Source organism: Tasmannia lanceolata, unplaced genomic scaffold (genome assembly GCF_043159265.1).
Source record: "Tasmannia lanceolata isolate RefF3 unplaced genomic scaffold, GAP_Taslan_0.1 ptg000036l, whole genome shotgun sequence".
NCBI classification, from domain to species: domain Eukaryota; kingdom Viridiplantae; phylum Streptophyta; class Magnoliopsida; order Canellales; family Winteraceae; genus Tasmannia; species Tasmannia lanceolata.
Genome location: NW_027518713.1, coordinates 6,532,863 through 6,604,102, shown reverse-complemented (window position 1 = coordinate 6,604,102; position 71,240 = coordinate 6,532,863).

Below are 71,240 nucleotides of genomic sequence, written 5' to 3'. Positions count from 1 at the left end.
GTGCGAGACGTCATCCAAAATTAAAACCTGTGTAACTCTCTGACTTTAAGTTCAAAAGTGGAGAAATTTCTACCAATCTTCAAATTCTCTTTCCGGGAAAAGAAATCTTGTTTTAAAAATCATTGGGGTGAGAGAGTTGTTGTCCGTTTTTCAAAGAGTATGCGAAACGTCACCCAAAATTAAAACCTCTATAACTCTCTCACTTTAAGTCCAAAAGTGGTGAAATTTCTACCAATCGGAGGTCTTCTAATTCTCTTTCATGGGAAAGAAATCTCGTTTCAAAATTCGTTGGGGTGACAGAGTTGTAGTCCGTTTCATAAAGAGTGTGTTAAACGTTACCCAAAGTAAAACCTCCATAACTCTCTCATTTTAAGTCAAAAAGTGAGGAAATTTCTACCAATCGGAGGTCCTAAGATTCTTTTTCTTGTGAAAGAAATCTCATTTCAAAATTTGTTGGAATGAGAGAGTTGTAGTCCGTTTTATAAAGAGTATGCAAAACGTCATCCAAAATTAAAACCTCTGCAACTCTCTGACTTTAAGTTCAAAAGGGGTGAAATTTCTACCAGTCTTCAAATTTCCTTTCCGGGGAAAGAAATCTTGTTTTAAAAATCGTTGGGGTGAGAGAGTTGTTGTCCGTCTTATAAAGAGTGTGCGAAACGTCACCCAAAATTAAAACTTTCATAACTCACTTATTTTAAGTCGAAAACTGGAGAAATTTCTATCAATTAGATGTCTTCAAATTCTCTTTCAGGAAAAAAAATCTCATTTAAAAATTCGGTGGGATGAGAGAGTTTTGGTCCATTTTATAAAGAGTGTGTGAAACGTCACCCAAAATTAAAACTTCCATAACTCTCTCATTTGAAGTCAAAAAGTTGTGAAATTTCTACCAATCAGATGTCCTAAGATTCTTTTTCTTCGGAAAGAAATCTCATTTCAAATATTGTTGGGATGAGAGAGTTGTAGTCCGTTTTAAAAAGAGTGTGCGAGACGTCATCCAAAATTAAAACATGTGTAACTCTCTGACTTTAAGTTCAAAAGTGGAGAAATTTCTACCAATCTTCAAATTCTCTTTCCGGGAAAAGAAATCTTGTTTTAAAAATCATTGGGGTGAGAGAGTTGTTGTCCGTTTTTCAAAGAGTATGCGAAACGTCACCCAAAATTAAAACCTCTATAACTCTCTCACTTTAAGTCCAAAAGTGGTGAAATTTCTACCAATCGGAGGTCTTCTAATTCTCTTTCATGGGAAAGAAATCTCGTTTCAAAATTCGTTGGGGTGACAGAGTTGTAGTCCGTTTCATAAAGAGTGTGTTAAACGTTACCCAAAGTAAAACCTCCATAACTCTCTCATTTTAAGTCAAAAAGTGAGGAAATTTCTACCAATCGGAGGTCCTAAGATTCTTTTTCTTGGGAAAGAAATCTCATTTCAAAATTTGTTGGGATGAGAGAGTTGTAGTCCGTTTTATAAAGAGTGTGCGAAACGTCATCCAAAATTAAAACCTCTGTAACTCTCTGACTTTAAGTTCAAAAGGGGTGAAATTTCTACCAATCTTCAAATTCTCTTTCCGGAAAAAGAAATCTTCTTTTAAAAATCGTTGGGGTGAGAGAGTTGTTGTCCGTTTTAGAAACAGTGTGCGAAACGTCACCCAAAATTAAAACCTCTATAACTCTCACACTTTAAGCCCAAAAGTGGGGAAATTTCTACCAATCGGAGGTCCTAAGATTCTTTTTCTTGGGAAAGAAATCTCATTTCAAAATTTGTTGGAATGAGAGAGTTGTAGTCCGTTTTATAAAGAGTGTGCAAAACGTCATCCAAAATTAAAACCTCTGCAACTCTCTGACTTTAAGTTCAAAAGGGGTGAAATTTCTACCAGTCTTCAAATTCTCTTTCCGGGGAAAGAAATCTTGTTTTAAAAATCGTTGGGGTGAGAGAGTTGTTGTCCGTCTTATAAAGAGTGTGCGAAACGTCACCCAAAATTAAAACTTTCATAACTCACTTATTTTAAGTCGAAAACTGGAGAAATTTCTATCAATTAGATGTCTTCAAATTCTCTTTCAGGAAAAAAAATCTCATTTAAAAATTCGGTGGGATGAGAGAGTTTTGGTCCATTTTATTAAGAGTGTGTGAAACGTCACCCAAAATTAAAACTTCCATAACTCTCTCATTTGAAGTCAAAAAGTTGTGAAATTTCTACCAATCAGATGTCCTAAGATTCTTTTTCTTCGGAAAGAAATCTCATTTCAAATATTGTTGGGATGAGAGAGTTGTAGTCCGTTTTAAAAAGAGTGTGCGAGACGTCATCCAAAATTAAAACCTGTGTAACTCTCTGACTTTAAGTTCAAAAGTGGAGAAATTTCTACCAATCTTCAAATTCTCTTTCCGGGAAAAGAAATCTTGTTTTAAAAATCATTGGGGTGAGAGAGTTGTTGTCCGTTTTTCAAAGAGTATGCGAAACGTCACCCAAAATTAAAACCTCTATAACTCTCTCACTTTAAGTCCAAAAGTGGTGAAATTTCTACCAATCGGAGGTCTTCTAATTCTCTTTCATGGGAAAGAAATCTCGTTTCAAAATTCGTTGGGGTGACAGAGTTATAGTCCGTTTCATAAAGAGTGTGTTAAACTTTACCCAAAGTAAAACCTCCATAACTCTCTCATTTTAAGTCAAAAAGTGAGGAAATTTCTACCAATCGGAGGTCCTAAGATTCTTTTTCTTGGGAAAGAAATCTCATTTCAAAATTTGTTGGGATGAGAGAGTTGTAGTCCGTTTTATAAAGAGTGTGCGAAACGTCATCCAAAATTAAAACCTCTGTAACTCTCTGACTTTAAGTTCAAAAGGGGTGAAATTTCTACCAATCTTCAAATTCTCTTTCCGGAAAAAGAAATCTTCTTTTAAAAATCGTTGGGGTGAGAGAGTTGTTGTCCGTTTTAGAAACAGTGTGCGAAACGTCACCCAAAATTAAAACCTCTATAACTCTCACACTTTAAGCCTAAAAGTGGCGAAATTTCTACCAATCGGAGGTCCTAAGATTCTTTTTCTTGGGAAAGAAATCTCATTTCAAAATTTGTTGGAATGAGAGAGTTGTAGTCCGTTTTATAAAGAGTGTGCAAAACGTCATCCAAAATTAAAACCTCTGCAACTCTCTGACTTTAAGTTCAAAAGGGGTGAAATTTCTACCAGTCTTCAAATTCTCTTTCCGGGGAAAGAAATCTTGTTTTAAAAATCGTTGGGGTGAGAGAGTTGTTGTCCGTCTTATAAAGAGTGTGCGAAACGTCACCCAAAATTAAAACTTTCATAACTCACTTATTTTAAGTCGAAAACTGGAGAAATTTCTATCAATTAGATGTCTTCAAATTCTCTTTCAGGAAAAAAAATCTCATTTAAAAATTCGGTGGGATGAGAGAGTTTTGGTCCATTTTATAAAGAGTGTGTGAAACGTCACCCAAAATTAAAACTTCCATAACTCTCTCATTTGAAGTCAAAAAGTTGTGAAATTTCTACCAATCAGATGTCCTAAGATTCTTTTTCTTCGGAAAGAAATCTCATTTCAAATATTGTTGGGATGAGAGAGTTGTAGTCCGTTTTAAAAAGAGTGTGCGAGACGTCATCCAAAATTAAAACATGTGTAACTCTCTGACTTTAAGTTCAAAAGTGGAGAAATTTCTACCAATCTTCAAATTCTCTTTCCGGGAAAAGAAATCTTGTTTTAAAAATCATTGGGGTGAGAGAGTTGTTGTCCGTTTTTCAAAGAGTATGCGAAACGTCACCCAAAATTAAAACCTCTATAACTCTCTCACTTTAAGTCCAAAAGTGGTGAAATTTCTACCAATCGGAGGTCTTCTAATTCTCTTTCATGGGAAAGAAATCTCGTTTCAAAATTTGTTGGGGTGACAGAGTTATAGTCCGTTTCATAAAGAGTGTGTTAAACTTTACCCAAAGTAAAACCTCCATAACTCTCTCATTTTAAGTCAAAAAGTGAGGAAATTTCTACCAATCGGAGGTCCTAAGATTCTTTTTCTTGGGAAAGAAATCTCATTTCAAAATTTGTTGGGATGAGAGAGTTGTAGTCCGTTTTATAAAGAGTGTGCGAAACGTCATCCAAAATTAAAACCTCTGTAACTCTCTGACTTTAAGTTCAAAAGGGGTGAAATTTCTACCAATCTTCAAATTCTCTTTCCGGAAAAAGAAATCTTCTTTTAAAAATCATTGGGGTGAGAGAGTTGTTGTCCGTTTTAGAAACAGTGTGCGAAACGTCACCCAAAATTAAAACCTCTATAACTCTCACACTTTAAGCCTAAAAGTGGCGAAATTTCTACCAATCGGAGGTCCTAAGATTCTTTTTCTTGGGAAAGAAATCTCATTTCAAAATTTGTTGGAATGAGAGAGTTGTAGTCCGTTTTATAAAGAGTGTGCAAAACGTCATCCAAAATTAAAACCTCTGCAACTCTCTGACTTTAAGTTCAAAAGGGGTGAAATTTCTACCAGTCTTCAAATTCTCTTTCCGGGGAAAGAAATCTTGTTTTAAAAATCGTTGGGGTGAGAGAGTTGTTGTCCGTCTTATAAAGAGTGTGCGAAACGTCACCCAAAATTAAAACTTTCATAACTCACTTATTTTAAGTCGAAAACTGGAGAAATTTCTATCAATTAGATGTCTTCAAATTCTCTTTCAGGAAAAAAAATCTCATTTAAAAATTCGGTGGGATGAGAGAGTTTTGGTCCATTTTATAAAGAGTGTGTGAAACGTCACCCAAAATTAAAACTTCCATAACTCTCTCATTTGAAGTCAAAAAGTTGTGAAATTTCTACCAATCAGATGTCCTAAGATTCTTTTTCTTCGGAAAGAAATCTCATTTCAAATATTGTTGGGATGAGAGAGTTGTAGTCCGTTTTAAAAAGAGTGTGCGAGACGTCATCCAAAATTAAAACCTGTGTAACTCTCTGACTTTAAGTTCAAAAGTGGAGAAATTTCTACCAATCTTCAAATTCTCTTTCCGGGAAAAGAAATCTTGTTTTAAAAATCATTGGGGTGAGAGAGTTGTTGTCCGTTTTTCAAAGAGTATGCGAAACGTCACCCAAAATTAAAACCTCTATAACTCTCTCACTTTAAGTCCAAAAGTGGTGAAATTTCTACCAATCGGAGGTCTTCTAATTCTCTTTCATGGGAAAGAAATCTCGTTTCAAAATTTGTTGGGGTGACAGAGTTATAGTCCGTTTCATAAAGAGTGTGTTAAACTTTACCCAAAGTAAAACCTCCATAACTCTCTCATTTTAAGTCAAAAAGTGAGGAAATTTCTACCAATCGGAGGTCCTAAGATTCTTTTTCTTGGGAAAGAAATCTCATTTCAAAATTTGTTGGGATGAGAGAGTTGTAGTCCGTTTTATAAAGAGTGTGCGAAACGTCATCCAAAATTAAAACCTCTGTAACTCTCTGACTTTAAGTTCAAAAGGGGTGAAATTTCTACCAATCTTCAAATTCTCTTTCCGGAAAAAGAAATCTTCTTTTAAAAATCGTTGGGGTGAGAGAGTTGTTGTCCGTTTTAGAAACAGTGTGCGAAACGTCACCCAAAATTAAAACCTCTATAACTCTCACACTTTAAGCCTAAAAGTGGCGAAATTTCTACCAATCGGAGGTCCTAAGATTCTTTTTCTTGGGAAAGAAATCTCATTTCAAAATTTGTTGGAATGAGAGAGTTGTAGTCCGTTTTATAAAGAGTGTGCAAAACGTCATCCAAAATTAAAACCTCTGCAACTCTCTGACTTTAAGTTCAAAAGGGGTGAAATTTCTACCAGTCTTCAAATTCTCTTTCCGGGGAAAGAAATCTTGTTTTAAAAATCGTTGGGGTGAGAGAGTTGTTGTCCGTCTTATAAAGAGTTTGCGAAACGTCACCCAAAATTAAAACTTTCATAACTCAGTTATTTTAAGTCGAAAACTGGAGAAATTTCTATCAATTAGATGTCTTCAAATTCTCTTTCAGGAAAAAAAATCTCATTTAAAAATTCGGTGGGATGAGAGAGTTTTGGTCCATTTTATAAAGAGTGTGTGAAACGTCACCCAAAATTAAAACTTCCATAACTCTCTCATTTGAAGTCAAAAAGTTGTGAAATTTCTACCAATCAGATGTCCTAAGATTCTTTTTCTTCGGAAAGAAATCTCATTTCAAATATTGTTGGGATGAGAGAGTTGTAGTCCGTTTTAAAAAGAGTGTGCGAGACGTCATCCAAAATTAAAACCTGTGTAACTCTCTGACTTTAAGTTCAAAAGTGGAGAAATTTCTACCAATCTTCAAATTCTCTTTCCGGGAAAAGAAATCTTGTTTTAAAAATCATTGGGGTGAGAGAGTTGTTGTCCGTTTTTCAAAGAGTATGCGAAACGTCACCCAAAATTAAAACCTCTATAACTCTCTCACTTTAAGTCCAAAAGTGGTGAAATTTCTACCAATCGGAGGTCTTCTAATTCTCTTTCATGGGAAAGAAATCTCGTTTCAAAATTCGTTGGGGTGACAGAGTTATAGTCCGTTTCATAAAGAGTGTGTTAAACGTCACCCAAAGTAAAACCTCCATAACTCTCTCATTTTAAGTCAAAAAGTGAGGAAATTTCTACCAATCGGAGGTCCTAAGATTCTTTTTCTTGGGAAAGAAATCTCATTTCAAAATTTGTTGGGATGAGAGAGTTGTAGTCCGTTTTATAAAGAGTGTGCGAAACGTCATCCAAAATTAAAACCTCTGTAACTCTCTGACTTTAAGTTCAAAAGGGGTGAAATTTCTACCAATCTTCAAATTCTCTTTCCGGAAAAAGAAATCTTCTTTTAAAAATCGTTGGGGTGAGAGAGTTGTTGTCCGTTTTAGAAACAGTGTGCGAAACGTCACCCAAAATTAAAACCTCTATAACTCTCACACTTTAAGCCCAAAAGTGGGGAAATTTCTACCAATCGGAGGTCCTAAGATTCTTTTTCTTGGGAAAGAAATCTCATTTCAAAATTTGTTGGAATGAGAGAGTTGTAGTCCGTTTTATAAAGAGTGTGCAAAACGTCATCCAAAATTAAAACCTCTGCAACTCTCTGACTTTAAGTTCAAAAGGGGTGAAATTTCTACCAGTCTTCAAATTCTCTTTCCGGGGAAAGAAATCTTGTTTTAAAAATCGTTGGGGTGAGAGAGTTGTTGTCCGTCTTATAAAGAGTGTGCGAAACGTCACCCAAAATTAAAACTTTCATAACTCAGTTATTTTAAGTCGAAAACTGGAGAAATTTCTATCAATTAGATGTCTTCAAATTCTCTTTCAGGAAAAAAAATCTCATTTAAAAATTCGGTGGGATGAGAGAGTTTTGGTCCATTTTATAAAGAGTGTGTGAAACGTCACCCAAAATTAAAACTTCCATAACTCTCTCATTTGAAGTCAAAAAGTTGTGAAATTTCTACCAATCAGATGTCCTAAGATTCTTTTTCTTCGGAAAGAAATCTCATTTCAAATATTGTTGGGATGAGAGAGTTGTAGTCCGTTTTAAAAAGAGTGTGCGAGACGTCATCCAAAATTAAAACCTGTGTAACTCTCTGACTTTAAGTTCAAAAGTGGAGAAATTTCTACCAATCTTCAAATTCTCTTTCCGGGAAAAGAAATCTTGTTTTAAAAATCATTGGGGTGAGAGAGTTGTTGTCCGTTTTTCAAAGAGTATGCGAAACGTCACCCAAAATTAAAACCTCTATAACTCTCTCACTTTAAGTCCAAAAGTGGTGAAATTTCTACCAATCGGAGGTCTTCTAATTCTCTTTCATGGGAAAGAAATCTCGTTTCAAAATTCGTTGGGGTGACAGAGTTATAGTCCGTTTCATAAAGAGTGTGTTAAACGTCACCCAAAGTAAAACCTCCATAACTCTCTCATTTTAAGTCAAAAAGTGAGGAAATTTCTACCAATCGGAGGTCATAAGATTCTTTTTCTTGGGAAAGAAATCTCATTTCAAAATTTGTTGGGATGAGAGAGTTGTAGTCCGTTTTATAAAGAGTGTGCGAAACGTCATCCAAAATTAAAACCTCTGTAACTCTCTGACTTTAAGTTCAAAAGGGGTGAAATTTCTACCAATCTTCAAATTCTCTTTCCGGAAAAAGAAATCTTCTTTTAAAATCGTTGGGGTGAGAGAGTTGTTGTCCGTTTTAGAAACAGTGTGCGAAACGTCACCCAAAATTAAAACCTCTATAACTCTCACACTTTAAGCCCAAAAGTGGGGAAATTTCTACCAATCGGAGGTCCTAAGATTCTTTTTCTTGGGAAAGAAATCTCATTTCAAAATTTGTTGGAATGAGAGAGTTGTAGTCCGTTTTATAAAGAGTGTGCAAAACGTCATCCAAAATTAAAACCTCTGCAACTCTCTGACTTTAAGTTCAAAAGGGGTGAAATTTCTACCAGTCTTCAAATTCTCTTTCCGGGGAAAGAAATCTTGTTTTAAAAATCGTTGGGGTGAGAGAGTTGTTGTCCGTCTTATAAAGAGTGTGCGAAACGTCACCCAAAATTAAAACTTTCATAACTCAGTTATTTTAAGTCGAAAACTGGAGAAATTTCTATCAATTAGATGTCTTCAAATTCTCTTTCAGGAAAAAAAATCTCATTTAAAAATTCGGTGGGATGAGAGAGTTTTGGTCCATTTTATAAAGAGTGTGTGAAACGTCACCCAAAATTAAAACTTCCATAACTCTCTCATTTGAAGTCAAAAAGTTGTGAAATTTCTACCAATCAGATGTCCTAAGATTCTTTTTCTTCGGAAAGAAATCTCATTTCAAATATTGTTGGGATGAGAGAGTTGTAGTCCGTTTTAAAAAGAGTGTGCGAGACGTCATCCAAAATTAAAACCTGTGTAACTCTCTGACTTTAAGTTCAAAAGTGGAGAAATTTCTACCAATCTTCAAATTCTCTTTCCGGGAAAAGAAATCTTGTTTTAAAAATCATTGGGGTGAGAGAGTTGTTGTCCGTTTTTCAAAGAGTATGCGAAACGTCACCCAAAATTAAAACCTCTATAACTCTCACACTTTAAGCCCAAAAGTGGGGAAATTTCTACCAATCGGAGGTCCTAAGATTCTTTTTCTTGGGAAAGAAATCTCATTTCAAAATTTGTTGGAATGAGAGAGTTGTAGTCCGTTTTATAAAGAGTGTGCAAAACGTCATCCAAAATTAAAACCTCTGCAACTCTCTGACTTTAAGTTCAAAAGGGGTGAAATTTCTACCAGTCTTCAAATTCTCTTTCCGGGGAAAGAAATCTTGTTTTAAAAATCGTTGGGGTGAGAGAGTTGTTGTCCGTCTTATAAAGAGTGTGCGAAACGTCACCCAAAATTAAAACTTTCATAACTCAGTTATTTTAAGTCGAAAACTGGAGAAATTTCTATCAATTAGATGTCTTCAAATTCTCTTTCAGGAAAAAAAATCTCATTTAAAAATTCGGTGGGATGAGAGAGTTTTGGTCCATTTTATAAAGAGTGTGTGAAACGTCACCCAAAATTAAAACTTCCATAACTCTCTCATTTGAAGTCAAAAAGTTGTGAAATTTCTACCAATCAGATGTCCTAAGATTCTTTTTCTTCGGAAAGAAATCTCATTTCAAATATTGTTGGGATGAGAGAGTTGTAGTCCGTTTTAAAAAGAGTGTGCGAGACGTCATCCAAAATTAAAACCTGTGTAACTCTCTGACTTTAAGTTCAAAAGTGGAGAAATTTCTACCAATCTTCAAATTCTCTTTCCGGGAAAAGAAATCTTGTTTTAAAAATCATTGGGGTGAGAGAGTTGTTGTCCGTTTTTCAAAGAGTATGCGAAACGTCACCCAAAATTAAAACCTCTATAACTCTCTCACTTTAAGTCCAAAAGTGGTGAAATTTCTACCAATCGGAGGTCTTCTAATTCTCTTTCATGGGAAAGAAATCTCGTTTCAAAATTCGTTGGGGTGACAGAGTTATAGTCCGTTTCATAAAGAGTGTGTTAAACGTCACCCAAAGTAAAACCTCCATAACTCTCTCATTTTAAGTCAAAAAGTGAGGAAATTTCTACCAATCGGAGGTCCTAAGATTCTTTTTCTTGGGAAAGAAATCTCATTTCAAAATTTGTTGGGATGAGAGAGTTGTAGTCCGTTTTATAAAGAGTGTGCGAAACGTCATCCAAAATTAAAACCTCTGTAACTCTCTGACTTTAAGTTCAAAAGGGGTGAAATTTCTACCAATCTTCAAATTCTCTTTCCGGAAAAAGAAATCTTCTTTTAAAAATCGTTGGGGTGAGAGAGTTGTTGTCCGTTTTAGAAACAGTGTGCGAAACGTCACCCAAAATTAAAACCTCTATAACTCTCACACTTTAAGCCCAAAAGTGGGGAAATTTCTACCAATCGGAGGTCCTAAGATTCTTTTTCTTGGGAAAGAAATCTCATTTCAAAATTTGTTGGAATGAGAGAGTTGTAGTCCGTTTTATAAAGAGTGTGCAAAACGTCATCCAAAATTAAAACCTCTGCAACTCTCTGACTTTAAGTTCAAAAGGGGTGAAATTTCTACCAGTCTTCAAATTCTCTTTCCGGGGAAAGAAATCTTGTTTTAAAAATCGTTGGGGTGAGAGAGTTGTTGTCCGTCTTATAAAGAGTGTGCGAAACGTCACCCAAAATTAAAACTTTCATAACTCAGTTATTTTAAGTCGAAAACTGGAGAAATTTCTATCAATTAGATGTCTTCAAATTCTCTTTCAGGAAAAAAAATCTCATTTAAAAATTCGGTGGGATGAGAGAGTTTTGGTCCATTTTATAAAGAGTGTGTGAAACGTCACCCAAAATTAAAACTTCCATAACTCTCTCATTTGAAGTCAAAAAGTTGTGAAATTTCTACCAATCAGATGTCCTAAGATTCTTTTTCTTCGGAAAGAAATCTCATTTCAAATATTGTTGGGATGAGAGAGTTGTAGTCCGTTTTAAAAAGAGTGTGCGAGACGTCATCCAAAATTAAAACCTGTGTAACTCTCTGACTTTAAGTTCAAAAGTGGAGAAATTTCTACCAATCTTCAAATTCTCTTTCCGGGAAAAGAAATCTTGTTTTAAAAATCATTGGGGTGAGAGAGTTGTTGTCCGTTTTTCAAAGAGTATGCGAAACGTCACCCAAAATTAAAACCTCTATAACTCTCTCACTTTAAGTCCAAAAGTGGTGAAATTTCTACCAATCGGAGGTCTTCTAATTCTCTTTCATGGGAAAGAAATCTCGTTTCAAAATTCGTTGGGGTGACAGAGTTATAGTCCGTTTCATAAAGAGTGTGTTAAACGTCACCCAAAGTAAAACCTCCATAACTCTCTCATTTTAAGTCAAAAAGTGAGGAAATTTCTACCAATCGGAGGTCCTAAGATTCTTTTTCTTGGGAAAGAAATCTCATTTCAAAATTTGTTGGGATGAGAGAGTTGTAGTCCGTTTTATAAAGAGTGTGCGAAACGTCATCCAAAATTAAAACCTCTGTAACTCTCTGACTTTAAGTTCAAAAGGGGTGAAATTTCTACCAATCTTCAAATTCTCTTTCCGGAAAAAGAAATCTTCTTTTAAAAATCGTTGGGGTGAGAGAGTTGTTGTCCGTTTTAGAAACAGTGTGCGAAACGTCACCCAAAATTAAAACCTCTATAACTCTCACACTTTAAGCCCAAAAGTGGGGAAATTTCTACCAATCGGAGGTCCTAAGATTCTTTTTCTTGGGAAAGAAATCTCATTTCAAAATTTGTTGGAATGAGAGAGTTGTAGTCCGTTTTATAAAGAGTGTGCAAAACGTCATCCAAAATTAAAACCTCTGCAACTCTCTGACTTTAAGTTCAAAAGGGGTGAAATTTCTACCAGTCTTCAAATTCTCTTTCCGGGGAAAGAAATCTTGTTTTAAAAATCGTTGGGGTGAGAGAGTTGTTGTCCGTCTTATAAAGAGTGTGCGAAACGTCACCCAAAATTAAAACTTTCATAACTCAGTTATTTTAAGTCGAAAACTGGAGAAATTTCTATCAATTAGATGTCTTCAAATTCTCTTTCAGGAAAAAAAATCTCATTTAAAAATTCGGTGGGATGAGAGAGTTTTGGTCCATTTTATAAAGAGTGTGTGAAACGTCACCCAAAATTAAAACTTCCATAACTCTCTCATTTGAAGTCAAAAAGTTGTGAAATTTCTACCAATCAGATGTCCTAAGATTCTTTTTCTTCGGAAAGAAATCTCATTTCAAATATTGTTGGGATGAGAGAGTTGTAGTCCGTTTTAAAAAGAGTGTGCGAGACGTCATCCAAAATTAAAACCTGTGTAACTCTCTGACTTTAAGTTCAAAAGTGGAGAAATTTCTACCAATCTTCAAATTCTCTTTCCGGGAAAAGAAATCTTGTTTTAAAAATCATTGGGGTGAGAGAGTTGTTGTCCGTTTTTCAAAGAGTATGCGAAACGTCACCCAAAATTAAAACCTCTATAACTCTCTCACTTTAAGTCCAAAAGTGGTGAAATTTCTACCAATCGGAGGTCTTCTAATTCTCTTTCATGGGAAAGAAATCTCGTTTCAAAATTCGTTGGGGTGACAGAGTTATAGTCCGTTTCATAAAGAGTGTGTTAAACGTCACCCAAAGTAAAACCTCCATAACTCTCTCATTTTAAGTCAAAAAGTGAGGAAATTTCTACCAATCGGAGGTCCTAAGATTCTTTTTCTTGGGAAAGAAATCTCATTTCAAAATTTGTTGGGATGAGAGAGTTGTAGTCCGTTTTATAAAGAGTGTGCGAAACGTCATCCAAAATTAAAACCTCTGTAACTCTCTGACTTTAAGTTCAAAAGGGGTGAAATTTCTACCAATCTTCAAATTCTCTTTCCGGAAAAAGAAATCTTCTTTTAAAAATCGTTGGGGTGAGAGAGTTGTTGTCCGTTTTAGAAACAGTGTGCGAAACGTCACCCAAAATTAAAACCTCTATAACTCTCACACTTTAAGCCCAAAAGTGGGGAAATTTCTACCAATCGGAGGTCCTAAGATTCTTTTTCTTGGGAAAGAAATCTCATTTCAAAATTTGTTGGAATGAGAGAGTTGTAGTCCGTTTTATAAAGAGTGTGCAAAACGTCATCCAAAATTAAAACCTCTGCAACTCTCTGACTTTAAGTTCAAAAGGGGTGAAATTTCTACCAGTCTTCAAATTCTCTTTCCGGGGAAAGAAATCTTGTTTTAAAAATCGTTGGGGTGAGAGAGTTGTTGTCCGTCTTATAAAGAGTGTGCGAAACGTCACCCAAAATTAAAACTTTCATAACTCAGTTATTTTAAGTCGAAAACTGGAGAAATTTCTATCAATTAGATGTCTTCAAATTCTCTTTCAGGAAAAAAAATCTCATTTAAAAATTCGGTGGGATGAGAGAGTTTTGGTCCATTTTATAAAGAGTGTGTGAAACGTCACCCAAAATTAAAACTTCCATAACTCTCTCATTTGAAGTCAAAAAGTTGTGAAATTTCTACCAATCAGATGTCCTAAGATTCTTTTTCTTCGGAAAGAAATCTCATTTCAAATATTGTTGGGATGAGAGAGTTGTAGTCCGTTTTAAAAAGAGTGTGCGAGACGTCATCCAAAATTAAAACCTGTGTAACTCTCTGACTTTAAGTTCAAAAGTGGAGAAATTTCTACCAATCTTCAAATTCTCTTTCCGGGAAAAGAAATCTTGTTTTAAAAATCATTGGGGTGAGAGAGTTGTTGTCCGTTTTTCAAAGAGTATGCGAAACGTCACCCAAAATTAAAACCTCTATAACTCTCTCACTTTAAGTCCAAAAGTGGTGAAATTTCTACCAATCGGAGGTCTTCTAATTCTCTTTCATGGGAAAGAAATCTCGTTTCAAAATTCGTTGGGGTGACAGAGTTATAGTCCGTTTCATAAAGAGTGTGTTAAACGTCACCCAAAGTAAAACCTCCATAACTCTCTCATTTTAAGTCAAAAAGTGAGGAAATTTCTACCAATCGGAGGTCCTAAGATTCTTTTTCTTGGGAAAGAAATCTCATTTCAAAATTTGTTGGGATGAGAGAGTTGTAGTCCGTTTTATAAAGAGTGTGCGAAACGTCATCCAAAATTAAAACCTCTGTAACTCTCTGACTTTAAGTTCAAAAGGGGTGAAATTTCTACCAATCTTCAAATTCTCTTTCCGGAAAAAGAAATCTTCTTTTAAAAATCGTTGGGGTGAGAGAGTTGTTGTCCGTTTTAGAAACAGTGTGCGAAACGTCACCCAAAATTAAAACCTCTATAACTCTCACACTTTAAGCCCAAAAGTGGGGAAATTTCTACCAATCGGAGGTCCTAAGATTCTTTTTCTTGGGAAAGAAATCTCATTTCAAAATTTGTTGGAATGAGAGAGTTGTAGTCCGTTTTATAAAGAGTGTGCAAAACGTCATCCAAAATTAAAACCTCTGCAACTCTCTGACTTTAAGTTCAAAAGGGGTGAAATTTCTACCAGTCTTCAAATTCTCTTTCCGGGGAAAGAAATCTTGTTTTAAAAATCGTTGGGGTGAGAGAGTTGTTGTCCGTCTTATAAAGAGTGTGCGAAACGTCACCCAAAATTAAAACTTTCATAACTCAGTTATTTTAAGTCGAAAACTGGAGAAATTTCTATCAATTAGATGTCTTCAAATTCTCTTTCAGGAAAAAAAATCTCATTTAAAAATTCGGTGGGATGAGAGAGTTTTGGTCCATTTTATAAAGAGTGTGTGAAACGTCACCCAAAATTAAAACTTCCATAACTCTCTCATTTGAAGTCAAAAAGTTGTGAAATTTCTACCAATCAGATGTCCTAAGATTCTTTTTCTTCGGAAAGAAATCTCATTTCAAATATTGTTGGGATGAGAGAGTTGTAGTCCGTTTTAAAAAGAGTGTGCGAGACGTCATCCAAAATTAAAACCTGTGTAACTCTCTGACTTTAAGTTCAAAAGTGGAGAAATTTCTACCAATCTTCAAATTCTCTTTCCGGGAAAAGAAATCTTGTTTTAAAAATCATTGGGGTGAGAGAGTTGTTGTCCGTTTTTCAAAGAGTATGCGAAACGTCACCCAAAATTAAAACCTCTATAACTCTCTCACTTTAAGTCCAAAAGTGGTGAAATTTCTACCAATCGGAGGTCTTCTAATTCTCTTTCATGGGAAAGAAATCTCGTTTCAAAATTCGTTGGGGTGACAGAGTTATAGTCCGTTTCATAAAGAGTGTGTTAAACGTCACCCAAAGTAAAACCTCCATAACTCTCTCATTTTAAGTCAAAAAGTGAGGAAATTTCTACCAATCGGAGGTCCTAAGATTCTTTTTCTTGGGAAAGAAATCTCATTTCAAAATTTGTTGGGATGAGAGAGTTGTAGTCCGTTTTATAAAGAGTGTGCGAAACGTCATCCAAAATTAAAACCTCTGTAACTCTCTGACTTTAAGTTCAAAAGGGGTGAAATTTCTACCAATCTTCAAATTCTCTTTCCGGAAAAAGAAATCTTCTTTTAAAAATCGTTGGGGTGAGAGAGTTGTTGTCCGTTTTAGAAACAGTGTGCGAAACGTCACCCAAAATTAAAACCTCTATAACTCTCACACTTTAAGCCCAAAAGTGGGGAAATTTCTACCAATCGGAGGTCCTAAGATTCTTTTTCTTGGGAAAGAAATCTCATTTCAAAATTTGTTGGAATGAGAGAGTTGTAGTCCGTTTTATAAAGAGTGTGCAAAACGTCATCCAAAATTAAAACCTCTGCAACTCTCTGACTTTAAGTTCAAAAGGGGTGAAATTTCTACCAGTCTTCAAATTCTCTTTCCGGGGAAAGAAATCTTGTTTTAAAAATCGTTGGGGTGAGAGAGTTGTTGTCCGTCTTATAAAGAGTGTGCGAAACGTCACCCAAAATTAAAACTTTCATAACTCAGTTATTTTAAGTCGAAAACTGGAGAAATTTCTATCAATTAGATGTCTTCAAATTCTCTTTCAGGAAAAAAAATCTCATTTAAAAATTCGGTGGGATGAGAGAGTTTTGGTCCATTTTATAAAGAGTGTGTGAAACGTCACCCAAAATTAAAACTTCCATAACTCTCTCATTTGAAGTCAAAAAGTTGTGAAATTTCTACCAATCAGATGTCCTAAGATTCTTTTTCTTCGGAAAGAAATCTCATTTCAAATATTGTTGGGATGAGAGAGTTGTAGTCCGTTTTAAAAAGAGTGTGCGAGACGTCATCCAAAATTAAAACCTGTGTAACTCTCTGACTTTAAGTTCAAAAGTGGAGAAATTTCTACCAATCTTCAAATTCTCTTTCCGGGAAAAGAAATCTTGTTTTAAAAATCATTGGGGTGAGAGAGTTGTTGTCCGTTTTTCAAAGAGTATGCGAAACGTCACCCAAAATTAAAACCTCTATAACTCTCTCACTTTAAGTCCAAAAGTGGTGAAATTTCTACCAATCGGAGGTCTTCTAATTCTCTTTCATGGGAAAGAAATCTCGTTTCAAAATTCGTTGGGGTGACAGAGTTATAGTCCGTTTCATAAAGAGTGTGTTAAACGTCACCCAAAGTAAAACCTCCATAACTCTCTCATTTTAAGTCAAAAAGTGAGGAAATTTCTACCAATCGGAGGTCCTAAGATTCTTTTTCTTGGGAAAGAAATCTCATTTCAAAATTTGTTGGGATGAGAGAGTTGTAGTCCGTTTTATAAAGAGTGTGCGAAACGTCATCCAAAATTAAAACCTCTGTAACTCTCTGACTTTAAGTTCAAAAGGGGTGAAATTTCTACCAATCTTCAAATTCTCTTTCCGGAAAAAGAAATCTTCTTTTAAAAATCGTTGGGGTGAGAGAGTTGTTGTCCGTTTTAGAAACAGTGTGCGAAACGTCACCCAAAATTAAAACCTCTATAACTCTCACACTTTAAGCCCAAAAGTGGGGAAATTTCTACCAATCGGAGGTCCTAAGATTCTTTTTCTTGGGAAAGAAATCTCATTTCAAAATTTGTTGGAATGAGAGAGTTGTAGTCCGTTTTATAAAGAGTGTGCAAAACGTCATCCAAAATTAAAACCTCTGCAACTCTCTGACTTTAAGTTCAAAAGGGGTGAAATTTCTACCAGTCTTCAAATTCTCTTTCCGGGGAAAGAAATCTTGTTTTAAAAATCGTTGGGGTGAGAGAGTTGTTGTCCGTCTTATAAAGAGTGTGCGAAACGTCACCCAAAATTAAAACTTTCATAACTCAGTTATTTTAAGTCGAAAACTGGAGAAATTTCTATCAATTAGATGTCTTCAAATTCTCTTTCAGGAAAAAAAATCTCATTTAAAAATTCGGTGGGATGAGAGAGTTTTGGTCCATTTTATAAAGAGTGTGTGAAACGTCACCCAAAATTAAAACTTCCATAACTCTCTCATTTGAAGTCAAAAAGTTGTGAAATTTCTACCAATCAGATGTCCTAAGATTCTTTTTCTTCGGAAAGAAATCTCATTTCAAATATTGTTGGGATGAGAGAGTTGTAGTCCGTTTTAAAAAGAGTGTGCGAGACGTCATCCAAAATTAAAACCTGTGTAACTCTCTGACTTTAAGTTCAAAAGTGGAGAAATTTCTACCAATCTTCAAATTCTCTTTCCGGGAAAAGAAATCTTGTTTTAAAAATCATTGGGGTGAGAGAGTTGTTGTCCGTTTTTCAAAGAGTATGCGAAACGTCACCCAAAATTAAAACCTCTATAACTCTCTCACTTTAAGTCCAAAAGTGGTGAAATTTCTACCAATCGGAGGTCTTCTAATTCTCTTTCATGGGAAAGAAATCTCGTTTCAAAATTCGTTGGGGTGACAGAGTTATAGTCCGTTTCATAAAGAGTGTGTTAAACGTCACCCAAAGTAAAACCTCCATAACTCTCTCATTTTAAGTCAAAAAGTGAGGAAATTTCTACCAATCGGAGGTCCTAAGATTCTTTTTCTTGGGAAAGAAATCTCATTTCAAAATTTGTTGGGATGAGAGAGTTGTAGTCCGTTTTATAAAGAGTGTGCGAAACGTCATCCAAAATTAAAACCTCTGTAACTCTCTGACTTTAAGTTCAAAAGGGGTGAAATTTCTACCAATCTTCAAATTCTCTTTCCGGAAAAAGAAATCTTCTTTTAAAAATCGTTGGGGTGAGAGAGTTGTTGTCCGTTTTAGAAACAGTGTGCGAAAACGTCACCCAAAATTAAAACCTCTATAACTCTCACACTTTAAGCCCAAAAGTGGGGAAATTTCTACCAATCGGAGGTCCTAAGATTCTTTTTCTTGGGAAAGAAATCTCATTTCAAAATTTGTTGGAATGAGAGAGTTGTAGTCCGTTTTATAAAGAGTGTGCAAAACGTCATCCAAAATTAAAACCTCTGCAACTCTCTGACTTTAAGTTCAAAAGGGGTGAAATTTCTACCAGTCTTCAAATTCTCTTTCCGGGGAAAGAAATCTTGTTTTAAAAATCGTTGGGGTGAGAGAGTTGTTGTCCGTCTTATAAAGAGTGTGCGAAACGTCACCCAAAATTAAAACTTTCATAACTCAGTTATTTTAAGTCGAAAACTGGAGAAATTTCTATCAATTAGATGTCTTCAAATTCTCTTTCAGGAAAAAAAATCTCATTTAAAAATTCGGTGGGATGAGAGAGTTTTGGTCCATTTTATAAAGAGTGTGTGAAACGTCACCCAAAATTAAAACTTCCATAACTCTCTCATTTGAAGTCAAAAAGTTGTGAAATTTCTACCAATCAGATGTCCTAAGATTCTTTTTCTTCGGAAAGAAATCTCATTTCAAATATTGTTGGGATGAGAGAGTTGTAGTCCGTTTTAAAAAGAGTGTGCGAGACGTCATCCAAAATTAAAACCTGTGTAACTCTCTGACTTTAAGTTCAAAAGTGGAGAAATTTCTACCAATCTTCAAATTCTCTTTCCGGGAAAAGAAATCTTGTTTTAAAAATCATTGGGGTGAGAGAGTTGTTGTCCGTTTTTCAAAGAGTATGCGAAACGTCACCCAAAATTAAAACCTCTATAACTCTCTCACTTTAAGTCCAAAAGTGGTGAAATTTCTACCAATCGGAGGTCTTCTAATTCTCTTTCATGGGAAAGAAATCTCGTTTCAAAATTCGTTGGGGTGACAGAGTTATAGTCCGTTTCATAAAGAGTGTGTTAAACGTCACCCAAAGTAAAACCTCCATAACTCTCTCATTTTAAGTCAAAAAGTGAGGAAATTTCTACCAATCGGAGGTCCTAAGATTCTTTTTCTTGGGAAAGAAATCTCATTTCAAAATTTGTTGGGATGAGAGAGTTGTAGTCCGTTTTATAAAGAGTGTGCGAAACGTCATCCAAAATTAAAACCTCTGTAACTCTCTGACTTTAAGTTCAAAAGGGGTGAAATTTCTACCAATCTTCAAATTCTCTTTCCGGAAAAAGAAATCTTCTTTTAAAAATCGTTGGGGTGAGAGAGTTGTTGTCCGTTTTAGAAACAGTGTGCGAAAACGTCACCCAAAATTAAAACCTCTATAACTCTCACACTTTAAGCCCAAAAGTGGGGAAATTTCTACCAATCGGAGGTCCTAAGATTCTTTTTCTTGGGAAAGAAATCTCATTTCAAAATTTGTTGGAATGAGAGAGTTGTAGTCCGTTTTATAAAGAGTGTGCAAAACGTCATCCAAAATTAAAACCTCTGCAACTCTCTGACTTTAAGTTCAAAAGGGGTGAAATTTCTACCAGTCTTCAAATTCTCTTTCCGGGGAAAGAAATCTTGTTTTAAAAATCGTTGGGGTGAGAGAGTTGTTGTCCGTCTTATAAAGAGTGTGCGAAACGTCACCCAAAATTAAAACTTTCATAACTCAGTTATTTTAAGTCGAAAACTGGAGAAATTTCTATCAATTAGATGTCTTCAAATTCTCTTTCAGGAAAAAAAATCTCATTTAAAAATTCGGTGGGATGAGAGAGTTTTGGTCCATTTTATAAAGAGTGTGTGAAACGTCACCCAAAATTAAAACTTCCATAACTCTCTCATTTGAAGTCAAAAAGTTGTGAAATTTCTACCAATCAGATGTCCTAAGATTCTTTTTCTTCGGAAAGAAATCTCATTTCAAATATTGTTGGGATGAGAGAGTTGTAGTCCGTTTTAAAAAGAGTGTGCGAGACGTCATCCAAAATTAAAACCTGTGTAACTCTCTGACTTTAAGTTCAAAAGTGGAGAAATTTCTACCAATCTTCAAATTCTCTTTCCGGGAAAAGAAATCTTGTTTTAAAAATCATTGGGGTGAGAGAGTTGTTGTCCGTTTTTCAAAGAGTATGCGAAACGTCACCCAAAATTAAAACCTCTATAACTCTCTCACTTTAAGTCCAAAAGTGGTGAAATTTCTACCAATCGGAGGTCTTCTAATTCTCTTTCATGGGAAAGAAATCTCGTTTCAAAATTCGTTGGGGTGACAGAGTTATAGTCCGTTTCATAAAGAGTGTGTTAAACGTCACCCAAAGTAAAACCTCCATAACTCTCTCATTTTAAGTCAAAAAGTGAGGAAATTTCTACCAATCGGAGGTCCTAAGATTCTTTTTCTTGGGAAAGAAATCTCATTTCAAAATTTGTTGGGATGAGAGAGTTGTAGTCCGTTTTATAAAGAGTGTGCGAAACGTCATCCAAAATTAAAACCTCTGTAACTCTCTGACTTTAAGTTCAAAAGGGGTGAAATTTCTACCAATCTTCAAATTCTCTTTCCGGAAAAAGAAATCTTCTTTTAAAAATCGTTGGGGTGAGAGAGTTGTTGTCCGTTTTAGAAACAGTGTGCGAAACGTCACCCAAAATTAAAACCTCTATAACTCTCACACTTTAAGCCCAAAAGTGGGGAAATTTCTACCAATCGGAGGTCCTAAGATTCTTTTTCTTGGGAAAGAAATCTCATTTCAAAATTTGTTGGAATGAGAGAGTTGTAGTCCGTTTTATAAAGAGTGTGCAAAACGTCATCCAAAATTAAAACCTCTGCAACTCTCTGACTTTAAGTTCAAAAGGGGTGAAATTTCTACCAGTCTTCAAATTCTCTTTCCGGGGAAAGAAATCTTGTTTTAAAAATCGTTGGGGTGAGAGAGTTGTTGTCCGTCTTATAAAGAGTGTGCGAAACGTCACCCAAAATTAAAACTTTCATAACTCAGTTATTTTAAGTCGAAAACTGGAGAAATTTCTATCAATTAGATGTCTTCAAATTCTCTTTCAGGAAAAAAAATCTCATTTAAAAAGTCGGTGGGATGAGAGAGTTTTGGTCCATTTTATAAAGAGTGTGTGATACGTCACCCAAAATTAAAACTTCCATAACTCTCTCATTTGAAGTCAAAAAGTTGTGAAATTTCTACCAATCAGATGTCCTAAGATTCTTTTTCTTCGGAAAGAAATCTCATTTCAAATATTGTTGGGATGAGAGAGTTGTAGTCCGTTTTATAAAGAGTGTGCGAGACGTCATCCAAAATTAAAACCTGTGTAACTCTCTGACTTTAAGTTCAAGAGTGGAGAAATTTCTACCAATCTTCAAATTCTCTTTCCGGGAAAAGAAATCTTGTTTTAAAAATCATTGGGGTGGGAGAGTTGTTGTCCGTTTTTCAATGAGTATGCGAAACGTCACCCAAAATTAAAACTTCTATAACTCTCTCACTTTAAGTCCAAAAGTGGTGAAATTTCTACCAATCGGAGGTCTTCTAATTCTCTTTCATGGGAAAGAAATCTCGTTTCAAAATTCGTTGGGGTGACAGAGTTATAGTCCGTTTCATAAAGAGTGTGTTAAACGTCACCCAAAGTAAAACCTCCATAACTCTCTCATTTTAAGTCAAAAAGTGAGGAAATTTCTACCAATCGGAGGTCCTAAGATTCTTTTTCTTGGGAAAGAAATCTCATTTCAAAATTTGTTGGGATGAGAGAGTTGTAGTCCGTTTTATAAAGAGTGTGCGAAACGTCATCCAAAATTAAAACCTCTGTAACTCTCTGACTTTAAGTTCAAAAGGGGTGAAATTTCTACCAATCTTCAAATTCTCTTTCCGGAAAAAGAAATCTTCTTTTAAAAATCGTTGGGGTGAGAGAGTTGTTGTCCGTTTTAGAAACAGTGTGCGAAACGTCACCCAAAATTAAAACCTCTATAACTCTCACACTTTAAGCCCAAAAGTGGGGAAATTTCTACCAATCGGAGGTCCTAAGATTCTTTTTCTTGGGAAAGAAATCTCATTTCAAAATTTGTTGGAATGAGAGAGTTGTAGTCCGTTTTATAAAGAGTGTGCAAAACGTCATCCAAAATTAAAACCTCTGCAACTCTCTGACTTTAAGTTCAAAAGGGGTGAAATTTCTACCAGTCTTCAAATTCTCTTTCCGGGGAAAGAAATCTTGTTTTAAAAATCGTTGGGGTGAGAGAGTTGTTGTCCGTCTTATAAAGAGTGTGCGAAACGTCACCCAAAATTAAAACTTTCATAACTCAGTTATTTTAAGTCGAAAACTGGAGAAATTTCTATCAATTAGATGTCTTCAAATTCTCTTTCAGGAAAAAAAATCTCATTTAAAAAGTCGGTGGGATGAGAGAGTTTTGGTCCATTTTATAAAGAGTGTGTGATACGTCACCCAAAATTAAAACTTCCATAACTCTCTCATTTGAAGTCAAAAAGTTGTGAAATTTCTACCAATCAGATGTCCTAAGATTCTTTTTCTTCGGAAAGAAATCTCATTTCAAATATTGTTGGGATGAGAGAGTTGTAGTCCGTTTTATAAAGAGTGTGCGAGACGTCATCCAAAATTAAAACCTGTGTAACTCTCTGACTTTAAGTTCAAGAGTGGAGAAATTTCTACCAATCTTCAAATTCTCTTTCCGGGAAAAGAAATCTTGTTTTAAAAATCATTGGGGTGGGAGAGTTGTTGTCCGTTTTTCAATGAGTATGCGAAACGTCACCCAAAATTAAAACTTCTATAACTCTCTCACTTTAAGTCCAAAAGTGGTGAAATTTCTACCAATCGGAGGTCTTCTAATTCTCTTTCATGGGAAAGAAATCTCGTTTCAAAATTCGTTGGGGTGACAGAGTTATAGTCCGTTTCATAAAGAGTGTGTTAAACGTCACCCAAAGTAAAACCTCCATAACTCTCTCATTTTAAGTCAAAAAGTGAGGAAATTTCTACCAATCGGAGGTCCTAAGATTCTTTTTCTTGGGAAAGAAATCTCATTTCAAAATTTGTTGGGATGAGAGAGTTGTAGTCCGTTTTATAAAGAGTGTGCGAAACGTCATCCAAAATTAAAACCTCTGTAACTCTCTGACTTTAAGTTCAAAAGGGGTGAAATTTCTACCAATCTTCAAATTCTCTTTCCGGAAAAAGAAATCTTCTTTTAAAAATCGTTGGGGTGAGAGAGTTGTTGTCCGTTTTAGAAACAGTGTGCGAAACGTCACCCAAAATTAAAACCTCTATAACTCTCACACTTTAAGCCCAAAAGTGGGGAAATTTCTACCAATCGGAGGTCCTAAGATTCTTTTTCTTGGGAAAGAAATCTCATTTCAAAATTTGTTGGAATGAGAGAGTTGTAGTCCGTTTTATAAAGAGTGTGCAAAACGTCATCCAAAATTAAAACCTCTGCAACTCTCTGACTTTAAGTTCAAAAGGGGTGAAATTTCTACCAGTCTTCAAATTCTCTTTCCGGGGAAAGAAATCTTGTTTTAAAAATCGTTGGGGTGAGAGAGTTGTTGTCCGTCTTATAAAGAGTGTGCGAAACGTCACCCAAAATTAAAACTTTCATAACTCAGTTATTTTAAGTCGAAAACTGGAGAAATTTCTATCAATTAGATGTCTTCAAATTCTCTTTCAGGAAAAAAAATCTCATTTAAAAAGTCGGTGGGATGAGAGAGTTTTGGTCCATTTTATAAAGAGTGTGTGATACGTCACCCAAAATTAAAACTTCCATAACTCTCTCATTTGAAGTCAAAAAGTTGTGAAATTTCTACCAATCAGATGTCCTAAGATTCTTTTTCTTCGGAAAGAAATCTCATTTCAAATATTGTTGGGATGAGAGAGTTGTAGTCCGTTTTATAAAGAGTGTGCGAGACGTCATCCAAAATTAAAACCTGTGTAACTCTCTGACTTTAAGTTCAAGAGTGGAGAAATTTCTACCAATCTTCAAATTCTCTTTCCGGGAAAAGAAATCTTGTTTTAAAAATCATTGGGGTGGGAGAGTTGTTGTCCGTTTTTCAATGAGTATGCGAAACGTCACCCAAAATTAAAACTTCTATAACTCTCTCACTTTAAGTCCAAAAGTGGTGAAATTTCTACCAATCGGAGGTCTTCTAATTCTCTTTCATGGGAAAGAAATCTCGTTTCAAAATTCGTTGGGGTGACAGAGTTATAGTCCGTTTCATAAAGAGTGTGTTAAACGTCACCCAAAGTAAAACCTCCATAACTCTCTCATTTTAAGTCAAAAAGTGAGGAAATTTCTACCAATCGGAGGTCCTAAGATTCTTTTTCTTGGGAAAGAAATCTCATTTCAAAATTTGTTGGGATGAGAGAGTTGTAGTCCGTTTTATAAAGAGTGTGCGAAACGTCATCCAAAATTAAAACCTCTGTAACTCTCTGACTTTAAGTTCAAAAGGGGTGAAATTTCTACCAATCTTCAAATTCTCTTTCCGGAAAAAGAAATCTTCTTTTAAAAATCGTTGGGGTGAGAGAGTTGTTGTCCGTTTTAGAAACAGTGTGCGAAACGTCACCCAAAATTAAAACCTCTATAACTCTCACACTTTAAGCCCAAAAGTGGGGAAATTTCTACCAATCGGAGGTCTTAAGATTCTTTTTCTTGGGAAAGAAATCTCATTTCAAAATTTGTTGGAATGAGAGAGTTGTAGTCCGTTTTATAAAGAGTGTGCAAAACGTCATCCAAAATTAAAACCTCTGCAACTCTCTGACTTTAAGTTCAAAAGGGGTGAAATTTCTACCAGTCTTCAAATTCTCTTTCCGGGGAAAGAAATCTTGTTTTAAAAATCGTTGGGGTGAGAGAGTTGTTGTCCGTCTTATAAAGAGTGTGCGAAACGTCACCCAAAATTAAAACTTTTATAACTCAGTTATTTTAAGTCGAAAACTGGAGAAATTTCTATCAATTAGATGTCTTCAAATTCTCTTTCAGGAAAAAAAATCTCATTTAAAAATTCGGTGGGATGAGAGAGTTTTGGTCCATTTTATAAAGAGTGTGTGAAACGTCACCCAAAATTAAAACTTCCATAACTCTCTCATTTGAAGTCAAAAAGTTGTGAAATTTCTACCAATCAGATGTCCTAAGATTCTTTTTCTTCGGAAAGAAATCTCATTTCAAATATTGTTGGGATGAGAGAGTTGTAGTCCGTTTTAAAAAGAGTGTGCGAGACGTCATCCAAAATTAAAACCTGTGTAACTCTCTGACTTTAAGTTCAAAAGTGGAGAAATTTCTACCAATCTTCAAATTCTCTTTCCGGGAAAAGAAATCTTGTTTTAAAAATCATTGGGGTGAGAGAGTTGTTGTCCGTTTTTCAAAGAGTATGCGAAACGTCACCCAAAATTAAAACCTCTATAACTCTCTCACTTTAAGTCCAAAAGTGGTGAAATTTCTACCAATCGGAGGTCTTCTAATTCTCTTTCATGAGAAAGAAATCTCGTTTCAAAATTCGTTGGGGTGACAGAGTTATAGTCCGTTTCATAAAGAGTGTGTTAAACGTCACCCAAAGTAAAACCTCCATAACTCTCTCATTTTAAGTCAAAAAGTGAGGAAATTTCTACCAATCGGAGGTCCTAAGATTCTTTTTCTTGGGAAAGAAATCTCATTTCAAAATTTGTTGGGATGAGAGGGTTGTAGTCCGTTTTATAAAGAGTGTGCGAAACGTCATCCAAAATTAAAACCTCTGTAACTCTCTGACTTTAAGTTCAAAAGGGGTGAAATTTCTACCAATCTTCAAATTCTCTTTCCGGAAAAAGAAATCTTCTTTTAAAAATCGTTGGGGTGAGAGAGTTGTTGTCCGTTTTAGAAACAGTGTGCGAAACGTCACCCAAAATTAAAACCTCTATAACTCTCACACTTTAAGCCTAAAAGTGGCGAAATTTCTACCAATCGGAGGTCCTAAGATTCTTTTTCTTGGGAAAGAAATCTCATTTCAAAATTTGTTGGAATGAGAGAGTTGTAGTCCGTTTTATAAAGAGTGTGCAAAACGTCATCCAAAATTAAAACCTCTGCAACTCTCTGACTTTAAGTTCAAAAGGGGTGAAATTTCTACCAGTCTTCAAATTCTCTTTCCGGGGAAAGAAATCTTGTTTTAAAAATCGTTGGGGTGAGAGAGTTGTTGTCCGTCTTATAAAGAGTGTGCGAAACGTCACCCAAAATTAAAACTTTCATAACTCACTGATTTTAAGTCGAAAACTGGAGAAATTTCTATCAATTTGATGTCTTCAAATTCTCTTTCAGAAAAAAAATCTCATTTAAAAATTCGGTGGGATGAGAGAGTTTTGGTCCATTTTATAAAGAGTGTGTGAAACGTCACCCAAAATTAAAACTTCCATAACTCTCTCATTTGAAGTCAAAAAGTTGTGAAATTTCTACCAATCAGATGTCCTAAGATTCTTTTTCTTCGGAAAGAAATCTCATTTCAAATATTGTTGGGATGAGAGAGTTGTAGTCCGTTTTAAAAAGAGTGTGCGAGACGTCATCCAAAATTAAAACCTGTGTAACTCTCTGACTTTAAGTTCAAAAGTGGAGAAATTTTTACCAATCTTCAAATTCTCTTTCCGGGAAAAGAAATCTTGTTTTAAAAATCATTGGGGTGAGAGAGTTGTTGTCCGTTTTTCAAAGAGTATGCGAAACGTCACCCAAAATTAAAACCTCTATAACTCTCTCACTTTAAGTCCAAAAGTGGTGAAATTTCTACCAATCGGAGGTCTTCTAATTCTCTTTCATGGGAAAGAAATCTCGTTTCAAAATTCGTTGGGGTGACAGAGTTATAGTCCGTTTCATAAAGAGTGTGTTAAACGTCACCCAAAGTAAAACCTCCATAACTCTCTCATTTTAAGTCAAAAAGTGAGGAAATTTCTACCAATCGGAGGTCCTAAGATTCTTTTTCTTGGGAAAGAAATCTCATTTCAAAATTTGTTGGGATGAGAGAGTTGTAGTCCGTTTTATAAAGAGTGTGCGAAACGTCATCCAAAATTAAAACCTCTGTAACTCTCTGACTTTAAGTTCAAAAGGGGTGAAATTTCTACCAATCTTCAAATTCTCTTTCCGGAAAAAGAAATCTTCTTTTAAAAATCGTTGGGGTGAGAGAGTTGTTGTCCGTTTTAGAAACAGTGTGCGAAACGTCACCCAAAATTAAAACCTCTATAACTCTCACACTTTAAGCCTAAAAGTGGCGAAATTTCTACCAATCGGAGGTCCTAAGATTCTTTTTCTTGGGAAAGAAATCTCATTTCAAAATTTGTTGGAATGAGAGAGTTGTAGTCCGTTTTATAAAGAGTGTGCAAAACGTCATCCAAAATTAAAACCTCTGCAACTCTCTGACTTTAAGTTCAAAAGGGGTGAAATTTCTACCAGTCTTCAAATTCTCTTTCCGGGGAAAGAAATCTTGTTTTAAAAATCGTTGGGGTGAGAGAGTTGTTGTCCGTCTTATAAAGAGTGTGCGAAACGTCACCCAAAATTAAAACTTTCATAACTCACTTATTTTAAGTCGAAAACTGGAGAAATTTCTATCAATTTGATGTCTTCAAATTCTCTTTCAGGAAAAAAATCTCATTTAAAAATTCGGTGGGATGAGAGAGTTTTGGTCCATTTTATAAAGAGTGTGTGAAACGTCACCCAAAATTAAAACTTCCATAACTCTCTCATTTGAAGTCAAAAAGTTGTGAAATTTCTACCAATCAGATGTCCTAAGATTCTTTTTCTTCGGAAAGAAATCTCATTTCAAATATTGTTGGGATGAGAGAGTTGTAGTCCGTTTTAAAAAGAGTGTGCGAGACGTCATCCAAAATTAAAACCTGTGTAACTCTCTGACTTTAAGTTCAAAAGTGGAGAAATTTCTACCAATCTTCAAATTCTCTTTCCGGGAAAAGAAATCTTGTTTTAAAAATCATTGGGGTGAGAGAGTTGTTGTCCGTTTTTCAAAGAGTATGCGAAACGTCACCCAAAATTAAAACCTCTATAACTCTCTCACTTTAAGTCCAAAAGTGGTGAAATTTCTACCAATCGGAGGTCTTCTAATTCTCTTTCATGGGAAAGAAATCTCGTTTCAAAATTCGTTGGGGTGACAGAGTTATAGTCCGTTTCATAAAGAGTGTGTTAAACGTCACCCAAAGTAAAACCTCCATAACTCTCTCATTTTAAGTCAAAAAGTGAGGAAATTTCTACCAATCGGAGGTCCTAAGATTCTTTTTCTTGGGAAAGAAATCTCATTTCAAAATTTGTTGGGATGAGAGAGTTGTAGTCCGTTTTATAAAGAGTGTGCGAAACGTCATCCAGAATTAAAACCTCTGTAACTCTCTGACTTTAAGTTCAAAAGGGGTGAAATTTCTACCAATCTTCAAATTCTCTTTCCGGAAAAAGAAATCTTCTTTTAAAAATCGTTGGGGTGAGAGAGTTGTTGTCCGTTTTAGAAACAGTGTGCGAAACGTCACCCAAAATTAAAACCTCTATAACTCTCACACTTTAAGCCTAAAAGTGGCGAAATTTCTACCAATCGGAGGTCCTAAGATTCTTTTTCTTGGGAAAGAAATCTCATTTCAAAATTTGTTGGAATGAGAGAGTTGTAGTCCGTTTTATAAAGAGTGTGCAAAACGTCATCCAAAATTAAAACCTCTGCAACTCTCTGACTTTAAGTTCAAAAGGGGTGAAATTTCTACCAGTCTTCAAATTCTCTTTCCGGGGAAAGAAATCTTGTTTTAAAAATCGTTGGGGTGAGAGACTTGTTGTCCGTCTTATAAAGAGTGTGCGAAACGTCACCCAAAATTAAAACTTTCATAACTCACTTATTTTAAGTCGAAAACTGGAGAAATTTCTATCAATTTGATGTCTTCAAATTCTCTTTCAGGAAAAAAATCTCATTTAAAAATTCGGTGGGATGAGAGAGTTTTGGTCCATTTTATAAAGAGTGTGTGAAACGTCACCCAAAATTAAAACTTCCATAACTCTCTCATTTGAAGTCAAAAAGTTGTGAAATTTCTACCAATCAGATGTCCTAAGATTCTTTTTCTTCGGAAAGAAATCTCATTTCAAATATTGTTGGGATGAGAGAGTTGTAGTCCGTTTTATAAAGAGTGTGCGAGACGTCATCCAAAATTAAAACCTGTGTAACTCTCTGACTTTAAGTTCAAGAGTGGAGAAATTTCTACCAATCTTCAAATTCTCTTTCCGGGAAAAGAAATCTTGTTTTAAAAATCATTGGGGTGGGAGAGTTGTTGTCCGTTTTTCAATGAGTATGCGAAACGTCACCCAAAATTAAAACCTCTATAACTCTCTCACTTTAAGTCCAAAAGTGGTGAAATTTCTACCAATCGGAGGTCTTCTAATTCTCTTTCATGGGAAAGAAATCTCGTTTCAAAATTCGTTGGGGTGACAGAGTTATAGTCCGTTTCATAAAGAGTGTGTTAAACGTCACCCAAAGTAAAACCTCCATAACTCTCTCATTTTAAGTCAAAAAGTGAGGAAATTTCTACCAATCGGAGGTCCTAAGATTCTTTTTCTTGGGAAAGAAATCTCATTTCAAAATTTGTTGGGATGAGAGAGTTGTAGTCCGTTTTATAAAGAGTGTGCGAAACGTCATCCAGAATTAAAACCTCTGTAACTCTCTGACTTTAAGTTCAAAAGGGGTGAAATTTCTACCAATCTTCAAATTCTCTTTCCGGAAAAAGAAATCTTCTTTTAAAAATCGTTGGGGTGAGAGAGTTGTTGTCCGTTTTAGAAACAGTGTGCGAAACGTCACCCAAAATTAAAACCTCGATAACTCTCTCACTTTAAGCCCAAAAGTGGGGAAATTTCTACCAATCGGAGGTCCTAAGATTCTTTTTCTTGTGAAAGAAATCTCATTTCAAAATTTGTTGGAATGAGAGAGTTGTAGTCCGTTTTATAAAGAGTATGCAAAACGTCACCCAAAATTAAAACTTCCATAACTCTCTCATTTGAAGTCAAAAAGTTGTGAAATTTCTACCAATCAGATGTCCTAAGATTCTTTTTCTTCGGAAAGAAATCTCATTTCAAATATTGTTGGGATGAGAGAGTTGTAGTCCGTTTTAAAAAGAGTGTGCGAGACGTCATCCAAAATTAAAACCTGTGTAACTCTCTGACTTTAAGTTCAAAAGTGGAGAAATTTCTACCAATCTTCAAATTCTCTTTCCGGGAAAAGAAATCTTGTTTTAAAAATCATTGGGGTGAGAGAGTTGTTGTCCGTTTTTCAAAGAGTATGCGAAACGTCACCCAAAATTAAAACCTCTATAACTCTCTCACTTTAAGTCCAAAAGTGGTGAAATTTCTACCAATCGGAGGTCTTCTAATTCTCTTTCATGGGAAAGAAATCTCGTTTCAAAATTCGTTGGGGTGACAGAGTTATAGTCCGTTTCATAAAGAGTGTGTTAAACGTCACCCAAAGTAAAACCTCCATAACTCTCTCATTTTAAGTCAAAAAGTGAGGAAATTTCTACCAATCGGAGGTCCTAAGATTCTTTTTCTTGGGAAAGAAATCTCATTTCAAAATTTGTTGGGATGAGAGAGTTGTAGTCCGTTTTATAAAGAGTGTGCGAAACGTCATCCAAAATTAAAACCTCTGTAACTCTCTGACTTTAAGTTCAAAAGGGGTGAAATTTCTACCAATCTTCAAATTCTCTTTCCGGAAAAAGAAATCTTCTTTTAAAAATCGTTGGGGTGAGAGAGTTGTTGTCCGTTTTAGAAACAGTGTGCGAAACGTCACCCAAAATTAAAACCTCTATAACTCTCACACTTTAAGCCTAAAAGTGGCGAAATTTCTACCAATCGGAGGTCCTAAGATTCTTTTTCTTGGGAAAGAAATCTCATTTCAAAATTTGTTGGAATGAGAGAGTTGTAGTCCGTTTTATAAAGAGTGTGCAAAACGTCATCCAAAATTAAAACCTCTGCAACTCTCTGACTTTAAGTTCAAAAGGGGTGAAATTTCTACCAGTCTTCAAATTCTCTTTCCGGGGAAAGAAATCTTGTTTTAAAAATCGTTGGGGTGAGAGAGTTGTTGTCCGTCTTATAAAGAGTGTGCGAAACGTCACCCAAAATTAAAACTTTCATAACTCACTTATTTTAAGTCGAAAACTGGAGAAATTTCTATCAATTTGATGTCTTCAAATTCTCTTTCAGGAAAAAAATCTCATTTAAAAATTCGGTGGGATGAGAGAGTTTTGGTCCATTTTATAAAGAGTGTGTGAAACGTCACCCAAAATTAAAACTTCCATAACTCTCTCATTTGAAGTCAAAAAGTTGTGAAATTTCTACCAATCAGATGTCCTAAGATTCTTTTTCTTCGGAAAGAAATCTCATTTCAAATATTGTTGGGATGAGAGAGTTGTAGTCCGTTTTAAAAAGAGTGTGCGAGACGTCATCCAAAATTAAAACCTGTGTAACTCTCTGACTTTAAGTTCAAAAGTGGAGAAATTTCTACCAATCTTCAAATTCTCTTTCCGGGAAAAGAAATCTTGTTTTAAAAATCATTGGGGTGAGAGAGTTGTTGTCCGTTTTTCAAAGAGTATGCGAAACGTCACCCAAAATTAAAACCTCTATAACTCTCTCACTTTAAGTCCAAAAGTGGTGAAATTTCTACCAATCGGAGGTCTTCTAATTCTCTTTCATGAGAAAGAAATCTCGTTTCAAAATTCGTTGGGGTGACAGAGTTATAGTCCGTTTCATAAAGAGTGTGTTAAACGTCACCCAAAGTAAAACCTCCATAACTCTCTCATTTTAAGTCAAAAAGTGAGGAAATTTCTACCAATCGGAGGTCCTAAGATTCTTTTTCTTGGGAAAGAAATCTCATTTCAAAATTTGTTGGGATGAGAGGGTTGTAGTCCGTTTTATAAAGAGTGTGCGAAACGTCATCCAAAATTAAAACCTCTGTAACTCTCTGACTTTAAGTTCAAAAGGGGTGAAATTTCTACCAATCTTCAAATTCTCTTTCCGGAAAAAGAAATCTTCTTTTAAAAATCGTTGGGGTGAGAGAGTTGTTGTCCGTTTTAGAAACAGTGTGCGAAACGTCACCCAAAATTAAAACCTCTATAACTCTCACACTTTAAGCCTAAAAGTGGCGAAATTTCTACCAATCGGAGGTCCTAAGATTCTTTTTCTTGGGAAAGAAATCTCATTTCAAAATTTGTTGGAATGAGAGAGTTGTAGTCCGTTTTATAAAGAGTGTGCAAAACGTCATCCAAAATTAAAACCTCTGCAACTCTCTGACTTTAAGTTCAAAAGGGGTGAAATTTCTACCAGTCTTCAAATTCTCTTTCCGGGGAAAGAAATCTTGTTTTAAAAATCGTTGGGGTGAGAGAGTTGTTGTCCGTCTTATAAAGAGTGTGCGAAACGTCACCCAAAATTAAAACTTTCATAACTCACTTATTTTAAGTCGAAAACTGGAGAAATTTCTATCAATTAGATGTCTTCAAATTCTCTTTCAGGAAAAAAAATCTCATTTAAAAATTCGGTGGGATGAGAGAGTTTTGGTCCATTTTATAAAGAGTGTGTGAAACGTCACCCAAAATTAAAACTTCCATAACTCTCTCATTTGAAGTCAAAAAGTTGTGAAATTTCTACCAATCAGATGTCCTAAGATTCTTTTTCTTCGGAAAGAAATCTCATTTCAAATATTGTTGGGATGAGAGAGTTGTAGTCCGTTTTATAAAGAGTGTGCGAGACGTCATCCAAAATTAAAACCTGTGTAACTCTCTGACTTTAAGTTCAAGAGTGGAGAAATTTCTACCAATCTTCAAATTCTCTTTCCGGGAAAAGAAATCTTGTTTTAAAAATCATTGGGGTGGGAGAGTTGTTGTCCGTTTTTCAATGAGTATGCGAAACGTCACCCAAAATTAAAACCTCTATAACTCTCTCACTTTAAGTCCAAAAGTGGTGAAATTTCTACCAATCGGAGGTCTTCTAATTCTCTTTCATGGGAAAGAAATCTCGTTTCAAAATTCGTTGGGGTGACAGAGTTATAGTCCGTTTCATAAAGAGTGTGTTAAACGTCACCCAAAGTAAAACCTCCATAACTCTCTCATTTTAAGTCAAAAAGTGAGGAAATTTCTACCAATCGGAGGTCCTAAGATTCTTTTTCTTGGGAAAGAAATCTCATTTCAAAATTTGTTGGGATGAGAGAGTTGTAGTCCGTTTTATAAAGAGTGTGCGAAACGTCATCCAGAATTAAAACCTCTGTAACTCTCTGACTTTAAGTTCAAAAGGGGTGAAATTTCTACCAATCTTCAAATTCTCTTTCCGGAAAAAGAAATCTTCTTTTAAAAATCGTTGGGGTGAGAGAGTTGTTGTCCGTTTTAGAAACAGTGTGCGAAACGTCACCCAAAATTAAAACCTCGATAACTCTCTCACTTTAAGCCCAAAAGTGGGGAAATTTCTACCAATCGGAGGTCCTAAGATTCTTTTTCTTGGGAAAGAAATCTCATTTCAAAATTTGTTGGAATGAGAGAGTTGTAGTCCGTTTTATAAAGAGTGTGCAAAACGTCATCCAAAATTAAAACCTCTGCAACTCTCTGACTTTAAGTTCAAAAGGGGTGAAATTTCTACCAGTCTTCAAATTCTCTTTCCGGGGAAAGAAATCTTGTTTTAAAAATCGTTGGGGTGAGAGAGTTGTTGTCCGTCTTATAAAGAGTGTGCGAAACGTCACCCAAAATTAAAACTTTCATAACTCACTTATTTTAAGTCGAAAACTGGAGAAATTTCTATCAATTAGATGTCTTCAAATTCTCTTTCAGGAAAAAAAATCTCATTTAAAAATTCGGTGGGATGAGAGAGTTTTGGTCCATTTTATAAAGAGTGTGTGAAACGTCACCCAAAATTAAAACTTCCATAACTCTCTCATTTGAAGTCAAAAAGTTGTGAAATTTCTACCAATCAGATGTCCTAAGATTCTTTTTCTTCGGAAAGAAATCTCATTTCAAATATTGTTGGGATGAGAGAGTTGTAGTCCGTTTTATAAAGAGTGTGCGAGACGTCATCCAAAATTAAAACCTGTGTAACTCTCTGACTTTAAGTTCAAGAGTGGAGAAATTTCTACCAATCTTCAAATTCTCTTTCCGGGAAAAGAAATCTTGTTTTAAAAATCATTGGGGTGGGAGAGTTGTTGTCCGTTTTTCAATGAGTATGCGAAACGTCACCCAAAATTAAAACCTCTATAACTCTCTCACTTTAAGTCCAAAAGTGGTGAAATTTCTACCAATCGGAGGTCTTCTAATTCTCTTTCATGGGAAAGAAATCTCGTTTCAAAATTCGTTGGGGTGACAGAGTTATAGTCCGTTTCATAAAGAGTGTGTTAAACGTCACCCAAAGTAAAACCTCCATAACTCTCTCATTTTAAGTCAAAAAGTGAGGAAATTTCTACCAATCGGAGGTCCTAAGATTCTTTTTCTTGGGAAAGAAATCTCATTTCAAAATTTGTTGGGATGAGAGAGTTGTAGTCCGTTTTATAAAGAGTGTGCGAAACGTCATCCAGAATTAAAACCTCTGTAACTCTCTGACTTTAAGTTCAAAAGGGGTGAAATTTCTACCAATCTTCAAATTCTCTTTCCGGAAAAAGAAATCTTCTTTTAAAAATCGTTGGGGTGAGAGAGTTGTTGTCCGTTTTAGAAACAGTGTGCGAAACGTCACCCAAAATTAAAACCTCGATAACTCTCTCACTTTAAGCCCAAAAGTGGGGAAATTTCTACCAATCGGAGGTCCTAAGATTCTTTTTCTTGGGAAAGAAATCTCATTTCAAAATTTGTTGGAATGAGAGAGTTGTAGTCCGTTTTATAAAGAGTGTGCAAAACGTCATCCAAAATTAAAACCTCTGCAACTCTCTGACTTTAAGTTCAAAAGGGGTGAAATTTCTACCAGTCTTCAAATTCTCTTTCCGGGGAAAGAAATCTTGTTTTAAAAATCGTTGGGGTGAGAGAGTTGTTGTCCGTCTTATAAAGAGTGTGCGAAACGTCACCCAAAATTAAAACTTTCATAACTCAGTTATTTTAAGTCGAAAACTGGAGAAATTTCTATCAATTAGATGTCTTCAAATTCTCTTTCAGGAAAAAAAATCTCATTTAAAAATTCGGTGGGATGAGAGAGTTTTGGTCCATTTTATAAAGAGTGTGTGAAACGTCACCCAAAATTAAAACTTCCATAACTCTCTCATTTGAAGTCAAAAAGTTGTGAAATTTCTACCAATCAGATGTCCTAAGATTCTTTTTCTTCGGAAAGAAATCTCATTTCAAATATTGTTGGGATGAGAGAGTTGTAGTCCGTTTTAAAAAGAGTGTGCGAGACGTCATCCAAAATTAAAACCTGTGTAACTCTCTGACTTTAAGTTCAAAAGTGGAGAAATTTCTACCAATCTTCAAATTCTCTTTCCGGGAAAAGAAATCTTGTTTTAAAAATCATTGGGGTGAGAGAGTTGTTGTCCGTTTTTCAAAGAGTATGCGAAACGTCACCCAAAATTAAAACCTCTATAACTCTCTCACTTTAAGTCCAAAAGTGGTGAAATTTCTACCAATCGGAGGTCTTCTAATTCTCTTTCATGGGAAAGAAATCTCGTTTCAAAATTCGTTGGGGTGACAGAGTTATAGTCCGTTTCATAAAGAGTGTGTTAAACGTCACCCAAAGTAAAACCTCCATAACTCTCTCATTTTAAGTCAAAAAGTGAGGAAATTTCTACCAATCGGAGGTCCTAAGATTCTTTTTCTTGGGAAAGAAATCTCATTTCAAAATTTGTTGGGATGAGAGAGTTGTAGTCCGTTTTATAAAGAGTGTGCGAAACGTCATCCAGAATTAAAACCTCTGTAACTCTCTGACTTTAAGTTCAAAAGGGGTGAAATTTCTACCAATCTTCAAATTCTCTTTCCGGAAAAAGAAATCTTCTTTTAAAAATCGTTGGGGTGAGAGAGTTGTTGTCCGTTTTAGAAACAGTGTGCGAAACGTCACCCAAAATTAAAACCTCGATAACTCTCTCACTTTAAGCCCAAAAGTGGGGAAATTTCTACCAATCGGAGGTCCTAAGATTCTTTTTCTTGGTAAAGAAATCTCATTTCAAAATTTGTTGGAATGAGAGAGTTGTAGTCCGTTTTATAAAGAGTGTGCAAAACGTCATCCAAAATTAAAACCTCTGCAACTCTCTGACTTTAAGTTCAAAAGGGGTGAAATTTCTACCAGTCTTCAAATTCTCTTTCCGGGGAAAGAAATCTTGTTTTAAAAATCGTTGGGGTGAGAGAGTTGTTGTCCGTCTTATAAAGAGTGTGCGAAACGTCACCCAAAATTAAAACTTTCATAACTCAGTTATTTTAAGTCGAAAACTGGAGAAATTTCTATCAATTAGATGTCTTCAAATTCTCTTTCAGGAAAAAAAATCTCATTTAAAAATTCGGTGGGATGAGAGAGTTTTGGTCCATTTTATAAAGAGTGTGTGAAACGTCACCCAAAATTAAAACTTCCATAACTCTCTCATTTGAAGTCAAAAAGTTGTGAAATTTCTACCAATCAGATGTCCTAAGATTCTTTTTCTTCGGAAAGAAATCTCATTTCAAATATTGTTGGGATGAGAGAGTTGTAGTCCGTTTTAAAAAGAGTGTGCGAGACGTCATCCAAAATTAAAACCTGTGTAACTCTCTGACTTTAAGTTCAAGAGTGGAGAAATTTCTACCAATCTTCAAATTCTCTTTCCGGGAAAAGAAATCTTGTTTTAAAAATCATTGGGGTGGGAGAGTTGTTGTCCGTTTTTCAAAGAGTATGCGAAACGTCACCCAAAATTAAAACCTCTATAACTCTCTCACTTTAAGTCCAAAAGTGGTGAAATTTCTACCAATCGGAGGTCTTCTAATTCTCTTTCATGGGAAAGAAATCTCGTTTCAAAATTCGTTGGGGTGACAGAGTTATAGTCCGTTTCATAAAGAGTGTGTTAAACTTTACCCAAAGTAAAACCTCCATAACTCTCTCATTTTAAGTCAAAAAGTGAGGAAATTTCTACCAATCGGAGGTCCTAAGATTCTTTTTCTTGGGAAAGAAATCTCATTTCAAAATTTGTTGGGATGAGAGAGTTGTAGTCCGTTTTATAAAGAGTGTGCGAAACGTCATCCAGAATTAAAACCTCTGTAACTCTCTGACTTTAAGTTCAAAAGGGGTGAAATTTCTACCAATCTTCAAATTCTCTTTCCGGAAAAAGAAATCTTCTTTTAAAAATCGTTGGGGTGAGAGAGTTGTTGTCCGTTTTAGAAACAGTGTGCGAAACGTCACCCAAAATTAAAACCTCGATAACTCTCTCACTTTAAGCCCAAAAGTGGGGAAATTTCTACCAATCGGAGGTCCTAAGATTCTTTTTCTTGGGAAAGAAATCTCATTTCAAAATTTGTTGGAATGAGAGAGTTGTAGTCCGTTTTATAAAGAGTGTGCAAAACGTCATCCAAAATTAAAACCTCTGCAACTCTCTGACTTTAAGTTCAAAAGGGGTGAAATTTCTACCAGTCTTCAAATTCTCTTTCCGGGGAAAGAAATCTTGTTTTAAAAATCGTTGGGGTGAGAGAGTTGTTGTCCGTCTTATAAAGAGTGTGCGAAACGTCACCCAAAATTAAAACTTTCATAACTCAGTTATTTTAAGTCGAAAACTGGAGAAATTTCTATCAATTAGATGTCTTCAAATTCTCTTTCAGGAAAAAAAATCTCATTTAAAAATTCGGTGGGATGAGAGAGTTTTGGTCCATTTTATAAAGAGTGTGTGATACGTCACCCAAAATTAAAACTTCCATAAATCTCTCATTTGAAGTCAAAAAGTTGTGAAATTTCTACCAATCAGATGTCCTAAGATTCTTTTTCTTCGGAAAGAAATCTCATTTCAAATATTGTTGGGATGAGAGAGTTGTAGTCCGTTTTATAAAGAGTGTGCGAGACGTCATCCAAAATTAAAACCTGTGTAACTCTCTGACTTTAAGTTCAAGAGTGGAGAAATTTCTACCAATCTTCAAATTCTCTTTCCGGGAAAAGAAATCTTGTTTTAAAAATCATTGGGGTGGGAGAGTTGTTGTCCGTTTTTCAATGAGTATGCGAAACGTCACCCAAAATTAAAACCTCTATAACTCTCTCACTTTAAGTCCAAAAGTGGTGAAATTTCTACCAATCGGAGGTCTTCTAATTCTCTTTCATGGGAAAGAAATCTCGTTTCAAAATTCGTTGGGGTGACAGAGTTATAGTCCGTTTCATAAAGAGTGTGTTAAACGTCACCCAAAGTAAAACCTCCATAACTCTCTCATTTTAAGTCAAAAAGTGAGGAAATTTCTACCAATCGGAGGTCCTAAGATTCTTTTTCTTGGGAAAGAAATCTCATTTCAAAATTTGTTGGGATGAGAGAGTTGTAGTCCGTTTTATAAAGAGTGTGCGAAACGTCATCCAGAATTAAAACCTCTGTAACTCTCTGACTTTAAGTTCAAAAGGGGTGAAATTTCTACCAATCTTCAAATTCTCTTTCCGGAAAAAGAAATCTTCTTTTAAAAATCGTTGGGGTGAGAGAGTTGTTGTCCGTTTTAGAAACAGTGTGCGAAACGTCACCCAAAATTAAAACCTCGATAACTCTCTCACTTTAAGCCCAAAAGTGGGGAAATTTCTACCAATCGGAGGTCCTAAGATTCTTTTTCTTGGGAAAGAAATCTCATTTCAAAATTTGTTGGAATGAGAGAGTTGTAGTCCGTTTTATAAAGAGTGTGCAAAACGTCATCCAAAATTAAAACCTCTGCAACTCTCTGACTTTAAGTTCAAAAGGGGTGAAATTTCTACCAGTCTTCAAATTCTCTTTCCGGGGAAAGAAATCTTGTTTTAAAAATCGTTGGGGTGAGAGAGTTGTTGTCCGTCTTATAAAGAGTGTGCGAAACGTCACCCAAAATTAAAACTTTCATAACTCAGTTATTTTAAGTTGAAAACTGGAGAAATTTCTATCAATTAGATGTCTTCAAATTCTCTTTCAGGAAAAAAAATCTCATTTAAAAATTCGGTGGGATGAGAGAGTTTTGGTCCATTTTATAAAGAGTGTGTGAAACGTCACCCAAAATTAAAACTTCCATAACTCTCTCATTTGAAGTCAAAAAGTTGTGAAATTTCTACCAATCAGATGTCCTAAGATTCTTTTTCTTCGGAAAGAAATCTCATTTCAAATATTGTTGGGATGACAGAGTTGTAGTCCGTTTTAAAAAGAGTGTGCGAGACGTCATCCAAAATTAAAACCTGTGTAACTCTCTGACTTTAAGTTCAAAAGTGGAGAAATTTCTACCAATCTTCAAATTCTCTTTCCGGGAAAAGAAATCTTGTTTTAAAAATCATTGGGGTGAGAGAGTTGTTGTCCGTTTTTCAAAGAGTATGCGAAACGTCACCCAAAATTAAAACCTCTATAACTCTCTCACTTTAAGTCCAAAAGTGGTGAAATTTCTACCAATCGGAGGTCTTCTAATTCTCTTTCATGGGAAAGAAATCTCGTTTCAAAATTCGTTGGGGTGACAGAGTTATAGTCCGTTTCATAAAGAGTGTGTTAAACTTTACCCAAAGTAAAACCTCCATAACTCTCTCATTTTAAGTCAAAAAGTGAGGAAATTTCTACCAATCGGAGGTCCTACGAATCTTTTTCTTGGGAAAGAAATCTCTTTTCAAAATTTGATGGGATGAGAGAGTTGTAGTCCGTTTTATAAAGAGTGTGCGAAACGTCATCCAAAATTAAAACCTCTGTAACTCTCTGACTTTAAGTTCAAAAGGGGTGAAATTTCTACCAATCTTCAAATTCTCTTTCCGGAAAAAGAAATCTTCTTTTAAAAATCGTTGGGGTGAGAGAGTTGTTGTCCGTTTTAGAAACAGTGTGCGAAACGTCACCCAAAATTAAAACCTCTATAACTCTCACACTTTAAGCCCAAAAGTGGGGAAATTTCTACCAATCGGAGGTCCTAAGATTCTTTTTCTTGGGAAAGAAATCTCATTTCAAAATTTGTTGGAATGAGAGAGTTGTAGTCCGTTTTATAAAGAGTGTGCAAAACGTCATCCAAAATTAAAACCTCTGCAACTCTCTGACTTTAAGTTCAAAAGGGGTGAAATTTCTACCAGTCTTCAAATTCTCTTTCCGGGGAAAGAAATCTTGTTTTAAAAATCGTTGGGGTGAGAGAGTTGTTGTCCGTCTTATAAAGAGTGTGCGAAACGTCACCCAAAATTAAAACTTTCATAACTCAGTTATTTTAAGTCGAAAACTGGAGAAATTTCTATCAATTAGATGTCTTCAAATTCTCTTTCAGGAAAAAAAATCTCATTTAAAAATTCGGTGGGATGAGAGAGTTTTGGTCCATTTTATAAAGAGTGTGTGATACGTCACCCAAAATTAAAACTTCCATAAATCTCTCATTTGAAGTCAAAAAGTTGTGAAATTTCTACCAATCAGATGTCATAAGATTCTTTTTCTTCGGAAAGAAATCTCATTTCAAATATTGTTGGGATGAGAGAGTTGTAGTCCGTTTTAAAAAGAGTGTGCGAGACGTCATCCAAAATTAAAACCTGTGTAACTCTCTGACTTTAAGTTCAAAAGTGGAGAAATTTCTACCAATCTTCAAATTCTCTTTCCGGGAAAAGAAATCTTGTTTTAAAAATCATTGGGGTGAGAGAGTTGTTGTCCGTTTTTCAAAGAGTATGCGAAACGTCACCCAAAATTAAAACCTCTATAACTCTCTCACTTTAAGTCCAAAAGTGGTGAAATTTCTACCAATCGGAGGTCTTCTAATTCTCTTTCATGGGAAAGAAATCTCGTTTCAAAATTCGTTGGGGTGACAGAGTTATAGTCCGTTTCATAAAGAGTGTGTTAAACGTCACCCAAAGTAAAACCTCCATAACTCTCTCATTTTAAGTCAAAAAGTGAGGAAATTTCTACCAATCGGAGGTCCTAAGATTCTTTTTCTTGGGAAAGAAATCTCATTTCAAAATTTGTTGGGATGAGAGAGTTGTAGTCCGTTTTATAAAGAGTGTGCGAAACGTCATCCAAAATTAAAACCTCTGTAACTCTCTGACTTTAAGTTCAAAAGGGGTGAAATTTCTACCAATCTTCAAATTCTCTTTCCGGAAAAAGAAATCTTCTTTTAAAAATCGTTGGGGTGAGAGAGTTGTTGTCCGTTTTAGAAACAGTGTGCGAAACGTCACCCAAAATTAAAACCTCTATAACTCTCACACTTTAAGCCTAAAAGTGGCGAAATTTCTACCAATCGGAGGTCCTAAGATTCTTTTTCTTGGGAAAGAAATCTCATTTCAAAATTTGTTGGAATGAGAGAGTTGTAGTCCGTTTTATAAAGAGTGTGCAAAACGTCATCCAAAATTAAAACCTCTGCAACTCTCTGACTTTAAGTTCAAAAGGGGTGAAATTTCTACCAGTCTTCAAATTCTCTTTCCGGGGAAAGAAATCTTGTTTTAAAAATCGTTGGGGTGAGAGAGTTGTTGTCCGTCTTATAAAGAGTGTGCGAAACGTCACCCAAAATTAAAACTTTCATAACTCACTTATTTTAAGTCGAAAACTGGAGAAATTTCTATCAATTTGATGTCTTCAAATTCTCTTTCAGGAAAAAAATCTCATTTAAAAATTCGGTGGGATGAGAGAGTTTTGGTCCATTTTATAAAGAGTGTGTGAAACGTCACCCAAAATTAAAACTTCCATAACTCTCTCATTTGAAGTCAAAAAGTTGTGAAATTTCTACCAATCAGATGTCATAAGATTCTTTTTCTTCGGAAAGAAATCTCATTTCAAATATTGTTGGGATGAGAGAGTTGTAGTCCGTTTTAAAAAGAGTGTGCGAGACGTCATCCAAAATTAAAACCTGTGTAACTCTCTGACTTTAAGTTCAAAAGTGGAGAAATTTTTACCAATCTTCAAATTCTCTTTCCGGGAAAAGAAATCTTGTTTTAAAAATCATTGGGGTGAGAGAGTTGTTGTCCGTTTTTCAAAGAGTATGCGAAACGTCACCCAAAATTAAAACCTCTATAACTCTCTCACTTTAAGTCCAAAAGTGGTGAAATTTCTACCAATCGGAGGTCTTCTAATTCTCTTTCATGAGAAAGAAATCTCGTTTCAAAATTCGTTGGGGTGACAGAGTTATAGTCCGTTTCATAAAGAGTGTGTTAAACGTCACCCAAAGTAAAACCTCCATAACTCTCTCATTTTAAGTCAAAAAGTGAGGAAATTTCTACCAATCGGAGGTCCTAAGATTCTTTTTCTTGGGAAAGAAATCTCATTTCAAAATTTGTTGGGATGAGAGGGTTGTAGTCCGTTTTATAAAGAGTGTGCGAAACGTCATCCAAAATTAAAACCTCTGTAACTCTCTGACTTTAAGTTCAAAAGGGGTGAAATTTCTACCAATCTTCAAATTCTCTTTCCGGAAAAAGAAATCTTCTTTTAAAAATCGTTGGGGTGAGAGAGTTGTTGTCCGTTTTAGAAACAGTGTGCGAAACGTCACCCAAAATTAAAACCTCTATAACTCTCACACTTTAAGCCTAAAGTGGCGAAATTTCTACCAATCGGAGGTCCTAAGATTCTTTTTCTTGGGAAAGAAATCTCATTTCAAAATTTGTTGGAATGAGAGAGTTGTAGTCCGTTTTATAAAGAGTGTGCAAAACGTCATCCAAAATTAAAACCTCTGCAACTCTCTGACTTTAAGTTCAAAAGGGGTGAAATTTCTACCAGTCTTCAAATTCTCTTTCCGGGGAAAGAAATCTTGTTTTAAAAATCGTTGGGGTGAGAGAGTTGTTGTCCGTCTTATAAAGAGTGTGCGAAACATCACCCAAAATTAAAACTTTCATAACTCACTTATTTTAAGTCGAAAACTGGAGAAATTTCTATCAATTAGATGTCTTCAAATTCTCTTTCAGGAAAAAAAATCTCATTTAAAAATTCGGTGGGATGAGAGAGTTTTGGTCCATTTTATAAAGAGTGTGTGAAACGTCACTCAAAATTAAAACTTCCATAACTCTCTCATTTGAAGTCAAAAAGTTGTGAAATTTCTACCAATCAGATGTCCTAAGATTCTTTTTCTTCGGAAAGAAATCTCATTTCAAATATTGTTGGGATGAGAGAGTTGTAGTCCGTTTTATAAAGAGTGTGCGAGACGTCATCCAAAATTAAAACCTGTGTAACTCTCTGACTTTAAGTTCAAGAGTGGAGAAATTTCTACCAATCTTCAAATTCTCTTTCCGGGAAAAGAAATCTTGTTTTAAAAATCATTGGGGTGGGAGAGTTGTTGTCCGTTTTTCAATGAGTATGCGAAACGTCACCCAAAATTAAAACCTCTATAACTCTCTCACTTTAAGTCCAAAAGTGGTGAAATTTCTACCAATCGGAGGTCTTCTAATTCTCTTTCATGGGAAAGAAATCTCGTTTCAAAATTCGTTGGGGTGACAGAGTTATAGTCCGTTTCATAAAGAGTGTGTTAAACGTCACCCAAAGTAAAACCTCCATAACTCTCTCATTTTAAGTCAAAAAGTGAGGAAATTTCTACCAATCGGAGGTCCTAAGATTCTTTTTCTTGGGAAAGAAATCTCATTTCAAAATTTGTTGGGATGAGAGAGTTGTAGTCCGTTTTATAAAGAGTGTGCGAAACGTCATCCAGAATTAAAACCTCTGTAACTCTCTGACTTTAAGTTCAAAAGGGGTGAAATTTCTACCAATCTTCAAATTCTCTTTCCGGAAAAAGAAATCTTCTTTTAAAAATCGTTGGGGTGAGAGAGTTGTTGTCCGTTTTAGAAACAGTGTGCGAAACGTCACCCAAAATTAAAACCTCGATAACTCTCTCACTTTAAGCCCAAAAGTGGGGAAATTTCTACCAATCGGAGGTCCTAAGATTCTTTTTCTTGTGAAAGAAATCTCATTTCAAAATTTGTTGGAATGAGAGAGTTGTAGTCCGTTTTATAAAGAGTATGCAAAACGTCATCCAAAATTAAAACCTCTGCAACTCTCTGACTTTAAGTTCAAAAGGGGTGAAATTTCTACCAGTCTTCAAATTTCCTTTCCGGGGAAAGAAATCTTGTTTTAAAAATCGTTGGGGTGAGAGAGTTGTTGTCCGTCTTATAAAGAGTGTGCGAAACGTCACCCAAAATTAAAACTTTTATAACTCACTTATTTTAAGTCGAAAACTGGAGAAATTTCTATCAATTAGATGTCTTCAAATTCTCTTTCAGGAAAAAAAATCTCATTTAAAAATTCGGTGGGATGAGAGAGTTTTGGTCCATTTTATAAAGAGTGTGTGAAACGTCACCCAAAATTAAAACTTCCATAACTCTCTCATTTGAAGTCAAAAAGTTGTGAAATTTCTACCAATCAGATGTCCTAAGATTCTTTTTCTTCGGAAAGAAATCTCATTTCAAATATTGTTGGGATGAGAGAGTTGTAGTCCGTTTTAAAAAGAGTGTGCGAGACGTCATCCAAAATTAAAACCTGTGTAACTCTCTGACTTTAAGTTCAAAAGTGGAGAAATTTCTACCAATCTTCAAATTCTCTTTCCGGGAAAAGAAATCTTGTTTTAAAAATCATTGGGGTGAGAGAGTTGTTGTCCGTTTTTCAAAGAGTATGCGAAACGTCACCCAAAATTAAAACCTCTATAACTCTCTCACTTTAAGTCCAAAAGTGGTGAAATTTCTACCAATCGGAGGTCTTCTAATTCTCTTTCATGGGAAAGAAATCTCGTTTCAAAATTCGTTGGGGTGACAGAGTTATAGTCCGTTTCATAAAGAGTGTGTTAAACGTCACCCAAAGTAAAACCTCCATAACTCTCTCATTTTAAGTCAAAAAGTGAGGAAATTTCTACCAATCGGAGGTCCTAAGATTCTTTTTCTTGGGAAAGAAATCTCATTTCAAAATTTGTTGGGATGAGAGAGTTGTAGTCCGTTTTATAAAGAGTGTGCGAAACGTCATCCAAAATTAAAACCTCTGTAACTCTCTGACTTTAAGTTCAAAAGGGGTGAAATTTCTACCAATCTTCAAATTCTCTTTCCGGAAAAAGAAATCTTCTTTTAAAAATCGTTGGGTGAGAGAGTTGTTGTCCGTTTTAGAAACAGTGTGCGAAACGTCACCCAAAATTAAAACCTCTATAACTCTCACACTTTAAGCCTAAAAGTGGCGAAATTTCTACCAATCGGAGGTCCTAAGATTCTTTTTCTTGGGAAAGAAATCTCATTTCAAAATTTGTTGGAATGAGAGAGTTGTAGTCCGTTTTATAAAGAGTGTGCAAAACGTCATCCAAAATTAAAACCTCTGCAACTCTCTGACTTTAAGTTCAAAAGGGGTGAAATTTCTACCAGTCTTCAAATTCTCTTTCCGGGGAAAGAAATCTTGTTTTAAAAATCGTTGGGGTGAGAGAGTTGTTGTCCGTCTTATAAAGAGTGTGCGAAACGTCACCCAAAATTAAAACTTTCATAACTCACTTATTTTAAGTCGAAAACTGGAGAAATTTCTATCAATTTGATGTCTTCAAATTCTCTTTCAGGAAAAAAATCTCATTTAAAAATTCGGTGGGATGAGAGAGTTTTGGTCCATTTTATAAAGAGTGTGTGAAACGTCACCCAAAATTAAAACTTCCATAACTCTCTCATTTGAAGTCAAAAAGTTGTGAAATTTCAACCAATCAGATGTCCTAAGATTCTTTTTCTTCGGAAAGAAATCTCATTTCAAATATTGTTGGGATGAGAGAGTTGTAGTCCGTTTTAAAAAGAGTGTGCGAGACGTCATCCAAAATTAAAACCTGTGTAACTCTCTGACTTTAAGTTCAAAAGTGGAGAAATTTTTACCAATCTTCAAATTCTCTTTCCGGGAAAAGAAATCTTGTTTTAAAAATCATTGGGGTGAGAGAGTTGTTGTCCGTTTTTCAAAGAGTATGCGAAACGTCACCCAAAATTAAAACCTCTATAACTCTCTCACTTTAAGTCCAAAAGTGGTGAAATTTCTACCAATCGGAGGTCTTCTAATTCTCTTTCATGAGAAAGAAATCTCGTTTCAAAATTCGTTGGGGTGACAGAGTTATAGTCCGTTTCATAAAGAGTGTGTTAAACGTCACCCAAAGTAAAACCTCCATAACTCTCTCATTTTAAGTCAAAAAGTGAGGAAATTTCTACCAATCGGAGGTCCTAAGATTCTTTTTCTTGGGAAAGAAATCTCATTTCAAAATTTGTTGGGATGAGAGGGTTGTAGTCCGTTTTATAAAGAGTGTGCGAAACGTCATCCAAAATTAAAACCTCTGTAACTCTCTGACTTTAAGTTCAAAAGGGGTGAAATTTCTACCAATCTTCAAATTCTCTTTCCGGAAAAAGAAATCTTCTTTTAAAAATCGTTGGGGTGAGAGAGTTGTTGTCCGTTTTAGAAACAGTGTGCGAAACGTCACCCAAAATTAAAACCTCTATAACTCTCACACTTTAAGCCTAAAAGTGGCGAAATTTCTACCAATCGGAGGTCCTAAGATTCTTTTTCTTGGGAAAGAAATCTCATTTCAAAATTTGTTGGAATGAGAGAGTTGTAGTCCGTTTTATAAAGAGTGTGCAAAACGTCATCCAAAATTAAAACCTCTGCAACTCTCTGACTTTAAGTTCAAAAGGGGTGAAATTTCTACCAGTCTTCAAATTCTCTTTCCGGGGAAAGAAATCTTGTTTTAAAAATCGTTGGGGTGAGAGAGTTGTTGTCCGTCTTATAAAGAGTGTGCGAAACGTCACCCAAAATTAAAACTTTCATAACTCACTTATTTTAAGTCGAAAACTGGAGAAATTTCTATCAATTAGATGTCTTCAAATTCTCTTTCAGGAAAAAAAATCTCATTTAAAAATTCGGTGGGATGAGAGAGTTTTGGTCCATTTTATAAAGAGTGTGTGAAACGTCACCCAAAATTAAAACTTCCATAACTCTCTCATTTGAAGTCAAAAAGTTGTGAAATTTCTACCAATCAGATGTCCTAAGATTCTTTTTCTTCGGAAAGAAATCTCATTTCAAATATTGTTGGGATGAGAGAGTTGTAGTCCGTTTTAAAAAGAGTGTGCTAGACGTCATCCAAAATTAAAACCTGTGTAACTCTCTGACTTTAAGTTCAAAAGTGGAGAAATTTCTACCAATCTTCAAATTCTCTTTCCGGGAAAAGAAATCTTGTTTTAAAAATCATTGGGGTGAGAGAGTTGTTGTCCGTTTTTCAAAGAGTATGCGAAACGTCACCCAAAATTAAAACCTCTATAACTCTCTCACTTTAAGTCCAAAAGTGGTGAAATTTCTACCAATCGGAGGTCTTCTAATTCTCTTTCATGGGAAAGAAATCTCGTTTCAAAATTCGTTGGGGTGACAGAGTTATAGTCCGTTTCATAAAGAGTGTGTTAAACTTTACCCAAAGTAAAACCTCCATAACTCTCTCATTTTAAGTCAAAAAGTGAGGAAATTTCTACCAATCGGAGGTCCTAAGATTCTTTTTCTTGGGAAAGAAATCTCATTTCAAAATTTGTTGGGATGAGAGAGTTGTAGTCCGTTTTATAAAGAGTGTGCGAAACGTCATCCAAAATTAAAACCTCTGTAACTCTCTGACTTTAAGTTCAAAAGGGGTGAAATTTCTACCAATCTTCAAATTCTCTTTCCGGAAAAAGAAATCTTCTTTTAAAAATCGTTGGGGTGAGAGAGTTGTTGTCCGTTTTAGAAGTGTGCGAAACGTCACCCAAAATTAAAACCTCTATAACTCTCACACTTTAAGCCCAAAAGTGGGGAAATTTCTACCAATCGGAGGTCCTAAGATTCTTTTTCTTGGGAAAGAAATCTCATTTCAAAATTTGTTGGAATGAGAGAGTTGTAGTCCGTTTTATAAAGAGTGTGCAAAACGTCATCCAAAATTAAAACCTCTGCAACTCTCTGACTTTAAGTTCAAAAGGGGTGAAATTTCTACCAGTCTTCAAATTCTCTTTCCGGGGAAAGAAATCTTGTTTTAAAAATCGTTGGGGTGAGAGAGTTGTTGTCCGTCTTATAAAGAGTATGCGAAACGTCACCCAAAATTAAAACTTTCATAACTCACTTATTTTAAGTCGAAAACTGGAGAAATTTCTATCAATTAGATGTCTTCAAATTCTCTTTCAGGAAAAAAAATCTCATTTAAAAATTTGGTGGGATGAGAGAGTTTTGGTCCATTTTATAAAGAGTGTGTGAAACGTCACCCAAAATTAAAACTTCCATAACTCTCTCATTTGAAGTCAAAAAGTTGTGAAATTTCTACCAATCAGATGTCCTAAGATTCTTTTTCTTCGGAAAGAAATCTCATTTCAAATATTGTTGGGATGAGAGAGTTGTAGTCCGTTTTAAAAAGAGTGTGCGAGACGTCATCCAAAATTAAAACCTGTGTAACTCTCTGACTTTAAGTTCAAAAGTGGAGAAATTTCTACCAATCTTCAAATTCTCTTTCCGGGAAAAGAAATCTTGTTTTAAAAATCATTGGGGTGAGAGAGTTGTTGTCCGTTTTTCAAAGAGTATGCGAAACGTCACCCAAAATTAAAACCTCTATAACTCTCTCACTTTAAGTCCAAAAGTGGTGAAATTTCTACCAATCGGAGGTCTTCTAATTCTCTTTCATGGGAAAGAAATCTCGTTTCAAAATTCGTTGGGGTGACAGAGTTATAGTCCGTTTCATAAAGAGTGTGTTAAACGTCACCCAAAGTAAAACCTCCATAACTCTCTCATTTTAAGTCAAAAAGTGAGGAAATTTCTACCAATCGGAGGTCCTAAGATTCTTTTTCTTGGGAAAGAAATCTCATTTCAAAATTTGTTGGGATGAGAGAGTTGTAGTCCGTTTTATAAAGAGTGTGCGAAACGTCATCCAAAATTAAAACCTCTGTAACTCTCTGACTTTAAGTTCAAAAGGGGTGAAATTTCTACCAATCTTCAAATTCTCTTTCCGGAAAAAGAAATCTTCTTTTAAAAATCGTTGGGGTGAGAGAGTTGTTGTCCGTTTTAGAAACAGTGTGCGAAACGTCACCCAAAATTAAAACCTCTATAACTCTCACACTTTAAGCCTAAAAGTGGCGAAATTTCTACCAATCGGAGGTCCTAAGATTCTTTTTCTTGGGAAAGAAATCTCATTTCAAAATTTGTTGGAATGAGAGAGTTGTAGTCCGTTTTATAAAGAGTGTGCAAAACGTCATCCAAAATTAAAACCTCTGCAACTCTCTGACTTTAAGTTCAAAAGGGGTGAAATTTCTACCAGTCTTCAAATTCTCTTTCCGGGGAAAGAAATCTTGTTTTAAAAATCGTTGGGGTGAGAGAGTTGTTGTCCGTCTTATAAAGAGTGTGCGAAACGTCACCCAAAATTAAAACTTTCATAACTCACTTATTTTAAGTCGAAAACTGGAGAAATTTCTATCAATTTGATGTCTTCAAATTCTCTTTCAGGAAAAAAATCTCATTTAAAAATTCGGTGGGATGAGAGAGTTTTGGTCCATTTTATAAAGAGTGTGTGAAACGTCACCCAAAATTAAAACTTCCATAACTCTCTCATTTGAAGTCAAAAAGTTGTGAAATTTCAACCAATCAGATGTCCTAAGATTCTTTTTCTTCGGAAAGAAATCTCATTTCAAATATTGTTGGGATGAGAGAGTTGTAGTCCGTTTTAAAAAGAGTGTGCGAGACGTCATCCAAAATTAAAACCTGTGTAACTCTCTGACTTTAAGTTCAAAAGTGGAGAAATTTTTACCAATCTTCAAATTCTCTTTCCGGGAAAAGAAATCTTGTTTTAAAAATCATTGGGGTGAGAGAGTTGTTGTCCGTTTTTCAAAGAGTATGCGAAACGTCACCCAAAATTAAAACCTCTATAACTCTCTCACTTTAAGTCCAAAAGTGGTGAAATTTCTACCAATCGGAGGTCTTCTAATTCTCTTTCATGAGAAAGAAATCTCGTTTCAAAATTCGTTGGGGTGACAGAGTTATAGTCCGTTTCATAAAGAGTGTGTTAAACGTCACCCAAAGTAAAACCTCCATAACTCTCTCATTTTAAGTCAAAAAGTGAGGAAATTTCTACCAATCGGAGGTCCTAAGATTCTTTTTCTTGGGAAAGAAATCTCATTTCAAAATTTGTTGGGATGAGAGGGTTGTAGTCCGTTTTATAAAGAGTGTGCGAAACGTCATCCAAAATTAAAACCTCTGTAACTCTCTGACTTTAAGTTCAAAAGGGGTGAAATTTCTACCAATCTTCAAATTCTCTTTCCGGAAAAAGAAATCTTCTTTTAAAAATCGTTGGGGTGAGAGAGTTGTTGTCCGTTTTAGAAACAGTGTGCGAAACGTCACCCAAAATTAAAACCTCTATAACTCTCACACTTTAAGCCTAAAAGTGGCGAAATTTCTACCAATCGGAGGTCCTAAGATTCTTTTTCTTGGGAAAGAAATCTCATTTCAAAATTTGTTGGAATGAGAGAGTTGTAGTCCGTTTTATAAAGAGTGTGCAAAACGTCATCCAAAATTAAAACCTCTGCAACTCTCTGACTTTAAGTTCAAAAGGGGTGAAATTTCTACCAGTCTTCAAATTCTCTTTCCGGGGAAAGAAATCTTGTTTTAAAAATCGTTGGGGTGAGAGAGTTGTTGTCCGTCTTATAAAGAGTGTGCGAAACGTCACCCAAAATTAAAACTTTCATAACTCACTTATTTTAAGTCGAAAACTGGAGAAATTTCTATCAATTTGATGTCTTCAAATTCTCTTTCAGAAAAAAAATCTCATTTAAAAATTCGGTGGGATGAGAGAGTTTTGGTCCATTTTATAAAGAGTGTGTGAAACGTCACCCAAAATTAAAACTTCCATAACTCTCTCATTTGAAGTCAAAAAGTTGTGAAATTTCTACCAATCAGATGTCCTAAGATTCTTTTTCTTCGGAAAGAAATCTCATTTCAAATATTGTTGGGATGAGAGAGTTGTAGTCCGTTTTAAAAAGAGTGTGCGAGACGTCATCCAAAATTAAAACCTGTGTAACTCTCTGACTTTAAGTTCAAAAGTGGAGAAATTTTTACCAATCTTCAAATTCTCTTTCCGGGAAAAGAAATCTTGTTTTAAAAATCATTGGGGTGAGAGAGTTGTTGTCCGTTTTTCAAAGAGTATGCGAAACGTCACCCAAAATTAAAACCTCTATAACTCTCTCACTTTAAGTCCAAAAGTGGTGAAATTTCTACCAATCGGAGGTCTTCTAATTCTCTTTCATGGGAAAGAAATCTCGTTTCAAAATTCGTTGGGGTGACAGAGTTATAGTCCGTTTCATAAAGAGTGTGTTAAACGTCACCCAAAGTAAAACCTCCATAACTCTCTCATTTTAAGTCAAAAAGTGAGGAAATTTCTACCAATCGGAGGTCCTAAGATTCTTTTTCTTGGGAAAGAAATCTCATTTCAAAATTTGTTGGGATGAGAGAGTTGTAGTCCGTTTTATAAAGAGTGTGCGAAACGTCATCCAAAATTAAAACCTCTGTAACTCTCTGACTTTAAGTTCAAAAGGGGTGAAATTTCTACCAATCTTCAAATTCTCTTTCCGGAAAAAGAAATCTTCTTTTAAAAATCGTTGGGGTGAGAGAGTTGTTGTCCGTTTTAGAAACAGTGTGCGAAACGTCACCCAAAATTAAAACCTCTATAACTCTCACACTTTAAGCCTAAAAGTGGCGAAATTTCTACCAATCGGAGGTCCTAAGATTCTTTTTCTTGGGAAAGAAATCTCATTTCAAAATTTGTTGGAATGAGAGAGTTGTAGTCCGTTTTATAAAGAGTGTGCAAAACGTCATCCAAAATTAAAACCTCTGCAACTCTCTGACTTTAAGTTCAAAAGGGGTGAAATTTCTACCAGTCTTCAAATTCTCTTTCCGGGGAAAGAAATCTTGTTTTAAAAATCGTTGGGGTGAGAGAGTTGTTGTCCGTCTTATAAAGAGTGTGCGAAACGTCACCCAAAATTAAAACTTTCATAACTCACTTATTTTAAGTCGAAAACTGGAGAAATTTCTATCAATTAGATGTCTTCAAATTCTCTTTCAGGAAAAAAAATCTCATTTAAAAATTCGGTGGGATGAGAGAGTTTTGGTCCATTTTATAAAGAGTGTGTGAAACGTCACCCAAAATTAAAACTTCCATAACTCTCTCATTTGAAGTCAAAAAGTTGTGAAATTTCTACCAATCAGATGTCCTAAGATTCTTTTTCTTCGGAAAGAAATCTCATTTCAAATATTGTTGGGATGAGAGAGTTGTAGTCCGTTTTAAAAAGAGTGTGCGAGACGTCATCCAAAATTAAAACCTGTGTAACTCTCTGACTTTAAGTTCAAAAGTGGAGAAATTTCTACCAATCTTCAAATTCTCTTTCCGGGAAAAGAAATCTTGTTTTAAAAATCATTGGGGTGAGAGAGTTGTTGTCCGTTTTTCAAAGAGTATGCGAAACGTCACCCAAAATTAAAACCTCTATAACTCTCTCACTTTAAGTCCAAAAGTGGTGAAATTTCTACCAATCGGAGGTCTTCTAATTCTCTTTCATGGGAAAGAAATCTCGTTTCAAAATTCGTTGGGGTGACAGAGTTATAGTCCGTTTCATAAAGAGTGTGTTAAACGTCACCCAAAGTAAAACCTCCATAACTCTCTCATTTTAAGTCAAAAAGTGAGGAAATTTCTACCAATCGGAGGTCCTAAGATTCTTTTTCTTGGGAAAGAAATCTCATTTCAAAATTTGTTGGGATGAGAGAGTTGTAGTCCGTTTTATAAAGAGTGTGCGAAACGTCATCCAGAATTAAAACCTCTGTAACTCTCTGACTTTAAGTTCAAAAGGGGTGAAATTTCTACCAATCTTCAAATTCTCTTTCCGGAAAAAGAAATCTTCTTTTAAAAATCGTTGGGGTGAGAGAGTTGTTGTCCGTTTTAGAAACAGTGTGCGAAACGTCACCCAAAATTAAAACCTCGATAACTCTCTCACTTTAAGCCCAAAAGTGGGGAAATTTCTACCAATCGGAGGTCCTAAGATTCTTTTTCTTGTGAAAGAAATCTCATTTCAAAATTTGTTGGAATGAGAGAGTTGTAGTCCGTTTTATAAAGAGTATGCAAAACGTCATCCAAAATTAAAACCTCTGCAACTCTCTGACTTTAAGTTCAAAAGGGGTGAAATTTCTACCAGTCTTCAAATTTCCTTTCCGGGGAAAGAAATCTTGTTTTAAAAATCGTTGGGGTGAGAGAGTTGATGTCCGTCTTATAAAGAGTGTGCGAAACGTCACCCAAAATTAAAACTTTCATAACTCAGTTATTTTAAGTCGAAAACTGGAGAAATTTCTATCAATTAGATGTCTTCAAATTCTCTTTCAGGAAAAAAAATCTCATTTAAAAATTCGGTGGGATGAGAGAGTTTTGGTCCATTTTATAAAGAGTGTGTGAAACGTCACCCAAAATTAAAACTTCCATAACTCTCTCATTTGAAGTCAAAAAGTTGTGAAATTTCTACCAATCAGATGTCCTAAGATTCTTTTTCTTCGGAAAGAAATCTCATTTCAAATATTGTTGGGATGAGAGAGTTGTAGTCCGTTTTAAAAAGAGTGTGCGAGACGTCATCCAAAATTAAAACCTGTGTAACTCTCTGACTTTAAGTTCAAAAGTGGAGAAATTTCTACCAATCTTCAAATTCTCTTTCCGGGAAAAGAAATCTTGTTTTAAAAATCATTGGGGTGAGAGAGTTGTTGTCCGTTTTTCAAAGAGTATGCGAAACGTCACCCAAAATTAAAACCTCTATAACTCTCTCACTTTAAGTCCAAAAGTGGTGAAATTTCTACCAATCGGAGGTCTTCTAATTCTCTTTCATGGGAAAGAAATCTCGTTTCAAAATTCGTTGGGGTGACAGAGTTATAGTCCGTTTCATAAAGAGTGTGTTAAACGTCACCCAAAGTAAAACCTCCATAACTCTCTCATTTTAAGTCAAAAAGTGAGGAAATTTCTACCAATCGGAGGTCCTAAGATTCTTTTTCTTGGGAAAGAAATCTCATTTCAAAATTTGTTGGGATGAGAGAGTTGTAGTCCGTTTTATAAAGAGTGTGCGAAACGTCATCCAAAATTAAAACCTCTGTAACTCTCTGACTTTAAGTTCAAAAGGGGTGAAATTTCTACCAATCTTCAAATTCTCTTTCCGGAAAAAGAAATCTTCTTTTAAAAATCGTTGGGGTGAGAGAGTTGTTGTCCGTTTTAGAAACAGTGTGCGAAACGTCACCCAAAATTAAAACCTCTATAACTCTCACACTTTAAGCCTAAAAGTGGCGAAATTTCTACCAATCGGAGGTCCTAAGATTCTTTTTCTTGGGAAAGAAATCTCATTTCAAAATTTGTTGGAATGAGAGAGTTGTAGTCCGTTTTATAAAGAGTGTGCAAAACGTCATCCAAAATTAAAACCTCTGCAACTCTCTGACTTTAAGTTCAAAAGGGGTGAAATTTCTACCAGTCTTCAAATTCTCTTTCCGGGGAAAGAAATCTTGTTTTAAAAATCGTTGGGGTGAGAGAGTTGTTGTCCGTCTTATAAAGAGTGTGCGAAACGTCACCCAAAATTAAAACTTTCATAACTCACTTATTTTAAGTCGAAAACTGGAGAAATTTCTATCAATTTGATGTCTTCAAATTCTCTTTCAGGAAAAAAATCTCATTTAAAAATTCGGTGGGATGAGAGAGTTTTGGTCCATTTTATAAAGAGTGTGTGAAACGTCACCCAAAATTAAAACTTCCATAACTCTCTCATTTGAAGTCAAAAAGTTGTGAAATTTCTACCAATCAGATGTCATAAGATTCTTTTTCTTCGGAAAGAAATCTCATTTCAAATATTGTTGGGATGAGAGAGTTGTAGTCCGTTTTAAAAAGAGTGTGCGAGACGTCATCCAAAATTAAAACCTGTGTAACTCTCTGACTTTAAGTTCAAAAGTGGAGAAATTTCTACCAATCTTCAAATTCTCTTTCCGGGAAAAGAAATCTTGTTTTAAAAATCATTGGGGTGAGAGAGTTGTTGTCCGTTTTTCAAAGAGTATGCGAAACGTCACCCAAAATTAAAACCTCTATAACTCTCTCACTTTAAGTCCAAAAGTGGTGAAATTTCTACCAATCGGAGGTCTTCTAATTCTCTTTCATGGGAAAGAAATCTCGTTTCAAAATTCGTTGGGGTGACAGAGTTATAGTCCGTTTCATAAAGAGTGTGTTAAACGTCACCCAAAGTAAAACCTCCATAACTCTCTCATTTTAAGTCAAAAAGTGAGGAAATTTCTACCAATCGGAGGTCCTAAGATTCTTTTTCTTGGGAAAGAAATCTCATTTCAAAATTTGTTGGGATGAGAGAGTTGTAGTCCGTTTTATAAAGAGTGTGCGAAACGTCATCCAAAATTAAAACCTCTGTAACTCTCTGACTTTAAGTTCAAAAGGGGTGAAATTTCTACCAATCTTCAAATTCTCTTTCCGGAAAAAGAAATCTTCTTTTAAAAATCGTTGGGGTGAGAGAGTTGTTGTCCGTTTTAGAAACAGTGTGCGAAACGTCACCCAAAATTAAAACCTCTATAACTCTCACACTTTAAGCCTAAAAGTGGCGAAATTTCTACCAATCGGAGGTCCTAAGATTCTTTTTCTTGGGAAAGAAATCTCATTTCAAAATTTGTTGGAATGAGAGAGTTGTAGTCCGTTTTATAAAGAGTGTGCAAAACGTCATCCAAAATTAAAACCTCTGCAACTCTCTGACTTTAAGTTCAAAAGGGGTGAAATTTCTACCAGTCTTCAAATTCTCTTTCCGGGGAAAGAAATCTTGTTTTAAAAATCGTTGGGGTGAGAGAGTTGTTGTCCGTCTTATAAAGAGTGTGCGAAACGTCACCCAAAATTAAAACTTTCATAACTCACTTATTTTAAGTCGAAAACTGGAGAAATTTCTATCAATTTGATGTCTTCAAATTCTCTTTCAGGAAAAAAATCTCATTTAAAAATTCGGTGGGATGAGAGAGTTTTGGTCCATTTTATAAAGAGTGTGTGAAACGTCACCCAAAATTAAAACTTCCATAACTCTCTCATTTGAAGTCAAAAAGTTGTGAAATTTCTACCAATCAGATGTCATAAGATTCTTTTTCTTCGGAAAGAAATCTCATTTCAAATATTGTTGGGATGAGAGAGTTGTAGTCCGTTTTAAAAAGAGTGTGCGAGACGTCATCCAAAATTAAAACCTGTGTAACTCTCTGACTTTAAGTTCAAAAGTGGAGAAATTTTTACCAATCTTCAAATTCTCTTTCCGGGAAAAGAAATCTTGTTTTAAAAATCATTGGGGTGAGAGAGTTGTTGTCCGTTTTTCAAAGAGTATGCGAAACGTCACCCAAAATTAAAACCTCTATAACTCTCTCACTTTAAGTCCAAAAGTGGTGAAATTTCTACCAATCGGAGGTCTTCTAATTCTCTTTCATGAGAAAGAAATCTCGTTTCAAAATTCGTTGGGGTGACAGAGTTATAGTCCGTTTCATAAAGAGTGTGTTAAACGTCACCCAAAGTAAAACCTCCATAACTCTCTCATTTTAAGTCAAAAAGTGAGGAAATTTCTACCAATCGGAGGTCCTAAGATTCTTTTTCTTGGGAAAGAAATCTCATTTCAAAATTTGTTGGGATGAGAGGGTTGTAGTCCGTTTTATAAAGAGTGTGCGAAACGTCATCCAAAATTAAAACCTCTGTAACTCTCTGACTTTAAGTTCAAAAGGGGTGAAATTTCTACCAATCTTCAAATTCTCTTTCCGGAAAAAGAAATCTTCTTTTAAAAATCGTTGGGGTGAGAGAGTTGTTGTCCGTTTTAGAAACAGTGTGCGAAACGTCACCCAAAATTAAAACCTCTATAACTCTCACACTTTAAGCCTAAAGTGGCGAAATTTCTACCAATCGGAGGTCCTAAGATTCTTTTTCTTGGGAAAGAAATCTCATTTCAAAATTTGTTGGAATGAGAGAGTTGTAGTCCGTTTTATAAAGAGTGTGCAAAACGTCATCCAAAATTAAAACCTCTGCAACTCTCTGACTTTAAGTTCAAAAGGGGTGAAATTTCTACCAGTCTTCAAATTCTCTTTCCGGGGAAAGAAATCTTGTTTTAAAAATCGTTGGGGTGAGAGAGTTGTTGTCCGTCTTATAAAGAGTGTGCGAAACATCACCCAAAATTAAAACTTTCATAACTCACTTATTTTAAGTCGAAAACTGGAGAAATTTCTATCAATTAGATGTCTTCAAATTCTCTTTCAGGAAAAAAAATCTCATTTAAAAATTCGGTGGGATGAGAGAGTTTTGGTCCATTTTATAAAGAGTGTGTGAAACGTCACTCAAAATTAAAACTTCCATAACTCTCTCATTTGAAGTCAAAAAGTTGTGAAATTTCTACCAATCAGATGTCCTAAGATTCTTTTTCTTCGGAAAGAAATCTCATTTCAAATATTGTTGGGATGAGAGAGTTGTAGTCCGTTTTATAAAGAGTGTGCGAGACGTCATCCAAAATTAAAACCTGTGTAACTCTCTGACTTTAAGTTCAAGAGTGGAGAAATTTCTACCAATCTTCAAATTCTCTTTCCGGGAAAAGAAATCTTGTTTTAAAAATCATTGGGGTGGGAGAGTTGTTGTCCGTTTTTCAATGAGTATGCGAAACGTCACCCAAAATTAAAACCTCTATAACTCTCTCACTTTAAGTCCAAAAGTGGTGAAATTTCTACCAATCGGAGGTCTTCTAATTCTCTTTCATGGGAAAGAAATCTCGTTTCAAAATTCGTTGGGGTGACAGAGTTATAGTCCGTTTCATAAAGAGTGTGTTAAACGTCACCCAAAGTAAAACCTCCATAACTCTCTCATTTTAAGTCAAAAAGTGAGGAAATTTCTACCAATCGGAGGTCCTAAGATTCTTTTTCTTGGGAAAGAAATCTCATTTCAAAATTTGTTGGGATGAGAGAGTTGTAGTCCGTTTTATAAAGAGTGTGCGAAACGTCATCCAGAATTAAAACCTCTGTAACTCTCTGACTTTAAGTTCAAAAGGGGTGAAATTTCTACCAATCTTCAAATTCTCTTTCCGGAAAAAGAAATCTTCTTTTAAAAATCGTTGGGGTGAGAGAGTTGTTGTCCGTTTTAGAAACAGTGTGCGAAACGTCACCCAAAATTAAAACCTCGATAACTCTCTCACTTTAAGCCCAAAAGTGGGGAAATTTCTACCAATCGGAGGTCCTAAGATTCTTTTTCTTGTGAAAGAAATCTCATTTCAAAATTTGTTGGAATGAGAGAGTTGTAGTCCGTTTTATAAAGAGTATGCAAAACGTCATCCAAAATTAAAACCTCTGCAACTCTCTGACTTTAAGTTCAAAAGGGGTGAAATTTCTACCAGTCTTCAAATTTCCTTTCCGGGGAAAGAAATCTTGTTTTAAAAATCGTTGGGGTGAGAGAGTTGTTGTCCGTCTTATAAAGAGTGTGCGAAACGTCACCCAAAATTAAAACTTTCATAACTCACTTATTTTAAGTCGAAAACTGGAGAAATTTCTATCAATTAGATGTCTTCAAATTCTCTTTCAGGAAAAAAAATCTCATTTAAAAATTCGGTGGGATGAGAGAGTTTTGGTCCATTTTATAAAGAGTGTGTGAAACGTCACCCAAAATTAAAACTTCCATAACTCTCTCATTTGAAGTCAAAAAGTTGTGAAATTTCTACCAATCAGATGTCCTAAGATTCTTTTTCTTCGGAAAGAAATCTCATTTCAAATATTGTTGGGATGAGAGAGTTGTAGTCCGTTTTAAAAAGAGTGTGCGAGACGTCATCCAAAATTAAAACCTGTGTAACTCTCTGACTTTAAGTTCAAAAGTGGAGAAATTTCTACCAATCTTCAAATTCTCTTTCCGGGAAAAGAAATCTTGTTTTAAAAATCATTGGGGTGAGAGAGTTGTTGTCCGTTTTTCAAAGAGTATGCGAAACGTCACCCAAAATTAAAACCTCTATAACTCTCTCACTTTAAGTCCAAAAGTGGTGAAATTTCTACCAATCGGAGGTCTTCTAATTCTCTTTCATGGGAAAGAAATCTCGTTTCAAAATTCGTTGGGGTGACAGAGTTATAGTCCGTTTCATAAAGAGTGTGTTAAACGTCACCCAAAGTAAAACCTCCATAACTCTCTCATTTTAAGTCAAAAAGTGAGGAAATTTCTACCAATCGGAGGTCCTAAGATTCTTTTTCTTGGGAAAGAAATCTCATTTCAAAATTTGTTGGGATGAGAGAGTTGTAGTCCGTTTTATAAAGAGTGTGCGAAACGTCATCCAAAATTAAAACCTCTGTAACTCTCTGACTTTAAGTTCAAAAGGGGTGAAATTTCTACCAATCTTCAAATTCTCTTTCCGGAAAAAGAAATCTTCTTTTAAAAATCGTTGGGGTGAGAGAGTTGTTGTCCGTTTTAGAAACAGTGTGCGAAACGTCACCCAAAATTAAAACCTCTATAACTCTCACACTTTAAGCCTAAAAGTGGCGAAATTTCTACCAATCGGAGGTCCTAAGATTCTTTTTCTTGGGAAAGAAATCTCATTTCAAAATTTGTTGGAATGAGAGAGTTGTAGTCCGTTTTATAAAGAGTGTGCAAAACGTCATCCAAAATTAAAACCTCTGCAACTCTCTGACTTTAAGTTCAAAAGGGGTGAAATTTCTACCAGTCTTCAAATTCTCTTTCCGGGGAAAGAAATCTTGTTTTAAAAATCGTTGGGGTGAGAGAGTTGTTGTCCGTCTTATAAAGAGTGTGCGAAACGTCACCCAAAATTAAAACTTTCATAACTCACTTATTTTAAGTCGAAAACTGGAGAAATTTCTATCAATTTGATGTCTTCAAATTCTCTTTCAGGAAAAAAATCTCATTTAAAAATTCGGTGGGATGAGAGAGTTTTGGTCCATTTTATAAAGAGTGTGTGAAACGTCACCCAAAATTAAAACTTCCATAACTCTCTCATTTGAAGTCAAAAAGTTGTGAAATTTCTACCAATCAGATGTCCTAAGATTCTTTTTCTTCGGAAAGAAATCTCATTTCAAATATTGTTGGGATGAGAGAGTTGTAGTCCGTTTTAAAAAGAGTGTGCGAGACGTCATCCAAAATTAAAACCTGTGTAACTCTCTGACTTTAAGTTCAAAAGTGGAGAAATTTTTACCAATCTTCAAATTCTCTTTCCGGGAAAAGAAATCTTGTTTTAAAAATCATTGGGGTGAGAGAGTTGTTGTCCGTTTTTCAAAGAGTATGCGAAACGTCACCCAAAATTAAAACCTCTATAACTCTCTCACTTTAAGTCCAAAAGTGGTGAAATTTCTACCAATCGGAGGTCTTCTAATTCTCTTTCATGAGAAAGAAATCTCGTTTCAAAATTCGTTGGGGTGACAGAGTTATAGTCCGTTTCATAAAGAGTGTGTTAAACGTCACCCAAAGTAAAACCTCCATAACTCTCTCATTTTAAGTCAAAAAGTGAGGAAATTTCTACCAATCGGAGGTCCTAAGATTCTTTTTCTTGGGAAAGAAATCTCATTTCAAAATTTGTTGGGATGAGAGGGTTGTAGTCCGTTTTATAAAGAGTGTGCGAAACGTCATCCAAAATTAAAACCTCTGTAACTCTCTGACTTTAAGTTCAAAAGGGGTGAAATTTCTACCAATCTTCAAATTCTCTTTCCGGAAAAAGAAATCTTCTTTTAAAAATCGTTGGGGTGAGAGAGTTGTTGTCCGTTTTAGAAACAGTGTGCGAAACGTCACCCAAAATTAAAACCTCTATAACTCTCACACTTTAAGCCTAAAAGTGGCGAAATTTCTACCAATCGGAGGTCCTAAGATTCTTTTTCTTGGGAAAGAAATCTCATTTCAAAATTTGTTGGAATGAGAGAGTTGTAGTCCGTTTTATAAAGAGTGTGCCAAACGTCATCAAAAATTAAAACCTCTGCAACTCTCTGACTTTAAGTTCAAAAGGGGTGAAATTTCTACCAGTCTTCAAATTCTCTTTCCGGGGAAAGAAATCTTGTTTTAAAAATCGTTGGGGTGAGAGAGTTGTTGTCCGTCTTATAAAGAGTGTGCGAAACGTCACCCAAAATTAAAACTTTCATAACTCACTTATTTTAAGTCGAAAACTGGAGAAATTTCTATCAATTAGATGTCTTCAAATTCTCTTTCAGGAAAAAAAATCTCATTTAAAAATTCGGTGGGATGAGAGAGTTTTGGTCCATTTTATAAAGAGTGTGTGAAACGTCACCCAAAATTAAAACTTCCATAACTCTCTCATTTGAAGTCAAAAAGTTGTGAAATTTCTACCAATCAGATGTCCTAAGATTCTTTTTCTTCGGAAAGAAATCTCATTTCAAATATTGTTGGGATGAGAGAGTTGTAGTCCGTTTTATAAAGAGTGTGCGAGACGTCATCCAAAATTAAAACCTGTGTAACTCTCTGACTTTAAGTTCAAGAGTGGAGAAATTTCTACCAATCTTCAAATTCTCTTTCCGGGAAAAGAAATCTTGTTTTAAAAATCATTGGGGTGGGAGAGTTGTTGTCCGTTTTTCAATGAGTATGCGAAACGTCACCCAAAATTAAAACCTCTATAACTCTCTCACTTTAAGTCCAAAAGTGGTGAAATTTCTACCAATCGGAGGTCTTCTAATTCTCTTTCATGGGAAAGAAATCTCGTTTCAAAATTCGTTGGGGTGACAGAGTTATAGTCCGTTTCATAAAGAGTGTGTTAAACGTCACCCAAAGTAAAACCTCCATAACTCTCTCATTTTAAGTCAAAAAGTGAGGAAATTTCTACCAATCGGAGGTCCTAAGATTCTTTTTCTTGGGAAAGAAATCTCATTTCAAAATTTGTTGGGATGAGAGAGTTGTAGTCCGTTTTATAAAGAGTGTGCGAAACGTCATCCAGAATTAAAACCTCTGTAACTCTCTGACTTTAAGTTCAAAAGGGGTGAAATTTCTACCAATCTTCAAATTCTCTTTCCGGAAAAAGAAATCTTCTTTTAAAAATCGTTGGGGTGAGAGAGTTGTTGTCCGTTTTAGAAACAGTGTGCGAAACGTCACCCAAAATTAAAACCTCGATAACTCTCTCACTTTAAGCCCAAAAGTGGGGAAATTTCTACCAATCGGAGGTCCTAAGATTCTTTTTCTTGTGAAAGAAATCTCATTTCAAAATTTGTTGGAATGAGAGAGTTGTAGTCCGTTTTATAAAGAGTATGCAAAACGTCATCCAAAATTAAAACCTCTGCAACTCTCTGACTTTAAGTTCAAAAGGGGTGAAATTTCTACCAGTCTTCAAATTTCCTTTCCGGGGAAAGAAATCTTGTTTTAAAAATCGTTGGGGTGAGAGAGTTGTTGTCCGTCTTATAAAGAGTGTGCGAAACGTCACCCAAAATTAAAACTTTCATAACTCAGTTATTTTAAGTCGAAAACTGGAGAAATTTCTATCAATTAGATGTCTTCAAATTCTCTTTCAGGAAAAAAAATCTCATTTAAAAATTCGGTGGGATGAGAGAGTTTTGGTCCATTTTATAAAGAGTGTGTGAAACGTCACCCAAAATTAAAACTTCCATAACTCTCTCATTTGAAGTCAAAAAGTTGTGAAATTTCTACCAATCAGATGTCCTAAGATTCTTTTTCTTCGGAAAGAAATCTCATTTCAAATATTGTTGGGATGAGAGAGTTGTAGTCCGTTTTAAAAAGAGTGTGCGAGACGTCATCCAAAATTAAAACCTGTGTAACTCTCTGACTTTAAGTTCAAAAGTGGAGAAATTTCTACCAATCTTCAAATTCTCTTTCCGGGAAAAGAAATCTTGTTTTAAAAATCATTGGGGTGAGAGAGTTGTTGTCCGTTTTTCAAAGAGTATGCGAAACGTCACCCAAAATTAAAACCTCTATAACTCTCTCACTTTAAGTCCAAAAGTGGTGAAATTTCTACCAATCGGAGGTCTTCTAATTCTCTTTCATGGGAAAGAAATCTCGTTTCAAAATTCGTTGGGGTGACAGAGTTATAGTCCGTTTCATAAAGAGTGTGTTAAACGTCATCCAAAGTAAAACCTCCATAACTCTCTCATTTTAAGTCAAAAAGTGAGGAAATTTCTACCAATCGGAGGTCCTAAGATTCTTTTTCTTGGGAAAGAAATCTCATTTCAAAATTTGTTGGGATGAGAGAGTTGTAGTCCGTTTTATAAAGAGTGTGCGAAACGTCATCCAAAATTAAAACCTCTGTAACTCTCTGACTTTAAGTTCAAAAGGGGTGAAATTTCTACCAATCTTCAAATTCTCTTTCCGGAAAAAGAAATCTTCTTTTAAAAATCGTTGGGGTGAGAGAGTTGTTGTCCGTTTTAGAAACAGTGTGCGAAACGTCACCCAAAATTAAAACCTCTATAACTCTCACACTTTAAGCCTAAAAGTGGCGAAATTTCTACCAATCGGAGGTCCTAAGATTCTTTTTCTTGGGAAAGAAATCTCATTTCAAAATTTGTTGGAATGAGAGAGTTGTAGTTCGTTTTATAAAGAGTGTGCAAAACGTCATCCAAAATTAAAACCTCTGCAACTCTCTGACTTTAAGTTCAAAAGGGGTGAAATTTCTACCAGTCTTCAAATTCTCTTTCCGGGGAAAGAAATCTTGTTTTAAAAATCGTTGGGGTGAGAGAGTTGTTGCCCGTCTTATAAAGAGTGTGCGAAACGTCACCCAAAATTAAAACTTTCATAACTCACTTATTTTAAGTCGAAAACTGGAGAAATTTCTATCAATTTGATGTCTTCAAATTCTCTTTCAGGAAAAAAATCTCATTTAAAAATTCGGTGGGATGAGAGAGTTTTGGTCCATTTTATAAAGAGTGTGTGAAACGTCACCCAAAATTAAAACTTCCATAACTCTCTCATTTGAAGTCAAAAAGTTGTGAAATTTCTACCAATCAGATGTCCTAAGATTCTTTTTCTTCGGAAAGAAATCTCATTTCAAATATTGTTGGGATGAGAGAGTTGTAGTCCGTTTTAAAAAGAGTGTGCGAGACGTCATCCAAAATTAAAACCTGTGTAACTCTCTGACTTTAAGTTCAAAAGTGGAGAAATTTTTACCAATCTTCAAATTCTCTTTCCGGGAAAAGAAATCTTGTTTTAAAAATCATTGGGGTGAGAGAGTTGTTGTCCGTTTTTCAAAGAGTATGCGAAACGTCACCCAAAATTAAAACCTCTATAACTCTCTCACTTTAAGTCCAAAAGTGGTGAAATTTCTACCAATCGGAGGTCTTCTAATTCTCTTTCATGGGAAAGAAATCTCGTTTCAAAATTCGTTGGGGTGACAGAGTTATAGTCCGTTTCATAAAGAGTGTGTTAAACGTCACCCAAAGTAAAACCTCCATAACTCTCTCATTTTAAGTCAAAAAGTGAGGAAATTTCTACCAATCGGAGGTCCTAAGATTCTTTTTCTTGGGAAAGAAATCTCATTTCAAAATTTGTTGGGATGAGAGAGTTGTAGTCCGTTTTATAAAGAGTGTGCGAAACGTCATCCAAAATTAAAACCTCTGTAACTCTCTGACTTTAAGTTCAAAAGGGGTGAAATTTCTACCAATCTTCAAATTCTCTTTCCGGAAAAAGAAATCTTCTTTTAAAAATCGTTGGGGTGAGAGAGTTGTTGTCCGTTTTAGAAACAGTGTGCGAAACGTCACCCAAAATTAAAACCTCTATAACTCTCACACTTTAAGCCTAAAAGTGGCGAAATTTCTACCAATCGGAGGTCCTAAGATTCTTTTTCTTGGGAAAGAAATCTCATTTCAAAATTTGTTGGAATGAGAGAGTTGTAGTCCGTTTTATAAAGAGTGTGCAAAACGTCATCCAAAATTAAAACCTCTGCAACTCTCTGACTTTAAGTTCAAAAGGGGTGAAATTTCTACCAGTCTTCAAATTCTCTTTCCGGGGAAAGAAATCTTGTTTTAAAAATCGTTGGGGTGAGAGAGTTGTTGTCCGTCTTATAAAGAGTGTGCGAAACGTCACCCAAAATTAAAACTTTCATAACTCACTTATTTTAAGTCGAAAACTGGAGAAATTTCTATCAATTTGATGTCTTCAAATTCTCTTTCAGGAAAAAAATCTCATTTAAAAATTCGGTGGGATGAGAGAGTTTTGGTCCATTTTATAAAGAGTGTGTGAAACGTCACCCAAAATTAAAACTTCCATAACTCTCTCATTTGAAGTCAAAAAGTTGTGAAATTTCTACCAATCAGATGTCCTAAGATTCTTTTTCTTCGGAAAGAAATCTCATTTCAAATATTGTTGGGATGAGAGAGTTGTAGTCCGTTTTAAAAAGAGTGTGCGAGACGTCATCCAAAATTAAAACCTGTGTAACTCTCTGACTTTAAGTTCAAAAGTGGAGAAATTTTTACCAATCTTCAAATTCTCTTTCCGGGAAAAGAAATCTTGTTTTAAAAATCATTGGGGTGAGAGAGTTGTTGTCCGTTTTTCAAAGAGTATGCGAAACGTCACCCAAAATTAAAACCTCTATAACTCTCTCACTTTAAGTCCAAAAGTGGTGAAATTTCTACCAATCGGAGGTCTTCTAATTCTCTTTCATGAGAAAGAAATCTCGTTTCAAAATTCGTTGGGGTGACAGAGTTATAGTCCGTTTCATAAAGAGTGTGTTAAACGTCACCCAAAGTAAAACCTCCATAACTCTCTCATTTTAAGTCAAAAAGTGAGGAAATTTCTACCAATCGGAGGTCCTAAGATTCTTTTTCTTGGGAAAGAAATCTCATTTCAAAATTTGTTGGGATGAGAGGGTTGTAGTCCGTTTTATAAAGAGTGTGCGAAACGTCATCCAAAATTAAAACCTCTGTAACTCTCTGACTTTAAGTTCAAAAGGGGTGAAATTTCTACCAATCTTCAAATTCTCTTTCCGGAAAAAGAAATCTTCTTTTAAAAATCGTTGGGGTGAGAGAGTTGTTGTCCGTTTTAGAAACAGTGTGCGAAACGTCACCCAAAATTAAAACCTCTATAACTCTCACACTTTAAGCCTAAAAGTGGCGAAATTTCTACCAATCGGAGGTCCTAAGATTCTTTTTCTTGGGAAAGAAATCTCATTTCAAAATTTGTTGGAATGAGAGAGTTGTAGTCCGTTTTATAAAGAGTGTGCCAAACGTCATCAAAAATTAAAACCTCTGCAACTCTCTGACTTTAAGTTCAAAAGGGGTGAAATTTCTACCAGTCTTCAAATTCTCTTTCCGGGGAAAGAAATCTTGTTTTAAAAATCGTTGGGGTGAGAGAGTTGTTGTCCGTCTTATAAAGAGTGTGCGAAACGTCACCCAAAATTAAAACTTTCATAACTCACTTATTTTAAGTCGAAAACTGGAGAAATTTCTATCAATTAGATGTCTTCAAATTCTCTTTCAGGAAAAAAAATCTCATTTAAAAATTCGGTGGGATGAGAGAGTTTTGGTCCATTTTATAAAGAGTGTGTGAAACGTCACCCAAAATTAAAACTTCCATAACTCTCTCATTTGAAGTCAAAAAGTTGTGAAATTTCTACCAATCAGATGTCCTAAGATTCTTTTTCTTCGGAAAGAAATCTCATTTCAAATATTGTTGGGATGAGAGAGTTGTAGTCCGTTTTATAAAGAGTGTGCGAGACGTCATCCAAAATTAAAACCTGTGTAACTCTCTGACTTTAAGTTCAAAAGTGGAGAAATTTTTACCAATCTTCAAATTCTCTTTCCGGGAAAAGAAATCTTGTTTTAAAAATCATTGGGGTGAGAGAGTTGTTGTCCGTTTTTCAAAGAGTATGCGAAACGTCACCCAAAATTAAAACCTCTATAACTCTCTCACTTTAAGTCCAAAAGTGGTGAAATTTCTACCAATCGGAGGTCTTCTAATTCTCTTTCATGAGAAAGAAATCTCGTTTCAAAATTCGTTGGGGTGACAGAGTTATAGTCCGTTTCATAAAGAGTGTGTTAAACGTCACCCAAAGTAAAACCTCCATAACTCTCTCATTTTAAGTCAAAAAGTGAGGAAATTTCTACCAATCGGAGGTCCTAAGATTCTTTTTCTTGGGAAAGAAATCTCATTTCAAAATTTGTTGGGATGAGAGGGTTGTAGTCCGTTTTATAAAGAGTGTGCGAAACGTCATCCAAAATTAAAACCTCTGTAACTCTCTGACTTTAAGTTCAAAAGGGGTGAAATTTCTACCAATCTTCAAATTCTCTTTCCGGAAAAAGAAATCTTCTTTTAAAAATCGTTGGGGTGAGAGAGTTGTTGTCCGTTTTAGAAACAGTGTGCGAAACGTCACCCAAAATTAAAACCTCTATAACTCTCACACTTTAAGCCTAAAAGTGGCGAAATTTCTACCAATCGGAGGTCCTAAGATTCTTTTTCTTGGGAAAGAAATCTCATTTCAAAATTTGTTGGAATGAGAGAGTTGTAGTCCGTTTTATAAAGAGTGTGCCAAACGTCATCAAAAATTAAAACCTCTGCAACTCTCTGACTTTAAGTTCAAAAGGGGTGAAATTTCTACCAGTCTTCAAATTCTCTTTCCGGGGAAAGAAATCTTGTTTTAAAAATCGTTGGGGTGAGAGAGTTGTTGTCCGTCTTATAAAGAGTGTGCGAAACGTCACCCAAAATTAAAACTTTCATAACTCACTTATTTTAAGTCGAAAACTGGAGAAATTTCTATCAATTAGATGTCTTCAAATTCTCTTTCAGGAAAAAAAATCTCATTTAAAAATTCGGTGGGATGAGAGAGTTTTGGTCCATTTTATAAAGAGTGTGTGAAACGTCACCCAAAATTAAAACTTCCATAACTCTCTCATTTGAAGTCAAAAAGTTGTGAAATTTCTACCAATCAGATGTCCTAAGATTCTTTTTCTTCGGAAAGAAATCTCATTTCAAATATTGTTGGGATGAGAGAGTTGTAGTCCGTTTTATAAAGAGTGTGCGAGACGTCATCCAAAATTAAAACCTGTGTAACTCTCTGACTTTAAGTTCAAGAGTGGAGAAATTTCTACCAATCTTCAAATTCTCTTTCCGGGAAAAGAAATCTTGTTTTAAAAATCATTGGGGTGGGAGAGTTGTTGTCCGTTTTTCAATGAGTATGCGAAACGTCACCCAAAATTAAAACCTCTATAACTCTCTCACTTTAAGTCCAAAAGTGGTGAAATTTCTACCAATCGGAGGTCTTCTAATTCTCTTTCATGGGAAAGAAATCTCGTTTCAAAATTCGTTGGGGTGACAGAGTTATAGTCCGTTTCATAAAGAGTGTGTTAAACGTCACCCAAAGTAAAACATCCATAACTCTCTCATTTTAAGTCAAAAAGTGAGGAAATTTCTACCAATCGGAGGTCCTAAGATTCTTTTTCTTGGGAAAGAAATCTCATTTCAAAATTTGTTGGGATGAGAGAGTTGTAGTCCGTTTTATAAAGAGTGTGCGAAACGTCATCCAGAATTAAAACCTCTGTAACTCTCTGACTTTAAGTTCAAAAGGGGTGAAATTTCTACCAATCTTCAAATTCTCTTTCCGGAAAAAGAAATCTTCTTTTAAAAATCGTTGGGGTGAGAGAGTTGTTGTCCGTTTTAGAAACAGTGTGCGAAACGTCACCCAAAATTAAAACCTCGATAACTCTCTCACTTTAAGCCCAAAAGTGGGGAAATTTCTACCAATCGGAGGTCCTAAGATTCTTTTTCTTGTGAAAGAAATCTCATTTCAAAATTTGTTGGAATGAGAGAGTTGTAGTCCGTTTTATAAAGAGTATGCAAAACGTCATCCAAAATTAAAACCTCTGCAACTCTCTTACTTTAAGTTCAAAAGGGGTGAAATTTCTACCAGTCTTCAAATTTCCTTTCCGGGGAAAGAAATCTTGTTTTAAAAATCGTTGGGGTGAGAGAGTTGTTGTCCGTCTTATAAAGAGTGTGCGAAACGTCACCCAAAATTAAAACTTTCATAACTCACTTATTTTAAGTCGAAAACTGGAGAAACTTCTATCAATTAGATGTCTTCAAATTCTCTTTTAGGAAAAAAAATCTCATTTAAAAATTCGGTGGGATGAGAGAGTTTTGGTCCATTTTATAAAGAGTGTGTGAAACGTCACCCAAAATTAAAACTTCCATAACTCTCTCATTTGAAGTCAAAAAGTTGTGAAATTTCTACCAATCAGATGTCCTAAGATTCTTTTTCTTCGGAAAGAAATCTCATTTCAAATATTGTTGGGATGAGAGAGTTGTAGTCCGTTTTAAAAAGAGTGTGCGAGACGTCATCCAAAATTAAAACCTGTGTAACTCTCTGACTTTAAGTTCAAAAGTGGAGAAATTTCTACCAATCTTCAAATTCTCTTTCCGGGAAAAGAAATCTTGTTTTAAAAATCATTGGGGTGAGAGAGTTGTTGTCCGTTTTTCAAAGAGTATGCGAAACGTCACCCAAAATTAAAACCTCTATAACTCTCTCACTTTAAGTCCAAAAGTGGTGAAATTTCTACCAATCGGAGGTCTTCTAATTCTCTTTCATGGGAAAGAAATCTCGTTTCAAAATTCGTTGGGGTGACAGAGTTATAGTCCGTTTCATAAAGAGTGTGTTAAACGTCACCCAAAGTAAAACCTCCATAACTCTCTCATTTTAAGTCAAAAAGTGAGGAAATTTCTACCAATCGGAGGTCTTAAGATTCTTTTTCTTGGGAAAGAAATCTCATTTCAAAATTTGTTGGGATGAGAGAGTTGTAGTCCGTTTTATAAAGAGTGTGCGAAACGTCATCCAAAATTAAAACCTCTGTAACTCTCTGACTTTAAGTTCAAAAGGGGTGAAATTTCTACCAATCTTCAAATTCTCTTTCCGGAAAAAGAAATCTTCTTTTAAAAATCGTTGGGGTGAGAGAGTTGTTGTCCGTTTTAGAAACAGTGTGCGAAACGTCACCCAAAATTAAAACCTCTATAACTCTCACACTTTAAGCCTAAAAGTGGCGAAATTTCTACCAATCGGAGGTCCTAAGATTCTTTTTCTTGGGAAAGAAATCTCATTTCAAAATTTGTTGGAATGAGAGAGTTGTAGTCCGTTTTATAAAGAGTGTGCAAAACGTCATCCAAAATTAAAACCTCTGCAACTCTCTGACTTTAAGTTCAAAAGGGGTGAAATTTCTACCAGTCTTCAAATTCTCTTTCCGGGGAAAGAAATCTTGTTTTAAAAATCGTTGGGGTGAGAGAGTTGTTGTCCGTCTTATAAAGAGTGTGCGAAACGTCACCCAAAATTAAAACTTTCATAACTCACTTATTTTAAGTCGAAAACTGGAGAAATTTCTATCAATTTGATGTCTTCAAATTCTCTTTCAGGAAAAAAATCTCATTTAAAAATTCGGTGGGATGAGAGAGTTTTGGTCCATTTTATAAAGAGTGTGTGAAACGTCACCCAAAATTAAAACTTCCATAACTCTCTCATTTGAAGTCAAAAAGTTGTGAAATTTCTACCAATCAGATGTCCTAAGATTCTTTTTCTTCGGAAAGAAATCTCATTTCAAATATTGTTGGGATGAGAGAGTTGTAGTCCGTTTTAAAAAGAGTGTGCGAGACGTCATCCAAAATTAAAACCTGTGTAACTCTCTGACTTTAAGTTCAAAAGTAGAGAAATTTTTACCAATCTTCAAATTCTCTTTCCGGGAAAAGAAATCTTGTTTTAAAAATCATTGGGGTGAGAGAGTTGTTGTCCGTTTTTCAAAGAGTATGCGAAACGTCACCCAAAATTAAAACCTCTATAACTCTCTCACTTTAAGTCCAAAAGTGGTGAAATTTCTACCAATCGGAGGTCTTCTAATTCTCTTTCATGAGAAAGAAATCTCGTTTCAAAATTCGTTGGGGTGACAGAGTTATAGTCCGTTTCATAAAGAGTGTGTTAAACGTCACCCAAAGTAAAACCTCCATAACTCTCTCATTTTAAGTCAAAAAGTGAGGAAATTTCTACCAATCGGAGGTCCTAAGATTCTTTTTCTTGGGAAAGAAATCTCATTTCAAAATTTGTTGGGATGAGAGGGTTGTAGTCCGTTTTATAAAGAGTGTGCGAAACGTCATCCAAAATTAAAACCTCTGTAACTCTCTGACTTTAAGTTCAAAAGGGGTGAAATTTCTACCAATCTTCAAATTCTCTTTCCGGAAAAAGAAATCTTCTTTTAAAAATCGTTGGGGTGAGA